This window comes from Uranotaenia lowii, chromosome 1 (assembly GCF_029784155.1).
Source record: "Uranotaenia lowii strain MFRU-FL chromosome 1, ASM2978415v1, whole genome shotgun sequence".
NCBI lineage: Eukaryota > Metazoa > Arthropoda > Insecta > Diptera > Culicidae > Uranotaenia > Uranotaenia lowii.
Window position 1 is genome coordinate 106,756,111 of NC_073691.1, and position 72,089 is coordinate 106,828,199.

Consider the following 72,089-nt stretch of genomic DNA (forward strand, 5'->3'; position numbering starts at 1 on the left):
TGTTTGAAAAATCGTCCGGTTTAATTTATTTTTTTAAAAGTATTTCGATTTAAGATGTTTAGCAAAAAAGTAGTTACCGGCGTCATTCAATTCAACATGCAGACATACTTTTCTTTTAACCTTCCCATGCAGTTCGCAAAATATCTGTTAAAAGTTTTTCGGGTCTATTTGATTGGCAGTTTGTTATCGCTCCCCTGGCCACAAATAATAACCGATTCTGAGGCTGATGTCATATTCGTTTCGTAAACGCACACTATCAAGAGCTTAACTTATATAGATTCGGTATGCTTCTTTTCTGTTGATTTCACTAACACATCATTCATCCAAATATTCGTCCTCCTCTCTCATGAATGGGATAACTCTTGCTAATCCAATTTGAGCGCGTTCTGTCTAGCTTACTAGAACACGTTACGCATAATTTATTCGAAACGCACGTTGAATACCATTCGTCTACCTACACGCTAGGCCATATTGAACCATTAATGACTGAAAAATAACCATAATCCAAGTTCTGTGGGTTAAGTCGTTTTATGAGTTTTCAGTAAAAACTCATAAAATGAGATTTCGCGGAGAACTTCGATTATGGTTATTTTTCATGCGTTTTCGTACAGGTTGATAATGCTTGAAAAATAACCGTTTTCGAAAAAAGGACTGCGATTATTTCTTTTAAAATTAGAAGGATCATTTCAACACCATTGATAGAACATTATTCCCAATTTCATGACATTTATTTAACTTTTGTTAAGAAAATTACAAAATCTTGGAGCAAAAATTATTCTAGCACTTCGCTGATTTTCGGCATCCGGCATCCGGGTCGCGATAAGACCCCGTTCAGAACCCCCGTTGGACAACATTCTACATTAATGTCTTGATGGTACTTCCTGTTTCCCGGACTAACGCAATGTTCCAGAACGTCACTATCAGGGAAACTTAAAAGAGCCTAACTGGGAATCGGGAAACTCTACATCAGCTCGTTGCGCCTGTTCCGGAATATGGGTTCGATACTTGTCTTTATTGAAGAAACTATAAAGATAGAAACGAGAAAAAAAATATTTAACCCGGTTTTCTTTTCACTCAAATTTTGTTCAATCGCGCTGTAGTGATATAAAATCAAAACTCACCTCTTACGCCTTGGACACGATTCCTTCTAAACTAGGCCATCCGGATCTTCCTTGTCCGGGAGATCTTTCCTTGGCAGATGAATTTTCTTAGCCATTAGTGTTGAGTTGATGCTTGTGATAAAAATGGCGGACCGCTCACTAAAGAAAAATGCTCTAATTTTCAACCATTACCTTGGTTTTCCGCCAGAACTAAGAAAATGGTTGAAATTCAACAGTTCATTACGGTTAAAAAATAACAATAATCGAAGTTTTCAGTATAAAACCATAAAACGGTTGAAAAAAACTCGAAAATGGTTATAAAAAAATGAGCGTGTATTGAACTTTACTCTATATTTAGTAGGTTGTTAATTTATTTAATCTTCTTGCCAATCCTAACCCCTACATATCCGCCTCCTCGCGTACACTTCAAGTATCTAAAATTGCATAATAAAAGATAAAATTGCACAAAACAACAATTTATGCCAATTGCAATAATTAATCATCAAAAAACATTAAATCCGCTCTTCACATCTCAGGCAAATCTTTACGAATGATAGTTCTCAAATTTAAAAATCTTTTATAAATACTAATAGAACATTAAAACGCAGACTTTTTTAATTTTTTTGCCATAAAATTTTCCTAGAACTTTTACAAATAACTTCAAAAAAATTTGTTTTGTAATCTCCACATATTTTCCACACTCATTTTCTAAAAAGATATGAACCAAAAAAAATTTAATTATTTATTATATTTTCAAAGATAACGCAATCTCTTAAGAAAAAAAATCTACTGTCCAAAAAATATAAGAGTACATATTTCTTTTCAACAATTTACTAGAAGTATTCCTTGTTTTATATAAATCATGCATTAATCAATATTGAGTTTAAGGCTTTCAATAAAAACTCTCCAAAATATAAATTTCCTTTTGATATAATTTCGCTAGCATCAGTAAAAACTACTTTCAAAAAACTCGGCTCCTTTTTCGTTTCGTTCCATTAGCATCATTGAATTTTTCTTTTTTTATAAATTTTTTATATAATTTATTTTTTATATACCATACTAATTTTTTTTAAATACATAGATTTGTTCGTACCATTATTTATTTTTATTTACATAGCATTCCGTCTGACGAACATAATTCCTAAAATTGTTCGTACCAATAAGTTCTTTATTCAAATATGTATCACTATCCATTATCGTTTCGATTTCAATTCTTCTCAAAAACAAACGTTTTCAAAAATTACTTGTTATTTTTTATTTTTTCTGAATCACTAATACAAGACATTTTTTTTTTTGCGCAAATTCTTCTTAAACAAAGGTTTTTTTTATATATAATGATGATATTTCGTTCATTTCAAGCAGATTTGTTTTCTTTCAATTTATCATTTTGAAATACTTATTATATTAAGCTTTTATATAATAAAGACATGTTAAATGAACTTTGCTTAAAAATCTTGTTAGAAAAAACATTTTGCTTTCAAATACACTATTAAAAACACATTTATTCTCGTTTTAAAGAAATTCTTTTCATTCCTGATACAGTTTTACCTGTTTTTTCTTTTCCAAATCCAGCTTATTTGTTTTTCTGTTCTTCTTTTCTTCACTGAGGAGAACTTAAAATAATTCACTTTTCTTAAATTCTTTTATTTCTACTTTTTACCGATAGAGCTTTCATACTCTTTCCTTTCATTGCATCATACTTTTCCTCAGCCGAGCTTTGAAATTTTCGCTAAACAAAATATCTTCCAAAATTTTCAGATCTTAAATCAAACCATTTGTCGACAGAGCTTTAAAATTGGAGCTTCTGTGTCTTTCATTTTCTTTCAGATTTTGTCGGCAGAGCTTAAAGATTTCTTGTTTGAAAAAAAATCTCATCATATTTTTTTTCATTTCATCGGCAGAGTTTAAAAACTGTAGCTTTAAAAAATCTTCCTCAAATCATTACCTTTTTCTCTTTACTTTTCTTCGGCAAAGTTTAAATTTTCAGTTCTTCTTAATCCTTTTCACATCCAATGTTTCTTTTTTTATATTTCTCCGACTTCTAGCCGCTTTGCCTAAACAATTTCTATAAATAAATATCTTCCAAAATTTAATAATATTCTGATTCTGTTTTTTTTTTCAACTTTTACAGCAGAACATGAAAATGGTTGTGTTTTAAAACAACCTTCTTTATTTGTATGAAATTGTTTACCTTTCCATGTTTGAAAAATTCTTCATTCAAGAAATTTTTTTTTTGTTTCACTTTTTTCATCCTCATCGGCTTAAAAATTTTCAAATAATTCTGTATTATTTAACCATTTTATTTTCCTTTTCATCGGTTCAGTTCAAAATATTCCGCTTTTCAAAATCTTCCTCAAATTATTTCTCTTTTACGTTTCATGTGCTGTTTTAAAATGCTTGCTTACATAAACTTTTCTTCTTATCCATCAGTTTCTTTCTTCTTTTTTTTCTTTAACATCTGTCGGCAGAGCTTAAAATTTTTTTTTTTTCATTCAAAACAATCTTCAAAAATTTTCAAATAATTCTGTTTTTTTTTGTCAGCAGAGTGTTGAAATTTTTTAAGGTATTTAATGTTATCTCTTTTTTATCTCAAGAGAATATTTTCTTAAATTCATTGTTATTTTCTCTTTTTTTTTCCTTTTTTTAGAGCTCTGCCCTTAATTTTCGATATAAAAAAACTTACTCAAATTAATTTCTTTATTTTTCTTCTCTCTCACCTTTCATCGGTAGAGTTAAAAAATTTCGTGTTATGGAAAAAAATCGAATCATTTTGTATCTTTCTTTCTTCACTCTATCCTTCCTTCGGAAGAGTTTTAAAATTTTCGCTTTTTAGACAATCTTCTTCACAGAGTTCTGCATCTTTTCTTTACTCTAACCTATCATCGGTAGAGCTTAAAAGTTTCGCTGTAAAAAAAACTTACTCAAATCATTGTTTCTTTTTTTTTATCGATCGCCTTTCGTCGGCATAGTAATTTTTTAATAATATTTCGTTAGTTTCAATAAAAAACTTTTTTAAATAATCGTTTTGTTTTCATATCATGTTTCGATTTGATTCAATTATCATGCATTCAAGATTGTTTCTGAAAAGCTTTAAACTTGCTTTTAAATCACTCATAACAGTTTTAATCATATTGCGTTTTTCCAGAATTTTTTAAATTTTTCTTACCTTTTTTTTAACAATTTACTTATCAAATTGATGTTATTCTCAACATTTTACGTTTTAATTCGCTTGTAAAACTTTTTCTTCAAACAGTTTCAACTTTTTGTCATAATTATTTAATTTTTCATAAAAATTTGCGATTATTCCCAAATCTTTCCAATAAAAAGGATAAACATTTTGAAAACTTTCTTTGTTTGAGTTGAAAATATTTCTCATTTTACGTTTAAATTCGCATGTAAAACTTTTTCTTTAAACAGTTTCTACTTTTTGTCAAAATCATTTTTCGTAAAAATTTGCGCTTATTTCCAAATCTTTCCAAAATAAAGATTAACGTTTTGAAAACTTTCTTTGTTTGCGTTAAAAAAATTTCTCCAATTCATCGTATGACCAATATCACAATTTTCACTCCTCTTCAGAAACACTTTTTTTTGTTATAATCACTTTCAACTTACTTAGATACAATTCCGATCATAATCACTGAACATAACATCTTATTACTTGATAAGGAGCGTTTACTGCGCCAATGTAGTGACCGGGACGAGATGTTCCTCATCGCACGCCATGTTTTCCGCCGCTTTTCGAAGCCGATACAATCGCGAACCATCCGTACTCGTCAAATCTTTTCTCTTAACTGCTGTTTTCTGCTGAGCATCACGCATGACACGAAACGCATATACAATCAGTTCACCAATACCATCTCAACGCGCGCAACAGTTTAGCTCTTCCAACAGCTTTCACTATACAGACATTCTCAGTATCGACAGTATTCACAAACACGCTTAAGCTACGCTCTCTTAATCTCATTTTTCAAACGACGCGTAACGCTCACGCTCATTTCTATTAAAGCATATTCTAACCGTTTCAACCTGCTTCGACTATGGGCTCAATTGCTTTTATAATTCTTATTCTGTCCTGATCCCTACAGTTATTTTATTTTCCGGTTGTAGTTTTAAAGAAATAGGTCCAAACGGAAACGGTTCATCAATCATTTTCAACGACTTGCTGGGAAGATCAAACACGGAAGTAGAAACGGTCAACCAAGACAATGTCTTTTTTGGAAACCAACTTTCAATCTTCACACGGCACAACGTCAATTCACTAGATTGAATCCTTTATTTAGCTCACCTTTAAATATTAAATCCAAATTTCGCGATTAACACTTCCGTATACGCACGAACAACTGAAAAACCGGATAAACATAAACAAAACAAAATCTACACGGAAACTTGAAATAACTCACTGTTGGATTGTTATGCATTAACTTCAATTTTATGATTTGTTTGAAATACTGTTCCCGTCTTGGGAGTGTAAATAAAAAAAGCAAATAAATTTACAAAACGAAATTGTGTTCCATGTCATGTAATATTACGGATTTTCATTCTCAGTGCTTTTAAGGATTCAAATTTTTAAATATAACATTCCATGACGAGTAATTTTAAGAAATAAGAAAATTACGTGCTGTTAAGGATTCATATTTTCGTGTGTGCACAGAAAAAGTTGGAAAATTACATCACATATGATGTAATTAAAAAGAAGCATCATATATGGCGTAATTTTACATTACGAAATCGTTTTGTGCGTCATGTAAAATTAGTGTGATTCAATTTCAGTGCTGTTTATGATTCAATTGTTTTTGCTTTTGTAAATTTACGTTACGAAGTCGCGTTCTTTGTCATGTAATATTAGTAGTTTTTATTTTCAGTGCTCTTAAGGATTCAGAATTTTTTTCTGTGTAGAGAGAGAGACACGTCCGACCAGTCAATCACACAAAACTGTACTTTGTAATTCAGTCCCAAATATATATCTAAACCGTACGCACGTGAGTTTTATTACCGCTTACTGTAAAATACTACAGATGAAACCACACCAAAACGATGTATTACCGAAGATTCAGGCAGAAAACACAATCCGCAAAAAGAAAACGTGCTTCAATCCTCGTCGCCACTATTATATGTTGGATTTTCAGGTTTCTTAGCAGGAGCAATAAGCTGACAGTTGTTGTTCAGTTGGCAGTTCAAATCGGAAAGACTTTATTCTCCCTATTTTTTACATAGCTCTAATCTGACAGCTCGAAACGCTAGTTATTTTACCGAAATATGCGATTACTGAAAATGGGTTTATCTTGATTGACCGAATGCCGAATGCATATTAAATTCAAGTTATAACACCTCCAACTGGTATCAGGAGGGGTTGGTTTATTATCTTGAACTGCATTTTATCCATATTCCATGGATATAATCAAGTGCTTGATGGTTTAACCAACGTCTCAAGATCGCTTACTATTCTACGCTGCCTTCTCTAAACTTTAAATTTTCTTCTCCAAACTATTCTAATTTTCATTTCCAGCGTCAGCTCCCCGAGCTATTTAAACGCCATAAAAAAAAAAAAAAAAAAAATACCAAACAGCGAAATTATTATAATTTTTTTCAATTATTTATTCGTAATTGAACTTCTGAACTAAAATTTCGATTGATAATTATTTCAGATTTTAAAATCTTGGACCCATTAAACTTTTTTATGTTTTAATTCAGCATTGAAGTGTGATTTCAAAGTAGTCGATGATTCCTTTGAATTCAGCCACAGTATTTGAAAGACCCAAATACTACACACTATTAATTTTTTGGTGTAAATTTATGTCAAATTGGATGCACAAAAATGAAGCATCACATTTGACATAAAATTAAAGCATGAAAAGACAGAAACGCTTGACGACATAAATTCTCAGACATAAATTTAAGACATAAGCGAAATAATATTATATCATCGGTGATGTAAACTTATGTCAAATTGGATGCACATAAGTAAAGCATCTTATCTGACATAAATTTAAATCGTTTCAAAAATAAGATTGCTTCGTGCAAAATTTTAGCGTCTTGAGCTATACAATTTAGTAAAAATAAATTTTTATGGGCATACATTGTGGTTTATTTTCAAAATAAGCAAAAAAGATTATTATTAATCGTTTTTTTAGTTTCAAATTTTTGGAATAACGGAAAGTTTTAGTAGAACTAATTATAATCCAATAATTTGGAACAAAAGTAGCTTTGAATAACAATTTTGTATTTTTTTTTTTTCATACCGTGAAATTTTACTCGAGTTTAATTATGTTCATGAAAATATAATTATAAAAATTTGTGCTTCCGAAAGCTTTAATATGTAAGAATGTAAATGAAAGAACTTGAAGAAGGGAGAATTGAAAGGGTTTTCAGTCCATTGACCAAGATTCTCTCAGAATTTATAGTTTCCAAAGTGGGCTAGTGAGTATATTGATCAATAGATTGATTTCTTCCTGTCATATTAGTTATGTAAGAAAGATAACAAATGTATTTATATTGATTTAAAAATTCCTGTGATTACTGTCTCAAAATTGATTCGGAAACGATGCTTTGGTTTAATCAACAACAATACAGTAGTAACACTGACCATACTGACTGGACACTCGATTTTGTTTTCTGGTTTCCTACAGGGCATTTAATGTCAAATTTTTCAGGTTCGCCACCTGCCGTCGGTATTGCGAACCTACAAAATCTGACAAAAAAAATTAGACAGACAATCCCAAGTAACATTTTTAGTTTTATACAAATCTGCAAGCTAGCTATGAAACATCGGTATAAAACAACGTTAAGTTATATAAACCGCATTAAAACACCTATAAAGCACTTATCAGTGTAAAAAGGCCCACCTACAGGAGGTTCTGAAGAACGAATTTCAAGTGCCTTATAAAACCTTCTATGAGTTTCGTCAAGGGCTGTCAAAATTTAATTTGAGTAAACATTTTTCTGCGTGAATGTTTTTTTTCTGGATAGGTTTTAAAATTGATTTGAAAAAGAATTGAAAAAAATAATCTGACCAACAAAGATGCTTCCATATTTATCACGAATCAAAATACACGAAACGTAACCTATAAACCTAAATAATAAAGTGTGATCTTTTTCTCGATTTACTTACATAAATTTGATGCGCCTAAAATTTTATCGATTGATTTTTCAAAAAACATGTAGAAAATACGTGCCCCAGTAAAGTTTTGCAAAATGAAGGACTTAAATACACAAATTTATACATAAGAACACGCAGCGAAAAGATTTTTTATTTCAAAGGAAAGTGCCGCAAAAACAAAGGATTTTTTCCTTTGATTTTGGGATAAATAAAAATTCCTTTGATTCAAAGGCATTTTCCTTTGTTTCAAAGAATTTTTCTTTTGAAAAATCTTTGGATCAAAATATTAATGCTTTGAAACAAAAAACAGTTCCATTTGATGCAATGTTGTTCTCGTTTGCTACAATGTAATTTAGATTTAGATTTTATTCCAATTGGAAGAAATATTTTCTGCTGTCCCGAAGTTCCTATTAGGAATTTTGAATAATAAAAAGAAAGAGTTTACCTTTTAAATTAATTTTAATTCACAAAATTAACACTATAACTGGTTCACTATAATTTTGGTCCTAATTTTGGCCTGAGGGCATTCTTCTTGCGGGCCGCTCAATAGACTTCCGGAAGCAGCTCCGGTTGCTAGCTTTAGTAATCATCCAACTGGTGATTACCGCTGAAGATCGGGCCGAAGATAATCAGACCGCTGGATTTGGGGCGGAATCTGCGGTGGTCCTGTAATGCAAGAGTTTACATAAAATCTTAAACATTCACTTTTTGATTAATGAATTAACACACACTTACCATTCTTCATCCTGAATCCTCCTAAAGCTATCTCTGATTCACTAGTTTTGATTTTTAACACAACCGGACAAACTTTATTCGAAATTCGGTTCTTGCTCAATCCAAAATATCTTCTAAGTTTAAAATTTTAATTTAAAGAAATTATTCCTTCAGTTGAAAACAATTTTCTTTGGTTGAAAGAAAATTTATTTTGTTTTTAACGAAATGTGCAATTGCACAAATTTCTTTTGAATCAAAGAATTTGTTTAAAATCAAAGCCCAAAATTATTCAGTTCAAAAAAATAATTCTTTTTTTCAAAAATTATTCATTTGAATCAGAACGATAATTCATTGATTCAAAGAAAACAGGAGTTTGTTTCAAAAAACTGAATGTTTTGAATCAAAGTCAGTTTTGTTTTGTATCAAAATCCAAGTTTTCTCTGCGTGAACATCTAAAAATATATTTATAAATCGGTATAGATACCCATGTTGTGTATGTATCTGTATTATATACCATATTTGAACGAAAAACGTGATAATTGCAGTATTTTATGGAAAATAACGACTCATGTAATAAAATTTCCTGGGATTGTTTTTTATAATATTGTACCAGAAAATGGCGTTCTATCCCTAACAGATATGCGACCTTCCTATACTATTTATTCTACCATTTGTCCTGAAAAACGCTTTAATAGGATTTGTTTTCATTAGATTTAAGTTTTTTCTCAATCAACCTTTTGAACTATTCACTCAAAACCAAATTTTCTTTTAAAATTCATCATTTCATCGAAAAAATAGAAAACATCAGAATTTGATTCACTTTTTATTGTAATTTATTTCATGTGACACACTAATTGCAAATATAACACCGTTTAATCCGTATTCAACCGGATTGAATCTGGTTCCAGCTGAGCAGCTCCTCCGATAGGCTCTGGGTGTGTTGCTTAGCAAAAAAAAACATCCTTCGGTACACTGTTATAACCGCTGCAACGCAGCAGCTCTAGGAGTCAACACAACGGTTCGTCCTCCGGGGCACACATTCCGGGGCACACAGCACTATAAGTGGTACAGGGCACAGGTACAGGTACGGCGGTACAGGTGGTTTTCCGAATGTTGTTTGAGAAACCACCATCCTTCTTACTCCTTATTACTCCGGAACTCCCGGACATTGTGAGAATGGAACTACGGGCGGCCAGGCAAAAGTCCGCTTCAGGTTTCCGAATATTATCTATACAAATGTATAAAAAAAATATAATATATGGATTATCGAAGAATGAGATAAATTTACCTTTTATTGTCTTCTTCTTCTTCTTCTTCTTTCTACTTTTGGACTGCGCACCGTTTTCCGGGCCAGCCCAAAGGGGGAAGGGCTAGTGGCAAAGACTATATGCCCTGTTTTCATTTAGTCACTATGACTTAGTAATTTAACTTTGCATTGCGTGCAAATTCTACTATTTCCTTGTAGTGTTCGATGTTATTTGATTTAAATAGCTCTTGAAGGTTAGTATATTTGCCATGGAAATCATACTGCCTTCTCAGTGTGTTAAAAAGAGGGCATTCCATGATTGTGTGATTAGCCGTTTCTGGTGTTAAACAGGAGTCGCAATTAGCGTTATCTAGGATTCTCATTTTCGCCAGCCAGTATTTGGAGTACTCATGTGCAGCCATTAATCTGTTCAGGAGCCGGATGTCCCGGCCACTCATGTCTTTTCCGAAGAACCACGGGACTTTTGAGAATGCGGGTTGTATGTAGTAGAAGCTTTTTCCCTTATCTGTAGAGTAATTACTGTACCACCTATCTGTTTTTTCGTTTAGTGATCTTTTAAACAAGAATATACTGTCTTTGAGCATAAGATTATTTTCGTAAACGTAGTCCGAATGCAATCCATGTTTGGCCAGACCGTCTGCGATTTCGTTGCCTGTGATGGAAACGTGACTGGGAATCCATTGTATCGCGACATTGTATGAGGAGCATGTTCTTAGGATTTCGATCAGGATGCTTTCGTCATATCTGTTATCTTGTGCAGATTGTAGCATCAAGCATGATGCTTTTGAATCGGTGTATATAACAGAGTGAGATAGTGAGTTTTCTTCAATAATTCGTGTAGCTTCTTTTATAGCTATCAGCTCGGCTGATGTGATGCTTGTCTCCATGCTCAGGGACGCGAACAGCCTTTGTCCGGTCGTTTCGAAGTACACACCTATCGAACATTTTGTTCCATCCTTCGACGCATCTGTATATATACGACCTCGTCCTCTGTTTCTTCCGTTCATGATAAAAAGTGCCAATTGTTTAGCTCGTGCTGGATTTGTATTTTGCTTTGCTGTTGTAAGACCTTCCAAGTCGGATGAAATATCGACTTCTTGTCGAATGCTCAGACGGATCACCGGTTGTACTCGATCGAGTATTGCCTTGTTCTGCCAATAGATCTGTTCTAGGTATGAGAACTTGTGCCAACTACTTCTATCTTCAGGTAACCGTACGCTTCTTAATTGCTCTGCCACTACATTGTTCCTCGAGAAATGTCTGCTGATTTCCTTAGTTGTTACAAACTCTTGCCTCAGCCCAACTGGTTCTTGTCCACTGAGAGCAACTAATACGTTTCTCGGGGTAGACTTTGTCGCCCCAATGACTTTTCTTAAGCATTGGTTGTTAACCACCTCAAGTAATTTCCTGTTTGTTACACTTGCATTATTGTACACGGAGCTATTTTGTTCCAAGGTGCCTCGAAACAGAGCCATATGAATTTTTATCATCGCTTGTGGATGAGTTCCGCTTTTGACCCCACTGAGGACCTTGATCATGTTGAGTCGATCCTGTACCTTTGTTCTAAGCTGTTTGACATGTATTCCAAAATTGAGCGAACGGTCGAAGGTTACTCCAAGGTATTTGTGGCTTCTAACGTTTTCTAGCCTGGTATTATTAATAAAGAAGTCCAGTTCTTTAGTACCCCGTTGGAAGAATATGGTTTTTGTTTTATCTGGGTTGATGGAAAAGTTTAACGTATCAGCTGTGCTGGTGAAAAAATCCAAGTATGTTTGTCCCAGGGCATTAAGTGCGTTGATGTCTTTTCCCCGAATTAAAATACCGAAGTCATCGGCGTATTGTACCAACATTGTATCTGTGTCAACTTTTCGGTGAAGATCAATTGTGTATATATTAAACAGGGTAGGGGACAAAACGTCTCCCTGGGGAAGCCCGTTGTTAATAGTTCGGGAAATCGTCTTAGTGCTCATATGGAACATTACTTGACGGTTTTGTAGAAATGAAATTGTCCACATTAGAACATCCGGTGGGACTCCGATCTTCACTAGGATTTCTTCGAGTTTTTCAATACGGACCGCGTTGAAGGCATTTGAGAGATCTAAACAGATCAACGCTGTTAGGAAATTCAAACGTTTGCTTTGTTTTATCCAGTTGAGCGCAAAATTGACACATGTGTTGGTGGAAAGATGTTTTCGAAAACCAAATGAGGTGTCGGGTAGAAGCTGTTTTTCATCTAGGAATCTTTGTAGACGTTCTAACACTGCTGAGTTTGCAATTTTTGTGATTGCTGGAACGAGAGAGATAGGTCTTTTCCCTGCTATGGTGTTCTGATCTCGACCAGGCTTAGGAATCGCTATGACTTTGATAATTTTCAGGTTGTTATCAATGACACCTTTTCTCCACATATCATTTAATAGGAATATTAACTTGTCCCTGACCTCAGTGTTAAGATGAGCCAAAAGATCGTAGGAGAGATTATCTTCTCCTGGAGCCGATGTTTTTTTCTTTTTACTAAGAATCCTGTGCCAGTTTTCCTTTTCTAGTAAATTGTCTTGGGCGACGTGTGTAGGGCTATGTATTATTTGTGGATCGTGAGGCCCAAAATGAGTGTCCAAAAACTGTTCTACCAAGTTTTCATCATCTTTCAGAAAATTATTCTCTTTCTTGAAGAAACGTTTTCCTGTTAATCTACTAACTTTCAACCAAAGTTCCTTTGAACTTGTAAACGGACCAATCTCGTTTGGAAACTCATCAAATTTTTTCCTGATTTCCTCTCTCTTTTTCTTTTGAAAAATAGCAGCTTTCTTTTTAAATTCAATTAGATTTTCTGGGGATGATATTCTATTATACTCTCTTCTGGCTGATGTTTTTTCTTTCCACGCCTCGTCAATACTGTCTGACCACCAGAATTTGGGGGTCTTTTTGCATTTCATGCGATTTTGTTTGTGTATTTTCTTTACGTTATTTAACAGATCACTGACCGTATCTATTTCAGAGGCATTAAGTTCAGATAATTGCTTGGCTATCTTGGATTTGTTATGGTAAAAATGTTTCTGGGCAGGTAGTTCGATCAACCAGTCTATTTCTATACACATATGATCGCTAGCAATGCTGTAATCTAAAACTCTCCATGTTACACGGTTTATCATGTTAGTCGAACACATTGTAACATCTATTGCAGATGAGCTCTTGTTTATTTGGAGGGGAATATATGTCTTACTTCCGTCATTTGTTATCAGGAACCTACTGCAGTTGATGGCATTTAGCAATTTTTCTCCTTTAGAGTCACAGTTATCGTCTCCCCATTCAACGTGGTGGGCGTTAAAATCGCCCCCTACTATAACTTTTTGGTATTGGTCAAGACTAGAAAGAATTGCCTGAGCATCGAGCTCGAACTCTGCTAAGGAGATCGAAGGGCTGATATATACAGAACAAAGAATTAAATCCAGTTTATTGATTTTTATGCTTACTACCTGTGTTGATTGTGAGAGATTTGGAGGTGTGGTAAGTTTAGAGTAGCTGTAGCAATTCTTCAACAGAATCCCTGATCCACCATAGTTATCTTCCCTAGATTGTGGCACAAAGTGATAGCCAGTAATATTATATTTATTTGTTCCTTCTAGCAGTTCATTGGTCCATGTTTCAGATAGGATGGCCGCTGCGAACTCATCCCCCGTTAAAACCCTTTGGATTTCTGCTTTGTTTTTATACAAACTCTGCACGTTCGCTTGTAAAATCTTAAATCCGTAGTTCGTAGCCATTTTTAGTATTTTAAAAAGATAAGGGGTGACACAATAGGTTGGTTTTTGCTTTTTATTTATTTTGGGTTGCCTACTACCGAATTAGCCAAATTAAAATGTCTTCTTGTACAACTATTAAACAGTTCTCTGACTTGATCTTGAGGCCCCAATAGGCCGATGAATTCCGTATAAAATGTAATCATTTTTTCCTGAAATGAACGTTCCATTTTTGCCTGGGCTTCTCTTACCTCATTTTGGTACCGTTCCTTGTCTCCCACGTTCCAAGGGTTGCGGAGACCTAGACCTACATTGTTACTTTCGATGCTGCTAACAATATTATTTCGCTGGTCAGTGATGTTTTCAGCCATGGTTTTCGACGAAGAGTTTTCAACTCGGGCTCGTTTCCCTTTCGATGATGATGAGGTTGGTTGATCCTGATATAACTTTACAGCTGCTTGGATAGTCTTTCGTTCTTGGTTTGTCCTCATCCATTGGTCTCTCAGGGGGTCCTTATATCTGTAGTTGTTCCGCGTCATACTCGCGAAGCTTTCTGTGGGTGTAGGAAATTCTGTGGCATCTTGAAGAGGTGTATACAAATTTTGGCTGACCATTGAAACTTGCTCCCGTGCTTCTGCGTAAGTCCAATTACGTTTAGACATTAGGATTTTAATATCCTGCTGTCTTTTTCGTTCTGGGCAGTTGTTGTCTGTTGATCTATGTCCTGGATTCCTACAATTAGCGCATTTAATTGGGTTTTGGCAGTTCTCAAAATTTTCGGTAAGCTCGTGTCGCTCTGAGCATTTGTCACAGCGTTTGGTCCCTTTACAATTACTTGTATTGTGACCAAATCTGAGACAACGGTGGCATAAAATAATTGTGGGTGTAAACGGTCTTACTCTCGCGGGACAACCGAAAATCCTAACGGATTCCGGAAGTTGTTGTGCTCGAAAGGTGATTCTCAGTCTGTTAATTGGCTCTTTTTCTTTTCCGCGATGCATTCGATCGATGCTTACGATTGGAACAAAGCTTTCGGTGTCCTCTTTCAACTCATTAAGATCTATGTTTGTCGGAATGCCCGCTACAATGCCCGTAATACAAACTAAATGTTTTGGGATATAAGCTTTATATTCCGAGCCCTCTACATTCATCTCTACTACTAGCTGATTCGCTTTCGCATAGCTACTTAAGAAAACAATGATTTTTTGTTTACTTACGTATTTCATGTCGGTGATACAGTGTTTGTAATTACTCATCTTACGTAGTGTGCTTCCTAATGCAAATTTGTTGATCTTTTTGATTTCGGTTGTTGATCCTCTCCGCAACTCAAAGTACACTCGATATGGGCCAGTATCTGTGATTGCATAGTTGAAATTTTCATACTCCTTTTTTTTGCTTCCGGTGGGCTGTTCCGCATCTTTGTCCAGTTCATCTATCCAGTCCAGTTTTGATTTTTTGATCGCACCAGTTGCTGTTTGCTCCGGATCCGGTGGGTCCGGTATCTTCATGACGCTTTCCATCACTCTAACCTCACTCTTAACATAAGCCTTATCGCCTCAAACTTTTTGATTTTCTCAAGATTTTGGGCTTTTCCGAAACGAAATTTCGCTTTCCACTGATAGATCGCTATTCGAGTTATACTTTAACTTATTTTTCGGCACTTTTAATTCGATTTTCCGATTTTAAATACGTAGCCAAAAAAAACCAGCTTGTACCACATCCAAAATGGCGTACTCGAATGACCTTTTATTGTCGACTGATGAGAAATTGTGTTCGTTTCCTATAAAACACACTTTGTTTACATTTTGATTCTTCTTCTTTGTTTTGTTTGGCTTCGGAAAATTTTGACATTCTAGTTTCGATTTTATAGCATGGTTTTGAAATTGCTTTATAGCGGCTTTCAAAACCGCTATATGCACGGAGGATAAAATATTCCTCAAAATTGATTGAGGTTTTCTAAATAGGTTTTATAATCGTCGTGTAGATAGCCTGCGGATAGTTTTTGTAATGATCTTGTTGGAATACGCTTTACAGCTACCAAGACTTTTGCAATTCCGTTATAAAACTGTCGCATTTTGCTATAAAACCATCAGGAGTTTAAATTGTTGCTTGGGAATCTTTGATTTTTTGCTCTAAGTGTCATGTCAGTGTGATCAGTGATAGTAAGTCATGCATGATTCTTACCGCAATTGAAATCTTCCAATTCGATCGTTGTCACTTTTCAAAGAATTTATCTTTCACACTAAACATTAAAAGAAAAACACAAATTACTATATGAGATGCTTATTTGCTACATTCCACCGAATCAATGAAATTCATCATACAGGACAAGTCGATGTAGGAATTTTTAAATTTTGATTGTTAGTTATCTATGAATGTATCTGATAAAGATTGAAACGACTTTATCATAAATCTATTCAATAATCGAAACACTAATTGATAACATTTAACTTCTCTTAGCCATCCTTCAACAGAGCATAAGCAGATTGTTGCGAGATCCCTTGTAAACAAATACCCTGTTTTAAGCTCCAATAATCAGAATAACCCAGCGGCATTCTGGTTCAACAAAAATGGAAATGGCCAAGGAAAACACACCGGTAAACTGCAGTGGCATCTAGGATACCTAGTGAAAAAACACAATAAAAGGAAGCAAACTCCGAGAAAAACTGTTCTTCAAATCGACACAGATTTAAACTCTTCAGAGGAAGAACTCAATTTATCGATTTCTTCCCAAAAGCTTGATGAAATTGTAAGTATATTCATAATAAATTCAAGTTACAATAACTAACTTTTAAAAAATAAATTTATGATTTTAAAGCCTAATAATCAGCTTTTGACAACTGAGTTTTGATAAATGATCGATCGAAAATTCGTCATCTTAATATCACTTTGGTATTGACGTAATGATTTATTCTATTTGGTTCAATTGTAATGCATAAATAACGTTCCTAATTTTGCAACAATTAGATAATCATGGTTATTTTATATTCATATTCATATATATCTTTGCTACATTCTCCAAAAAACTATGACAATTTTGTGTGCAGTTTTCGATTAGCTCAAAAAATATTCTATTGAAGTTTCTCTTCCCTTTTCCCATGTTCCATTTGCTTGATTACTCTAATATCTTTCCTAACAAATATACTTTCCATTTACTATCTACTCACTGAAAAAAGGGAAGGATCTCAAACCTTCAGGAAAACATCTATCTTACTAACATATGTCGAATTTGGTTCCATTTGCTAGATCAGTTTAGGTACGCATAATAATAAACCAAATTTCTGTTTCTTTTCTTAATATGATAGGTTTCCAAGTTGAAATTTATGTCCCCAATTGCTGAATCTCGTACAATTATTGAACAAGACTGGCAGTTAACATACACTATTAGAACAGAAATTAAGAAACAAGCAGTAGGGGGTGAAAAAATTGAGAAGATGTTCAACACATTTCCTTTGATAACAGCGTACCATGGGCACCTGGTAAGATACAAAAATTATAGGTCATTTATTACTAATTAAAATACCAAATTGTTGATTAATTTTTTCTTATTCGCAGGTTTCTTTAGACTTTGATCGCTTATTCCCACACGCAAAACCATTTGCGGAAATATGGTCACAACTGGAAGATAGAATATTGGAAAAGTTTCATTACTTGTTCACCGAAATACCACACAGTAAGTTTTTTTTTTTTTTTTTTTTTTTTTTTTTTTTTTTTTTTTTTTTTTTTTTTTTTTTTTTTTTTTTTTTTTTTGTTTCGATTATAGTCGTTTTACCATCTTTATGGCATTCGCGACTTTATCAACGTTACAGTTGGCGGATCGTTATTGAAAAACTTATCCGGTACAACTGTGTTCGATGTTTACTCTTGGGCTCGAACTCGCGGACATCGGCTCAGGAGACAACAGACTTGCCAACTGAGCTATATCACAAGCCCTATAACCACACAGTAAGTGTTAGATAAAATCACTTGATATTTTCGAATTTCTGATGATGTGAACGAAGTTTAAAAAAAAAAAGTTTTTCGATTGATTTTATTACCAAAAATATCTTTTTTTTTTTTTTTTAGATTTCATCAGAGTGTTAGCCATAATTAAAAAAAAACTTCCGACGCGTGGCATAAAAAGAACATCAGATTTGAAATTTCAATCGATATTAGAAGAAATTATCGAATGGAAATCAATTGACAAGACTTACGATTTTCAGTGTAAATCACCAAAATTGATCGTTGTCGGAGAACAATATTGCGACGGTTTCTCCTATGGTGTTTTTTCGAAAAAAAAATGCCTTTTGGAAATGAGCTTGAAAAGGCATTCGAAATGTTCATTAAAACACACTTCGTTCTAGGAGCGTGTTTTGATCCGTCAAATAAAAATTTTTATAATTTTTTCACCGGTGCTGTATTAGCTGTTGAAAACGTTACAACAACTGTTGACACATTTTTGGCTGTAGTCAACAATTTGAAAAACCAATAAACACACTCACACACACACACACACACACACACACACACACACACACACACACACACACACACACACACACACACACACACACACACACACACACACACACACACATACACACACACACACACACACACACACACACACACACAACATAAAATACGACGTTAGGGGCAAACTTTTCTGATCCGGAATATAACTTCAAAAAGGTTAGAGTCTTAAAAACCATTCTTTCTTCTAATAACTGTATTTCTAGATTTCTGCATGCCTTTTTCCGGAATTGTTGTAACTGAATAAAACTTTGTAACGTTTATGTACGATTATTGATTTTATTCTTTTCACAGGTTATGAATCATGCAAGGCACCGATCGAATCATTGTGATTGATATGATGATTTGTGTGATCATTTGACAAATTGGTTTTAATAGTATTTTTAAATAGCTGTAAGTCAACATTTTCATACTCTTTTTCTATTTTTTTTTTTGTTTACTCTTTTAGTTTTTAATGTTTATTTCAGCTTTCCTCCTATATTAAAATGTCTCGTACCTAATTCTTCGCATAACACTTATTTCTTCCCTTTTTCAGAACTGCTAAACTCACAGAAGAAACTACATCGTCACACAGATCACTTGTGGAACTTCACATTCGCTGGCCCTCAGCAATTGGGGTTAGTTGTTCCGCTGAAGCTCTAGTGCCCTCGGCCAGCGGGTCACGACAATAACGATCTCAGCAATCACCATAATCATCGTCCAGGTGGCTTCGGCTCACTATTACTGCGCCTGGCTCTAACGCATTCCCGGGTGCTGTTTGCCTGGGGACCGAATGCCTATGGGACTAGACCTAGGTCACATTGTTGGCGGCATTCCGATTCACCGTTTCCAAGTAAGAATTATACTCATGGTAAATTTAACCTGTTAATCACGGATTTTTTCACATCTCCCATCAGATCAGGAGCCATTTTCGATTGGGGAGCTGATAGGAAGCGTAACTATCCAAGTTAGATGCTGTCGAAGGCACACTATGGCTGCGTATCATCTCGGGGGGAAAATCTACGCCTTCGGATTGGAAGGGGTCGGTCAGCTTGGTATAGTCGCAAGTGTCAAATTGAACACCCCCCAACTTGTTCGGTGACTATGAGTAAGTACCAAATGTTTCAAAGATGTAATCAAAATATTTGATTCAAAATAAACGGTCTTCCATTACTTAAGTATTTATGTATATATTTTTAAAATTTCAGATTGATTCCTGTTCTATGTGTTACGTGATGTTGCAAAAAACTAGCAACTGCCTTTTTTCGGACTACCGAGGGTACAACCCAGCTTCGAAGATCCTAATGCTGTTCTCTCAGGTAAGCAGCAGTTTTGGCATAATTTTTCTTGTTGATTTCTGAGGTTTTTAAGTTTATTCCACCTTTCCTCCTATGCTAAAATGCCTGGTGATACTTCGCATAACACTTTTTTCTTTTTTTTTTTTTCAGAACTGCTAAACTCACTGGAGAACTACATCGTCACGCAGATCACCTGTGGAACATCACACTCGCTGGCCCTCAGCAATTGGGGTTAGTTGTTCCGCTGGGGCTCCAACGCTCTCGGCCAGCTGGTTACGACAATAACGATCTCAGCAATCAGCGGGTTCCGCGGATGCTCAAAGCCATTGCTAACATAATCGTCCAGGTGGCTTCGGCTCACTTCGGCACACTCACCGAATGCCTCTGGGACTAGGCCTCGGTTACTCCAACGAGTAGGTTCCAATGCCAACACTGATCACATCGTTGGCCGGCATTCCGAATACATTTGATGCCTGTGACGAATATCGTCGCTTCGCCGTTTCCAAGTAAGAATTATACTCATGGTAAATTTAACCTGTTAATCACGGATTTTTTCACATCTCCCATCAGATCAGGAGCCATTTTCGATTGGGGAGCTGATAGGAAGCGTAACTATCCAAGTTAGATGCTGTCGAAGGCACACTATGGCTGCGTGTCATCTCGGGGGGAAAATCTACGCCTTGGGATTGGAAGGGGTCGGTCAGCTTGGTATAGTCGCAAGTGTCAAATCCAACACCCCCCAACTTGTTCGGTGACTATGAGTAAGTACCAAATATTTCAAAGATGTAATCAAAATATTTGATTCAAAATAAGCGGTCTTCCATTACTTAAGTATTTATGTATATATTTTTAAAATTTCAGATTGATTCCTGTTCTATGTGTTACGTGATGTTGCAAAAAACTAGCAACTGCCTTTTTTCGGACTACCGAGGGTACAACCCAGCTTCGAAGATCCTAATGCTGTTCTCTCAGGTAAGCAGCAGTTTTGGCATAATTTTTCTTGTTGATTTCTGAGGTTTTTAAGTTTATTCCACCTTTCCTCCTATGCTAAAATGCCTGGTGATACTTCGCATAACACTTTTTTCTTTTTTTTTTCAGAACTGCTAAACTCACTGGAGAACTACATCGTCACGCAGATCACCTGTGGAACATCACACTCGCTGGCCCTCAGCAATTGGGGTTAGTTGTTCCGCTGGGGCTCCAACGCTCTCGGCCAGCTGGTTACGACAATAACGATCTCAGCAATCAGCGGGTTCCGCGGATGCTCAAAGCCATTGCTAACATAATCGTCCAGGTGGCTTCGGCTCACTTCGGCACACTCACCGAATGCCTCCGGGACTAGGCCTCGGTTACTCCAACGAGTAGGTTCCAATGCCAACACTGATCACATCGTTGGCCGGCATTCCGAATACATTTGATGCCTGTGACGAATATCGTCGCTTCGCCGTTTCCAAGTAAGAATTATACTCATGGTAAATTTAACCTGTTAATCACGGATTTTTTCACATCTCCCATCAGATCAGGAGCCATTTTCGGTTGGGACAAGAACACCTCGGCCAATTGGGTCTCAACGATCCAAACTCTAAGAACTGAAAACGCTGTGTATCCTGGGCGTCAGGTTTATGATTTGTTGAGATGATTTCTCCGTTTTGCTCACGAACGAAATTAGAGTGTTCACATGTGGAGCCAGGACGTTCGGGCAGCTGCGATACGGGACCTGCGGTAATGAAATACTGCCACGTGACGGTTCTAGAGCTGATAGAAAGCAAACCCAAATTGGGTGCGGTCGAAGGCAGAAATCGGAATCGATCTCGACGGACTTAATCAATTCCTTGGTAGCCTCCCCGGCGAATGTGGAAATGTTATTATTGGATGGTATGCGAGACTCTGGTCGCCGGATACCATACACTGTGGTACCGTTCTTACGAAAAATAGTTTTTTTTTACGGATTAGGTTCTGATTAAATAAATTAAAAACAACTAAATTGCCAAAATCTTTTTATTCGTCAACGTATCACTATTCGAATCTCAATCTAATTTAGCCTTTCTATACAGAAGAAATCCAACTGAATCTTTAAAAATTGAATTTGCTAAAATTTAAGTAATTTCTGAGGAAATTTTTTTTAGCTAAAAATTTAGCAAACAAATATTTTTTTTTACTATAAAATTAGTAAACATTAAGTCGGGACACTTTTTGTATTTTGCTAAAATTTTGGTTAAAAAAAATTGCTAAATTGATTGCTAAGTTTTTAGCTGGTCAAATTTGAGCAAAATTTTGCTAATTTTCGGCCTCGAAAATTTTGTGTGTATACACACAAAATTTCCGAGGCCGAAAATTAGCAAAATTTTGCTCAAATTTGACCAGCTAAAATCTTAGCAATCAATTTAGCAATTTATTTTTACTAAAATTTTAGCAAAATAACAAAATGTGTCCTGACTGAATGTTTACTAATTTTCAAGCAAACAAAAACCTTTATTTGCTAAAATTTTAGCAAAATTTATTTTTCTAACGTTTGCTCGAATTTGAGTGAAATCCAAAATTAAATTATTTTTAATGAAGGGTTTTCATTTTCAAAAAATTAAAAAGTGAGATTTGATTTTTTTTTAATCTTCTTTTTTTATTATCGTTCGCATCACTCTGCGGGTTTCCAAAAGTGTATTCCATCATCGCGTTCTATTAAATCTTCACCACTGAAATATGAAAAACAGAAATAATTAAGTTTAGTGCATTTCATATTTAGAAGAATAGAAATAAAACTATAATAGCTAGACAGTCTATTTTTTTGTTACCTGATAGTAAAAACATTGACCACCAAACAGGTCAACAACACACACAACCCGGCGGAACCACTACTGCTGCTTCCGGGTTCGGTTTTGCGCTTCACCATTTCTCCTCCTTTCTCGGTATCGCGTACCAGTATGTGCAGCGTTAGGATTCCGCTATTTTTCCACTAGTTACCGAACCGGTAACCGTTCCGCTTGAGGAAGAATGGCTACTTCTGCAGCATTCCCTCCCACGAGATGCTGTTGATCCTGGAAAAGTTCGGAAACCTGATTAGTCGATGCCGATTTGAGGATCTGCATGAATTGAAGGTATCGGAAGCTTTCTAAATTTTCTCTATTTTTCCTTTTAATTGCATCTACCAGTATTGTATGTACTACCACACAGAAAGAAAATCTGAATCCTTAACAACACTGAAATAGAAAACCTTTATCATTACATGACGTGGAACGCGATTTATTAATGTAAATTTACAAAATAAAAAAAAGTTGAATCCTTAACAGCACTGAATTCTAATGACACAAACATTACTTGACATGGAACGCGATTATTTGATGTAAATTTACATCACATATAATGTAAATAAAAAGAAGCATCATATGTGACGGAATTTTCAGTGCGAATTAAATATTACACGTCTTACATATTTTACATGTCTTTCATATTTACACGTCTGTTGAAGTTTACAGACGTGTAATATTCAACTCGCACTGAAAATTCCATCATATGTGATGCTTCTTTTTCGTTACATCATATGTGATGTAATTTTCCAACATTTTTCTGGACACATAAAATTCTTAACAGCACTGAAATAGAAATTTCTTAAAATTACACGACATGGAATGTCCTATACATTGAATTCGAAGTTAATTAATATTACAATACACTGAACGCGATGATGTCATGTAAAAATACAGACTGTCGAAAACAGGCACACACAAATGTCAACAAAGTGTTGCGTCAAGTCGTGCACAAGAGTATTTTATTAAAACAGTTTTCCGCGATTAAGTTAATCGATCTTACTGGTTCCTGGAGATCTTCGAGAAGCAGGAATGGAGTTTTTGAAGCGACGTTACTAAATTCTGGATCCGGTACTTCAGGGAAGAAAATAAAAGTAAGAATGTTACTTCTAACAAAAAATATTTATGAGATAAAAAAAATGCCACTTAATAAAATGAATAATTATAGAAAGATTTCATTTTTTATTAAGAAGTGAGAAAATTCCACTATTAAATCAAAATAGCAATGAATGAAACAAAAGAAAATCCTATTGGAAATTTTTTCTTCCAATATTCAGTGATTTTATAATTTACATCATTTTTATTTTACACGTTTCTAAATTTTACATCATTTTTTATTTTACATGTAGCAAAATTTTAATGACATGTAATTTCCAACAAGGACTGAAAATTCCGTCATATATGATGCTTCTTTTTATTTACATCACATGTGATGTGATTTTACAGATTTTTTTCGTAGTGTGCAGTACTACTTACCTAATCCAAATTCTAACCAAACGACGAAAAACTGAGGAGCAGAACAAAAATGTTTTACCCGCGCGCGGTGCAAAATGAAAACAAGAATAATCTAACAGGTTCCCGCCTGTGTCGCCTTTCTAAAATTTGAGCACTTAAAGAACGCGGTTTGGGCACAGGCTAAAAGTTTGAGTCCATGCTACTATAAATGCTAAAATTAGTAGTAAATTAGTTAATTTTACTCAAATTGAGCAAAAGTCACGACAATTTGGGAAAGTGCCAGGGAGGTGGCAATCTAGTTCTTCTTTCGAACAAGAATCTTTTTCTTTTTTTTCTATCCATCGGGAGAGACGTTTATGGTGTTTTTCTCTCAAATCAGTACGAAGTCTCAAAAGTCAAAATTTCAACCAATGAGGAATCAGAATGATTGATGTGTTAGTGTGCTATCAACCATACTTCTCTAGCATTTGACATTTAGTTCGGGTCCTTGACAGCAAAATGTCAGGTTTGTTATGGGCCCACAAAATCGTGGGCCCGTAATTTTGATGGTTGTCAAATTCAATGACAAAGGATAGGGATGCCATCTCCCTGGAAAGTGCTAACTCGACAGTAAAAAAAAATTTTTGCTAATGGAAAGTAACAGCTCATTTTTGCTAAGTGGAGCCTCGAAAGTTTTGTGTGTACACAAAATGGAATCCCAATCTTTTTTTTTTCGTTCCTCTGGTGGGTGACTTCCGTTACAGGTTCTTCGATATGTTTATTTCGATCAAAACTGAGGAAAAAAAATGTTAATCCCAGTCCTGTCGGTCGCCAAATGTGTAACTTCAATTTCCATCAGGAGTCACCCACCAAAAGGATTGCGCCTCCAAACTCATCCTGTGTCCGAGTTGCATGGTTGCCGCGTCTTGACTGATGCCGACCGTTGACTGCTCGAATCAACTCTCGCGGGAATGTGTGCTATGCTTCGTACTTACGCATACATTTATACTATACCGAACTATCAAACCGCTCGAGTCAACTCTCGCGGGAGGATGCGCGCTCACTAGCACAAGTATACTACACACACTTTCTAATAAGAAAAATTCTCGAATATCGTGCTGAAAACATTCACTTTATTGTTTGCCAAATTCGTTTAAAATTAAATCCTGCATTCCCAAGCAACCAAAAGTCGCGTTTTTACTTGAAGATGGAACTCCGAAGTTCACATTTGGCTGAAAAAATGTTTTACGGGAACTTCAGGTGACTCTTGTCGCGTAAAAGTTACTCAGGAACTTCCATCGCCCTTTGAAAGGTTAAACTATCGATAACGGAGCTTCTAAGCGCTTTTAATGGAACTTCTTTCAAGAAGATCCATAACGTTCGCGTAACATTCTAAAGCGCACCATTAAGATACTTGAAGGTGTTTTAAAGAACCTATATGGGAAATCTAAGCGACATGTCAAAAATCTTTTCCAAGAAGGTCGATAACGTTCGCGTAACATTCTAAAGCGCACCATTAAGATACTTGAAGGTGTTTTAAAGAACCTATATGGGAATTCTAAGCGACATGTCAAAAATGTCTGTCAATTTCTTGTCATGGTATTTGTTTTGTTTATATCTGTACTGATATTTACAAATGGAATTCAAAATTTTTTCGAATTTTTCTAATAAATGTTAAGATATTCGAATAAATTTTTGATGATGCGAATTTTTGTTATGATTCCTATTGTGTACTGAAAGTCCTTTGAACGAAATAAAGTACCTTCTTTTGACCAACCCACTCAATCATCTCAAATGACATTAAGTTTAAATACTAATCATTACAGTGGCAATTAACTATTGCTGGATTGGTCGAGAGGCTGGTGAGTTTCATTGCAACCTAGAGAGCAGCGGTTCAATTCTCTAGGCGTGTAAGCAGCTTTTGTAATCAAAACAATATAATTAAAATCAATGAGATAGACCATGATAGACCGGCAACCTAGCAATCTGACATGTGGTTGTCAGAGCAATCTGTCAATCGGATTTTTTTTTCGGCGCGTAGAAGTTTCTTGACATTCTCTTAGAAGCTGAATAGCGTTCTCTACAGCCCCCTAAACGAACTTGAAAGTAGCTTTAAGAACTTAAATTTTGGGCTGATAAGCATTCTCTTCAGACACAAACGAGAGCTGATTAAGCTTCTATGGAACCTTTTTAAGGGAATTCTGGTTGCTTGGGTTGTCACCATCAGCAGCGCATCAACAGACGGCTCCATCAAAGTTTTTTTTTGCCGCATCTAAATCTTCGACCTTTCGTTTTTTGCCGATCAGCTTGCTGAAAAGTAAACAAATAACGTATTTTAGTTTACTAATATATTCAACGTTCACACCAAAAACATCAAATCGAACTTACCATTCCGGAGATAACAATAACAGTCGCGTTTTTAATTAAAGATGGAACTCCGAAGTTCACATTTGGCTGAAAAGATGTTTTACGGGAACTTCAGGTGACTCTTGTCGCGTAAAAGTTACTCAGGAACTTCCATCGCCCTTTGAAAGGTTAAACTATCGATAACGGAACTTCTAAGCGCTTTTAATGGAACTTCTTTCAAGAAGGTCGATAACGTTCGCGTAACATTCCAAAACGCACCATTAAGATACTTGAAGGTGTTTTAAACAGAGGACTGAACCAGCTGTCAAATCGCATACAAACGCACCGTACCAAATTTTTGGAACCAGAACGTCAGTGTGGTTCCCGAAATTAAACACTTCACCCCATAACAGACTCGAAATAGGGTAACATTTTGGTTGCCAAATACATCTGTTGTTGTCATACTGCAGATTTAGAATCGATTTTAACAATGTTTATGCTGAAAACTCTGCATTTTGTGCCCAACCATAATTTATTAATGTTACCGAAGATCCCTTTGATTGACATTCCCGAGCCGCAGATATCATTTTAAGGATTACTAAAAAATTGCCTCTGGTTGAAATTTTTGCAATGAGGACGCCATGTTGCCCCTATACGTGTTTCACTCGTTTCTTTTTTCTTCTTCCTGCGGGTTTCTTGACCGAAAACTTGGTACGGGAATTTTTGTTTTCTTCAGCCCCTTGGTTTTAAAGAACCTATATGGGAAATCGAAGCGACATGTCAAAAATGTTTTTCAAGAAGGTCGATAACGTTCGCGTAACATTCTAAAGCGCACCATTAAGATACTTGAAGGTGTTTTAAAGAACCTATATGGGAATTCTAAGCGACATGTCAAAAATGTCTGTCAATTTCTTGTCATGGTATTTGTTTTGTTTATATCTGTACTGATATTTACAAATGGAATTCAAGATTTTTTCGATTTTTTATTATAAATGTTAAGATATTTGAACAAATTTTTGATGATGCGAATTTTTGTTATGATTCATATTGTGTACTGAAAGTCCTTTGAACGAAATAAGGTACCTTCTATTGACCAACCCACTCAATCATCTCAAATGACATTAAGTTTAAATACTAATCATTACAGTGGCAATTAACTATTGCTGGATTGGTCGAAAGGCTGGTGAGTTTAATTGCAACCTAGAGAGCAGCGGTTCAATTCTCTAGGCGTCTAAGCAGCTTTTGTAATCAAAACAATATAATTAAAATCAATGAGATAGACCATGATATACCGGCAACCTAGCAATCTGACATGTGGTTGTCAGAGCAATCTGTCAATCGGATTTTTTTTTTCGGCGCGTAGAAGTTTCTTGACATTCTCTTAGAAGCTGAATAGCGTTCTCTACAGCCACCTAAACGAACTTGAAAGTAGCTTTAAGAACTTAAATTTTGGGCTGATTAGCATTCTCTTCAGACACAAACGAGAGCTGATTAAGCTTCTATGGAACCTTTTTAAGGGAATTCTGCTTGCTTGGGTATGAACTGGCGATTGCTTCGTACTGTTAGATGATGAAAAAAAAACTGATGCTATGAATGAATGTGTTCATCATTTTTTCACAATGCCGTTTCTTCTATTTTTCATAAGAACATCGTATGAGAATTGAAAGAATTTCATAAGACTTTTATGAAAAATTAGTTTGGACGCAAAAAAGGGGTTCATAAGATGTATCTTATGAAATTTATAATAAGATTTCCTCTGAGTGTGGCTTTTGCTCAATTTGAGTAAAAAAACCCTTTGCTACTAAATTGAGCAATTATATTAGCATGGACTCGAACTAATAGTCTGTACTTAAACCGCAGTCGTTTTTTTCCTATGCATGTCGTCCAGTCCAGGGCTATTAAATATAGGGTGGTGTAAAATGTCAAATAGCCCAATCAGCCATGCTGTTACATTGTTTACAAAACAAGAACGGATCAAAGTGCATCAAGCGCACAGGTATCACGGTAATTTTATATTATTGAGTGACTGAATAATTTCGGTTCAGGGAAAGTATTTAAAAGGTGTGTTCAACGAAACCCAATCGAAATCAATTGAAATGGATTGACAGTTGATCAGCTGTTTTTCCAATTGACTTCGATCGATTTCAATTGGGCTGTTGATTGAACAGCTACACACTAATACTAATGCGTTTAGTTTGTTGTCATTTTCTATTCGACTGAGCTCTCCAGCATTCGTAGTTCAAGAAATATGTTAAAAAATATGGAATAATAAATCATATCCCGAATAGCAAGAACCATGGTATTACATTCATTTTCCAATGAATTCGAAGGTTACCATGTATTTCATAGTAAAAAGTACATCCTATAGCTTTTAGTACAAAAATTTACGCATTTCCAATTTTTCGTGTATGGTTTTGACAGCCGCGTCAACTTTGTTTTGCTCAAACAATTTTCGGTCGGCATATTCGTCATCAACATTTTTCGATGGGTTTTCTGCAAAAATATTCAACAATCTATTGTTGATATGATTAAATCGGTAAGTTGTATCGAAGCTTGGAATAAAAAAATCATTTTTAATTTTTTTTTCTCAATTTCAGCGACATAATTCCTTCACACAAGGCTTCGAAGAAGTGGAAATAAGAAATGCGAGCTCCAAAGCATTCCAGCTGGTGGTCGACGGAAACTACCATCTTTCCGTGTACAGTGTTATTATTAAAGGTTTTTATTGTGAAAATTAAAATATGTTTTATTCAGAAATAAATATTATATAAAGAAAATTAAAACGACAATTTTATTATAAGATCACGAAATAACATTGAATTTAATCTTCCTTAAAACCATATAAATTCGTTGAAAAACATTGAATTTCACAGTAGCCTTGAGCAAATTTGGAAGCTGTAATAACCATCCATTTCATAGTTTTGTGTTTTGAAATGTATGGAAAAAAGTTGATTTTTTCATGGTTAAGTTGCTTAACAACCCCCTTTTTTCATGGTAATTTTGGTCTAAACCGTAAATTTCACAGTCGAAAACGATGAACTTGACAGTGCATTCAACGTTTCTTGTATCATGCTATTCATAGTGTCAACCATGAAATCCATGGTAATGTGAAAATGAAATTCATGGTTTTTTTACAATGTTTTTCTATTCGGGATTTCATAATAATTCCTTAGTCAACATTTTTATCATTTTTACCATCTTATATATAGCACGGAGGACAAAATTTGCGGACTGCAAACGTTGGCCATCACCAACCAGAGCAATATCAACATCAGTGCTGCGGTTGAAACTGCGATCTGGTCATAATTGCTGCCTCATTCTTGGTAGATCCGGATCAGAGCATTCGGCATGCCAAGAAACGGAATCTTCTTTCTACTCTGGAAGCCATGTTTTCAATCGAAACATGCAGGATCACTGGACGAAAAGTGAGACACTATCCAGCAAGCGGCCAACATGTTGTGGAAACTCTGAGAGTACTTCCGTTACAATAATTTTAAGCTCTGCATTACAATAAAACTTTAATAAACCAAAAAAGTTTCTTTATTTATGCGCCTTGAAGAAAAACCCTACCCTTCATGAAAAAATCTAAAATGAATCTACTCATGATCAATATGGAAAATAAATAATTATTAACATAATATTATCAAATAAAACTAAATTTATTTGGTGTCATATCGGACAGATACAAGGACAACATCCAGTTCAAATTTGCATTTGCTTTGCAATTTTTCATCATTTGCTGCAGCAAGCACACCGACTGATGCCACCAACACAGCACCGACCGATGCTACCAGCGCCGCACCATCGAACACGGACCACACCACCGAACACGGACCACACCACCGAACAAGGATCACACCAACCAAGCTGCAGCAACTGACACCATAACACTGTACCACCGATTGACTCCACTTTCACTTGCACTGCACGATTCACATCCACGTCACATGCAACAGAAGTTGAAACAAACCAAACCAGCTGTTTTTGACAGTAAACAACTGCATGTGTGTTAGTGTAATAGAAATCGATAGAAACGAATCCTGCCTCCGAGCTTGATCGTTTTCGATTGGTTTCGATCGATTTCGATTGGCTTGATTGAACGTCAATTGGATTAGTTTCGACCAAAATATTCAATTGGCTGTTGAACGCGCTTAAACATTGTTTTTATGTTTTGTATTTATTTATCTATTTTATTCCCCTTTAGGTTGGTTTCTACCGGTGCTGAAAAAGATAAGAAAGCTGTGTGTGGCACGCACGAAGAAAAGGGAGGCGTATCGCGAAAAATAATCATAAAAAAGAGTCGACGACAAAAGATGATAGGTGTGTTCAACAAAACTCAATCGAAATCAATTGAAATGGATTGACAGTTGATCAGCTGTTTTTCCAATTGACTTCGATCGATTTCTATCAGGCTGCTGAATGAACAGCCAGACACTAATACTAAAACGCTGTGTTTGTTGCCATCTGTCATTTTCTTATTTATGAATAAGAAATACTGCAGCTGTGCGCTTCGAGGTTTCAGGATTCTTAACTTATAAAAAAGCAGCCGTTTTTCCTCCTTGTTTATAAAATAGATACCAACAAAGCATCGGGAAAAACTTGGTAAGTAAATCTCATAAATTTGTTCTTCAATTAGAAAGTGACCAAGCAATTGATAGGCATTGAAAATCGGATCAATCTGTAACTCGTTCATCGGATTCCTAACTAACGGCTATTTTATCTTTTTTTTTTAGTATAAAAACGATGTCCAGAACACATGAATTCTTTCGTTGTCTACCTGCGCGTTCCTCATCCAAAGCCTGAAGATAAGGTTTCCGCCAAGATAGATGAGCTGCCAAAACAAGAGGGTAGGCAGAAAAAACGATTCCGGATTCCGGAACTGAAGGAAGTGTACTCACACCCAAAATAATTTGCACATAGCTGCTACGTGAAAAACTACATAATTTTTATCCAATTGATTTTCACGTAAATTGTACGAATAAAATAGGTAAACACTCCCCTAATAGGAATTTTTGCTTGGTGAACTTCAAGTGCAACTTACGTGAATTTTTAGTATGTTCCGGTGAAGGAAGTGTTCCAGAGGCACCTGAAGTTCAAAAGCGAAAAAGGTTAGTATTGTGTGATGTTTTTCAGCAGATTATAAGAAAAAGTGGTTTTTTTTTGTTTAGGTCCCTAACTAGAACACCGGCACTTACTGGAAACTCACAACAGGCCCGCGGATCACCTTCGTTTGACTGAGTGCAGATTCAATTCGATGGCATGCAGCGGAAAATACGGTTGTTTAGCGAGTGGGATCTTAGCACATGTCGAAGCTGTGACTGTGGAGTACGATCGGATAGACCGATCATTGCTGTTAAATATCCACCAAATGGCGACAAAACTCAAAAACAGCATTCAGTGTTTAAGTCATATATCATGTTTTCTTAAGGACCCCGGTGGAACACAAACAGCAATCTTCTTGAAAAAAAAAATTTATTTTATATTCTTTTAACATTAATTTTCATTATATACAACCAATAAACAATTAAACAAGTGTGTTGTATACGCTTTAAAACAAATGAAAGTTCATTTAATCAAATTGAATTGTTATGAAAAATGACTATTAAAATTATTAATGTTGGTTTTATTATGAGTTTTTTTTATGAAAAAGCAAGAAAAGTATCGAAAATTTCGTGAACAATAGTTGCAGCCTTTTAAAATTCAACAAAATATGTTATTTTGTGGTTCACTGATTATTTTTCATTTACGGTACTCAAGAATGTGCACCTCCATAATTCAGTATACTGTACACAGAAAGCTCGACCCTGGCAGATTAATTCTAGCTGGAAAACATAACGCTCAGAAGAAGAAGAACGCAAATATCGTTCCTTCCGTGTCACCTTAACCCATGGGAATATTACGATCATAAATAAATTTCTTCTATAGTTCAAAATTTTTATCAAATATTTTATTTTATCCTTATTGTTTAAGTTTCTTTTGCTTCGGACCGCAACTTCACTGAAAAATGCTCCCAAAACTACACCACTGACACAGAACCTCTGGCACAGCACTGCCGACTCCACATAGATCGACACCCCTTTCAATAGCACCATTCCAACGCGAACACCACCTGTACAGCACGACTGGCACAGCACCACCGGCCACCGACTTAGCACCCGACAGAGTACACCGAACCGAATGATACCACACCACTAACACTCACTGGCACGCACCACTGACGCTGCACCGATTGGCTTCTCTTTCACTTGCACTGCACTGTTTACTGTATCAAAAGTTAAAAACAAACCAGATCAGCTGTTTTTTGACAGTAAACAACTGCCCTTGTGTTAGTGCGATAGAAACCGATAGAAACGAATCCTGCTCTCGGGCTTGATCGATTTCGATTGGTTTCGATCGACTTCGATTGGCTTCATTGAACGTCAATTGGATTAGTTTCGATCACAACATTGGCTGAGTGAACAACAATTTACCAATCGAAATCGATTGAAACCGATTTCAATTGGCTGTTGAACAGAGCTGATGTGTCAAATCAGTGTAGATCTGCTGGCAAGAAAATGGACAATACAATTAATTCAATTGCGCTGATTAGAATATAAGCACAATCGATTGGAATTCCTTTCCCGGGATTGGGGGAGAAAGTTCTCCGTTTGAAGTATAAAAGGTTATCGAAGCAGGGAGCAAAAACGAACTGGACCGAATGAAGATTGGCCACTAAATGAGATCGTCTGTAAGTTACATGTTATCGCAAGGACCAGGTGACCCGATAATGGCGCATCCAGACTACGAGCAGCATCACTATCATCACAGAGAACAGACGTACAAGCTAGCCCACGAAACTTGTGTAAAAATCCCAACACCCTTTTTGAACTAATTTTTGTTTTTTGGTTGCGATTACGCCTTTTCGAAAACTGGGCACTTAAAAGATGATTTGTAACTCTTGAACGGCGCAATAGATGACACTGTTTGCAGTCAATTTCTAACGTATTTTTGGTGATAGCATTTGAAATTTTACACACTTTTTTGACGGTTTTTTGTTCGAGCTTGTACGTCTGTTTTCTGTGCTATCATCACGGTTGTCTGCTAATCCTTGTGCGCGGAATCGGTCCACTGAAGCCGCGATCTCTGCAGCGTGTTTTCGAACGAATTCAGTGACTGAACAACGTCAAAATTCCTGGTAAAGAAATTGCCCTGTTGTAAATTTTGCTTGATTAAAATTGACATCATTCATTGTAATTTCAGATTCTTCAGGAATAACTCGAGATATTTGGGTCCGATATATTAGAGACCATCCAGTGGAAAATAATGATTGGGGTGATTTCCAGCCGCATCGGAGACGGCTGGGTTTGATATTGTGCGTTTAGATAAAAAATTTATAAACGTCGTTGGTGAAATGGCATCATGGCTGACTTCCGACCAAAACACATTGAGTCCTTTTATTTAAGCGTGCGCCAAGAAATTTTCAAATCAACGTTGCCACAAATTCATTTGAATCGTTTGTGTATCTCATTCTTGCCCGTAAGAGTATATTTCACGCGAACACAAACGATTGCTGGCGAAAACAGCAAAAGCAACAAAAAAACATTTCCACCCCGGCAGAGGGTGGTCTGCCCCCCAACTTAGGTTAAGGAAATTTTGTGAGTCTACGGACATAAAAATGAACACAAAAAATGTATTGTACCTAATACACACAGAAACAAGAACCAAGAAATTGTAAACTCTAAGGAGTATAAAAGAAAAATTGTAAACTCTCCGGAGTATAAAACGAATACCGCTGGTCAATATAGTCTCAGTAACTGGACCATTAATAGGAGCTTTGCCGATAAAGCAGTTCCGAGTCGTGCTAAAAATAGCATCGGCGACTAGAAAAGAAGAAGAAGAAGAAGCAGAGGGTGGTGGTTTGTACAAAATATTTCGATCCCAACCGATGTTACTCAAACCGTTTGGGCGCTCATACAAGCAGTGCCATACACGATGCAAATCGTGTTCACAGCGACAAAATTTCATCTAATTTCATCGCATTTGTACCAATGTTGTGTAGTCTGTGGCCCGCTTAATGTATGTAGAGATACTCTGCTCTGGTGGATACAAATTTATGTGTGGCAACGTTGCATATAATACACTGTTATTTTTTTAAACACAACTGTCAAAAGTTCGGAAGTAAGTTCGGGATCGGAAGTCCGGACTTCCGAAGTAAAATTTAGTGCTGGCGCTATAATAGCACTGACAAAAAGTATCGATTCGCTTTAAACTTATCGTTTAATTGAAAATATAATACACCCTTTTTAAAAGTGATCCATGATTTATTTCAAAATAATAAAATTTTGGCGTAAATATCACAACAAAAATCCGCTTTAAAAAAAAGTTAAAGTGTGATATTTGAAATCAATCTTTTTTTTTTAATTTAAATTGAAACAAGGGAATTGTTTGTTTAGATTGATTGCATTTCGGATTCCAATTATTTTAAAGATATATCGCATTTAAAAAAGATTTTTATTTAAATTTTTCACAATTAGTAAATGTTGCACAATCGGTAGAGCCGGTTGCTTCAGGGAACTACTCAAGCAACCAGAATTCCCTTAAAAAGGTTCATATAAGCTTAATCAGCTCTCGTTTGTGTCTGAAGAGAATGCTAATCAGCCCAAAATTTAAGTTCTTAAAGTTACTTTCAAGTTCGTTTAGGTGGCTGTAGAGAACGCTATTCAGCTTCTAAGAGAATGTCAAGAAACTTCTACGCGCCGAAAAAAAAAATCCGATTGACATATTGCTCTGACAACCACATGTCAGGTTGCTAGGGTGCCGATCTATCATGGTCTACCTCATTGATTTTAATTATATTGTTTTGATTACAAAAGCTGCTTACACGCCTAGAGAATTGAACCGCTGCTCTCTAGGTTGCAATGAAACTCACCAGCCTCTCGACCAATCCAGCAATAGCTAATTGCCACTGTAATGATTAGTATTTAAACTTCATGTCATTTGAGATGATTGAGTGGGTTGGTCAATAGAAGGTACCTTATTTCGTTCAAAGGACTTTCAGTACACAATATCAATCATAACAAAAATTCGCATCATCAAAATTTATTCGAATATCTTATTTAACATTTATAAGAAAAATTCGAAAAAATCTTGAATTCCATTTGTAAATATCAGTACAGAAATAAACAAAAAAAATACCATGACAAAAAATTGACAGACATTTTTGACATGTCGCTTAGAATTCCCATATGGGTTCTTTAAAACACCTTCAAGTATCTTAATGGTGCGCCTTAGAATGTTACGCGAACGTTATCGACCTTCTTGAAAAACATTTTTGACATGTCGCTTAGATTTCCCATATAGGTTCTTTAAAACACCTTCAAGTTTCTTAATGGTGCGTTTTGGAATGTTACGCGAATGTTATCGACCTTCTTGAAAGTAGTTTTTATTGAAAGCGCCTAGAAGTTCCGTTATCGATAGTTTAACCTTTCAAAGGGCGATGGAAGTTCCTGAGTAACTTTTACGCGACAAAGGTCACCTGAAGTTCCCGTAAAACATTTTTTCAGCCAAATGTGAACTTCGGAGTTCCATCTTTAAGTAAAAACGCGACTTTTGGTTGCTTGGGTAGTACTTACGGCCTGATTCTGAGCCAGACCAAGCACATTACGGGCCGACGTAGGAGCCCTCACAACAGTCAGCAGCCATATGACGGTAGCTGCGTAATTATGAACGCCAATCCTCCGGCTGTCACAGGGAAGGCCGTGGTCGGTCTGCTCTTCGTGGTTCCCCGACGACCAATACCTACGCGAAGAACGCCAACCGGGAGCAATAGTAGGTGTAGGCACACGCATCATCTGGAATATAAATGAAAAGTATATAAAAAAAAATGAATTCTCGGAGAAATGAGCCAGTTATGAGCAGTTTGCGAGCAAGATAAAACTTTGAAACCTACCTTTGAAGCTGCTAGCCTAGAACCCTGATGAGCTTGTTGTGTTCCGTAACCTCGGCTGGGCTTTCCTGACGGTTCTTCCCGCTGTTGTGTTGTGGTTCGGATGCAAAAACTTTTATTTTTTTTTTCTTTTTTCGATTTATCGTTTTTCAGTTACACGTTTATCGCATAACCCAATATTGGTTTCAAAATAAACCATATTTAAATTTGATGCAATAAATAATGAGCGTGTAAAAATAACAAAATTTTTCGTTTATCTACACAGAAAAAAAATCTGAATCCTTAACAACACTGAAATTGAAAACCTGTATCATTACATGACGTGGAACGCGATTTATTGATGTAAATTTACGAATTAAAAAAAGTTGAATCCTTAACAGCACTGAATTCGTATGACACAAATATTACTTGACACGGAACGCGATTATTTGATGTAAATTTACACCACATATGATGTAAATAAAAAGAAGCATCACATACGAGGGAATTTTCAGTGCAAATTAAATATTACACGTCTTTAATATTTTACATGTCTTTAAATTTTACACGTCTTTTGAAGTTTACAGACGTGGAATATTCAACTCGCACTGAAAATTCCATCATATGTGATGCTTCTTTTTCGTTACATCATATGTGATGTAATTTTACAAATTTTTTTGGTCACGCACAATTCTAAACAACACTGAATAAGAAATTTCTTAAAATTACACGTCATGGAATGTGATGAGAACATTGAATTTTAATTTAATAAATATTACAATACACTGAACGTGATAATGTCATGTAAAATAATGAACTGTCAAGAACAGGGTCAAAGTGTCAAGTCAAGTCGTGCATCAAAGTATTTTTTTAAGCAGTTTTCCCGCGAGAAAGGTTCCCAGAGATCTTTGTGGTTCTGGAAGCGGCTCCAAGTTGTTCATCTTTGGATCCGGTACTTCGGGGAAAAAATGAAAAGTGTGAATGTGACTCCTAACAAAAAATATGTGAGATTAAAAAAACATTGTCACTAAATAAAATAAATTGAATTTATTACAAAAAGGTTTTATTTTTATTATGACATGAGATAATTCCATTATTGAATCATAAATACCAATAAATAAAACAAAAAATATTCCAATTGGAGTTTTTTTCTTCCAATATTCAGTGATTTTATAATTTACATCATTTTCATTTTACATGCTGCCGAATTTTACATCATTTTTTATTTTACACGTTGCTACATTTTACTGTCGTGTAATTTCCAACTAGCACTGAAAATTCCGTCATATCCCAACAAACATTTTTTGCTGAAAAACCGCTGAAACATTGTTTAGTTCTAATTTTAAATCAGCTATCTTGCTGAAAGAAGGCAACCCAAATTCAGAGAGAAGCTGCTGTTCAGCCCTTAAACATCGAGATCTGGAGAAATTAATCAGCAAAGATGACATGAAACCACATGAAACGTCAATTGACGGAGCAACAAAAAAAAAAAAAAACAAAAAGAATGTTGACCGATGTATGTCCGATGTTTGCCAGCTACTTTTCCCCTCCCGTGTAATTTTTTCTTCATTTGAACTTGTCTCGAACTTTGAACCTACGACTTGTTAGTCTCATGCCGCAGAAGGCGGAACCAACCATGCATTCTGCGAAGGAACAGAAAACTGTCGCTCTTAAGCGACCAAAATATTTCTCAACCAAGGTCAATTTCAAATGAAGAAATTGAAATTGCTACGAGAATAAAACGTAAATTTCCCGGCAAGGCCATTTTATCATGCAAAATGAGAAATTCCGAATCATTAGACGATTCAAAAGATAATTATTTTGATTCGTCATGACATGAATAACAAAAAGTTTGATATTGCTGAAAGACGCTTTCGAAGCTACCCTTGTACAGCTGACGGCTGTCAAATTTGAAGGTGTCAAAAATGGTTGGACAAAGGCTGAACGAGTTATTCTTCAGCCAATTTTCCCCTACTTTCTATTGGCTGAAATAAAACTTCCTTATACGCTGAAACAGCGCTGAAATATTTCTTTCTTCAGCCAGAAAGCTGAAATAGCAATCAGCACCTCAAAACAGCATACGATCAGAGAATTGGCGTTTTTAATCAGCAAAAATGTTTGTTGGGATATGATGCTTCTTTTTATTTACATCACATGTGATGTGATTTTACAGATTTTTTTCGTAGTGTGTATATTCCAAATTATTGTAAAAGCTATCCATAAATCTGCTTTTAAAATACAAAATAAAATAACAAAACGTTTTGTTGAAACCACTCCCCATTCCTTTTCTGCGTGATAAAGCGTTAATAGCTCTGAAGCGTATTTTTAGAAGATCCTAATATAATTTATCTTCAGGATAGCTACAGAACCATAACACAACCATCCCATAAAACTCAAATGAAATTCAACCATTTATTTATATTCCAGTTTAGAAGACCGCTACACAGCATTTACAAAACCTTTTTATACAACCATAATTTGTTCGTTCGGAAACGTCAAAGCAATTTAGTCGTATAAAAAGCCTATGCCGGAATAACATGACAGAGCGCATCGAAGTGTCAAAAATAATACCAATTTGAGATGGCAGAAAACAAATTTGTTTTTTTTATTCCCTGCAATATTAAATGAGGTAGATTTTCGTAGTTTGGTGTTTAGTTGCTGTAATATCATATTTTTCAACCATCGTAGGTATGAGGGCCGTCGAAATCACGACGAGAAAAAGTAACCTGTGTAACCTGAGCTGCACAATTCGGCGATTATTTTCCAGTCAAATCATACCCCCAGCCAATTTCCGGATGTTCACTGTATGCCACCATCGGAGAAAACATTTTTCGAGCAACACAGCCACAAGAACCGCCTGTACTTTACCGTATCGGCTGTCGGAATAATGGAATTGTCATTACCGGAACACTGCCGTAACGGTGGCGAACAATTCCGGGATGATAGACCCACAAAAAGCAACAACTAAACTCTGCCATGTTGACCATCAATTCATAAAAAGTGATAAATATTGTGTTAGTGACCCAGATAGTTGAGATAAATAAAGGAATGAAGTTCTTTTTTTTTTTAAGGTTTTATTAATGACACTTTACCATCTTTGTGGCATTCGTGTCTTGTTGAAGATTTACAGTAATTTATAAATTTTACATTTTTTTTAAAATTCGATAAGCGGTTTTTCGTGTGATTCTTCGTTTTTCAGAATTTGGAAAACAGATCCGTTAATGTTGAATTCTTCGCGAGCTTCTTTGTATCCTTGACAGTCAATCAGAATGTGCTGAACAGTAGTTTGAACGCCGCAAAACTGGCATATCGGTGGAGAAGTTTTTTCAAACAGATGAGCATGTGTCAGTTTTGTGTGTCCAATACGCAATCTTGTCAGAGCACGTTGATCAGAGGGACATTTCCGGTCTTTGTATTTTGAAGGTGTGTATTTATGTTGCCTAAGAAATGATTGATTCAGGCGCCATCTACGTTCCCATGTCCACCACATGCTGGTTTTAATGTTGCGTATAGCGTCTTGACCTGGAATTCTAGGACTTGCTGGTGGTGTACTGGTGCGAGCGGAATTCGCACATTTATCTGCCTCCTCGTTACCGGGTATTCCGGCATGCCCTGGTATCCAAGCAAGTGTGATGTTGCGTTCGCGTATATGGTTCTCTAAGGGTACGAACACAGTGAGCGCGAAGCGAACTGCGAAGCGAAATATTCATTCACCGGATGAATTTCGCAAGTTCGCTTTTGAAGGCCGGCCACAGTGCACGCGAATTGCGAAGCGGTCAACACTGAAAAAAACCTTCGGTGTTTTGCAAAAATTAATCACTCGTGAAAAAATCTTTGCAAGAAAAAAAATCTACCAAAATTATGACAAAAATACAACAAAATAATGAAAAAAAAATTACAATATAATAACATGAAAAATTACGAAACGCTGACAAAACTTTGATAGAAATATGGCAAAGATGACAAAAATATTACAACAATATGATAAAAATATACCAATTCTATGATAAATTTGATAGTTAAGAAAGGATTTGACAAAACGTTCTTCCAACTTACAAAAACGGTATTCGGAACCGTGCGTGGATAAATCACGCACACATACACAAATGTGTTTGGAGTTTTAGGATTCGAATAAATAAAAACTTTTGGAATATGGAGAGCCGTAAAGAACGAACTAGCTCCGTAAACAGTTGGAACAAGAGAGAATTTTATTCAAATTTAAAACATGGGTTACTATGATTATTTTGCTACTGTTAAACGCCTGCTGCGTTCAACAAAAACACCATTTCTTTTCACTTTTTACATATTACTTTAATTCACATTTTCGTTCAGCTTTAACTCCTGCTCAGATAGGTACCGCATGCGTATTTTGTTAGGAAGATACCAATGGTAATATTTAGACATCCTACGAGCATGATTAATTGAGCCAGAATCTTCACTGACCGCACACGGCTCACTGTAGAGGGAGGTTCCTACGGCTGGGGAACTCGGATTTCAGGTCCTTATATTAGTTCTGTCAGGTAATTTTATTGTCAAATTTTGATTATAATTTTGTCATAATTTTTTTTTTCTCATTTGTCAAAGTTTTGTCATTTCTGTGAATTTTTTCTCATATTTTTGTCTAATTTTGTAATATTTGTCATGTTTTTGGCTTAATTATTTTACCACATTTGGCGTGTTTTATTCAAAGTTTTGTAAATTGTTACTATTTTTTTTGTCATATTTTTAAATTTTAGTAATAATTATTCATATTTTTCCACAGTTTTGTTATATTTTTGTCAATATTACTTTAGTTTTATAACACTTGTCATATTTTTGTTTATTCATTTCAGTGCTTTTTTGCAGTTTTCTTAAATTTTTCGTTGAATTTTTGTCAGTAATTTTTCATCTACTTTTTTATCCCTTTCACTCATTTCTTATATTGTGGATATACCATTCGATTTTCAGTTATTTATTGCATTTTGAATTAAGCGGAAACCGCCATATTTTATTTCAAAATGGCGTCGGACAGCCAAATTTGACTTCTTACTTATTGAGTACTTTCATCCAATACCCATATTGTGGGAGTTTCATGTGCTTTTCAGTCACTTCCAACATTTTAAAGTTGAGTGGAAGCGGCCATATTGGATTTCAAGATGGCGTCGGATAACAAATTCCAACTTCTATCCGTTCAGTCCCTTCGCCCTATACACATATTGTGGGGCTTTCATGCCACCGGTCGTTTATTGCCAGTTAGAATTTGTTTCAATTGAAAAATACTGAAACCGCGTTTTTTTTTTCGAAAATCCGCGCTAAAAAACCGTGCCTTTTTCATTACCAACACAGCAACGGCAATGATAATTAAATAAATAAACTTTTGAAAAAGTTTTTTTTGATAAATCATTTTACGATAAAAAATATCCGAGAGAATATTTTCAGTGTATGTCCGGATGAACAGGATGAATTCGTGCGATGCATCCGGGTCTTCGCATGAAAATTCGCTTGCACTGTGGCCGGTCGATGTTTTTTTCAACGTGTTTCAAAGAGAAGCGGTTTGCCGCGCGAATTGGAAATTCGCTTCGCACTTCGCTTCGCGCTCACTGTGAATTCGACCTAAGGATTGAATCCATGGATGCCGCGAATTGCCTTTGGAGAGCGCATCTAAACAGCTAGCCGAATCTGTTAAAATCAGTGTTGGTTCGTCTCTGTCGATTTCTTGAGCAGCAATATTTAGCGCGAATGCTTCTGCGGAAAAAATGCTGCATTCAGGAGGTAAGTTTTGGCTGATTTTCCTAGGTGGAATATAGACTCCAGCTCCAGTTTGGTCGTTTTTCTTAGAACCGTCGGTATAAACTTGTTTATAAGAGGGGTATTTACTGGCGATAAATTCGTGAAACTTCGGAAGTACGACTCGCTGGTTACTGCCTGCTTTAATGTTCTTTTTAAGTGTGTTATCAATTTTAGGTGGACGGTTATTCCATGGACGGTCTGTCAATCTTGAGAGTGGGCAAACGTTAGGAATGGCAGTGTTGGTAGTTGATTCGAATAGATTACTGGATCGTTCAATTAGTGTCTGACATCGTTCCATGTTTTTCTCCGCGATTCGAGCTCCTAGTTGAGCTAGTCTTTGGATGAGTAAGAGCCGAAATGGTAGGCATCCGGATTCAGCTAGAAGAGATTCCACGAGACTTGTACGGAAGGCTCCAGAGGACAATCTTACAACTTCGTTGTATGTCGGTGCAAGAATCTCGTCCATTGTATCGATATTGCAGCTAGTTAGACCTACTCCGTACAGTAGTTTTGAAACGATAAGGGAGTTCCCAACCTGTAAGAGGGTTTTGCGGTGGCTTCTTTTAAGTTGATAACCTAGCATCTTCAAGATTCTAATGCGACTAGAGCAGTTTTGTTTGAGACATACATAGTGCTGACGAAAGTTCATTTTAGAGTCAAACAATACACCTAATATTCTCATGTTTCTAACTTGAGGTAGGGGTTCTCCATTTAGCTTGATTGGTCTGCCACGTTTTCTGTGCTTTAGCCCGCATACATGCATGAGTTCGGATTTAGGAGCTGAAATCTGGAAACCAACCTTTTTCGTCCATTTGATAACAGCATTAACAGCTGCTCTTAGCTGTTGGCGTATTTTGACCTTGTCTGTCCCTTTGGCTATCAATAACACGTCGTCTGCATAGAGAAGGGGTTCTACATTCTCTGGGATTACGCCAAACAGTGGTTGCATAGCCACTAAAAACAATGTGACGGACAGTGTGGAGCCTTGGGGCACTCCATTTTCTGCGTGTCGCAGACTAGATAACGATCCGTTTGCGGATACCTTAAAGGTTCTATTTTCAAGGTAGCTACATAAAACGTTGAGCATACGACCTCTTATTCTCCAATTTTTCAGCGTATTCAAAATGTGTATCCTATTCGTAGTGTCGAATGCCTTCGAAATATCGAGAGACACTGGGCCTTATTCTGCGAGGCGAATGAAGTGACTCGTAGTCACATTAGTCGTAGTCACGTGACTATAGTCGGGGTATTCCGAGAGGCGACTCACTCCAGGTGACTAGTTCATTGCTTCGGAAGCGAATAGTTCATTTTGACGTTTCAGAGGCGATGAACCAGTTTCATCGGGTTCACCATGCGAACTGTCAAACATGTAGGAATACTCAAAGAAGGTAGTGCGATATTCAATTTCTTTGATGACGTCACATTCATGAAGAATTTTAATGTAACAAATGCCTGAATGCATGAAACAAATCAAACCAATCTTCTTCGAATATGCTGCAAATCCCTTAGCGGAATTCAAATTGTCTTCCGTTCTAGTTCATGATGAGAATATAGATTCTCATTTTTGTACGAGTTAAAATTTCAGATTTAAATTAAAAATTTAGAATCAAAAAGTTTAGCTATTTAATTTATATATTTGAATTAAAAATTGAAAACTGAAATTTCAGGTAAATTTTATTTTTTCGATTAAACTTCATGCTAATTCCAAATACGAAACCTTTGTCAGATTAAAATTTAAAATTTCAAATAAACAACTAAATAAACAACAAAATTTCAAAAAAAAAAACAATCTGAATCTATAAGATTCAGATTTATAGATTCCAAATTACATTAAAACTTGGGTTTCAGATTATATTTCATATAATTCAGATTCAGGTTTCTAAGTTCATATTCTTTAGTATTTGGTATCAAAAGTTTGGTTTTTGGAAATAGAATATTTGTGCTAAATGGAAATTGAGTTTAATATGAAGTCTCAAATGTCTCCAAAAGCACCTTGACCTTTATTGCTACCAAACATTTTAAAAGTATTGTGGTTTTATGAAACTAGGTTTTTAAGCCGCCGGTCGTGGCCTAGAGGATAGCGTTCCAGTCTTCTAAGCCAGAGTCCATGAGATCGAATCCCGATCACGGCACATATAGTACTCTTTCTGTGGTCTGGTGGTTTTAGCATTTGTTAGATGCTAGCCATAATATCCTTGAAAGATGTACGCCTTAGAGTTAAATAAATTAGATCTCTTCAAAGAAACATGAAGTTTCACTGAGATCCTATATGTGTGTGTTCGTTTTTTAATACATCCAAACATCATTGTGCATGATAAACCCTCTAGCAATTCTATTTGAGATTACTTCATTAAATTTTGCCTTTAAAATTATTTTATACACTATTTAAAAACTTCTTTTTGTCTTGAAATATAAATAAATATATGCAATTGTTTTGTCTCAATACGGTGTATAAGCGAACATACATTTATGTTAAATGGTCCTACGCCGTTTGGCCTAAAGTCATTTGGCATAAAGCCGTTTGGCATAACGTCGTTTGGCATAAAAGTCGTTTGGCATAAAGTCGTTTGGCATAATGGCCGTTCGGCATAATGGACGTTTGGCATAATGTCCGTTTGGCATAATGGCCGTTTGGCATAAAAATATAAAAATTTATAAGGTAACACAAAATGTTGCTAAACATTAAAATACATAAGTTTTTTTTCAATTTACCGATTTTCTAGGTTAAATCAAATCCCTAGGAAGGTCCCGTGTTTCTAGGTTTACCCAAAGCTAGGGACAATCCCCTAGCCCGGTCCGCAACGCGAAGCGTAAGGACCATACTTCATTTTAGTTCGAACGCGAAGCGTGAGGAGGCTTCCTCGAAATTTTGATCCATCATTTTAGGACGGCCACGTCTTTCTAGGTTTATTCAAAGCCCTAGGAAGGCCCCGTGTTTCTAGGTTTACCCAAAGCTAGGGACAATCTCCTAGCCCGGTCCGCAACGCGAAGCGTAAGGACCATACTTCATTTTAGTTCGAACGCGAAGCGTGAGGAGGCTTCCTCAAAATTATGATCCATCATTTTAGAACGGCCATGTCTTTCTAGGTTTATTCAAAGCCCTAGGAAGGTCCCGTGTTTCTAGATTTACCCAAAGCTAGTGACAATCCCATAGCCCGGTCCGCAACGCGAAGCGTAAGGACCATACTTCATTTTAGTTCGAACGCGAAGCGTGAGGAGGCTTCCTCGAAATTTTGATCCATCATTTTAGGACGGCCACGTCTTTCTAGGTTTATTCAAAGCCCTAGGAAGGCCCCGTGTTTCTAGGTTTACCCAAAGCTAGGGCAATCCCCTAGCCCGGTCCGCAACGCGAAGCGTAAGGACCATATTTTATTTTAGTTCGAACGCGAAGCGTGAGTAGGCTTCCTCGAAATTTTTATTTATCATTTTATGCCAAACGGCCATTATGCCAAACGACCATTATGCCAAATGACCATTATGCCAAACGACCATTATGCCAAATGGCCATTATGCCAAACGACTTTATGCCAAACGACTTTTATGCCAAACGGCGTTATGCCAAACGGCTTTATGCCAAATGACTTTATGCCAATCGGTATACAATCATGTTAAATAGGTTTATCATAAGCTTCGAAAGTTTATTTTAAATATTAGAGCACGGCAAGGATTTTGTTTCTTTGCCGTTCTCTAATATTTAAAAAATCAAATAAAAAATATTTACTGAATATATTCTACCTGAACTATTTTTTCTTTTCTAAGGCTAAAAATCGAATGAAAAATTTAAATTTTTGATCTAAAATTAATTGAAACTTGTTTTTTTTAATAAATTGAACAAATCAAATCGTGAAAAAGTTGCAGTTTTATTGAAATTGTTGTACAACTGTGCTTGATAGAAATCAGTCTATATTTTTTTCAAAGTAAATAATTCAATAAAACTGTTTTTTAAGAAATGATCATGTGGTGAACCTTCGGTTTCTTTCCGGAATCCATTTCACTTGCCATACACTTTACCAACTTTTTAAACTTCGCACTATCCACTTCAAGTTTAGCCGAAAGAATGACCGTTTTTTTCAATCGAATCAGTTGGGATCGTTTTTAACACACACACACTTACACAGAGTTTCTTTCATACCACAGCGGCAGTTTCATTCGTTATCTCACGGACACATACCTCATTCATTCATCTACTGTCCATTCAGCAACCCACTGCTAAATGGTGTTCAGGACTGCCAGTTATTTTTTTTAGTTTTATTTAAGCATGATTCATGTTTTCCCATATTCAAACGATTGGAATATTTTGTTTTATACATAATTCATGTGTATTCTAAATTGTTTTCTTTTACCAACCCATTTTCTCTTGTCAATACTATATCTACCACATGCGCTCTCTCCTCTACTCTCCAAAAGTTGATTTTTTTTATACATTCATTTAAGAACAAAACATTTTTATTGGTATTATTATTACTATTATGTGTTATTTTTTTTAATTAAGAGAAGTTGAAATAATTGTTTTATTCACATACACTTTTTAAATTTTTTTATAGTGTATTTAGCTGTACTCTCCTTTTTTCCGTGGTATTCAAGTTATAAAACATGACAGTTGAGATAGATTTTTTTTTGTTCGTTTAATATTTCATCGATTAATTACACGGCACATTGAGTTGATTTGCCAGATGATTATTTTTGCTCCCTCTCTGTTTCTCACCAAAATCAAAACAACTTTTGTTTTGAATGTCAAGGTCAGTCTTCTTGGTTGCAGTAGCGAATAGGTGAAATCAATCGTGAAATTTCTTCGAATCGTTTCCGCTTTTTTTAGAATTTGGACTGATTGATTGCAGTACGACGATTGCATAATTAGGACACATCAGTCAAACAGGACATACACGTAGCTGTCGTCGAACCGGGCCGGTTTTTTTACAGCAGCTCTATCCCGAAATCTGAAGGAATTTGATTCGTCTATGAGCTCAGATGGCAAAGGTAATTCATTTGCTGTATTTGCATCAGATATCAACAGAGACCCATCGTCAATTTCTGGTGAAGTGATGTCAGGCTGAAGAATCGAGTCATTCACTATAGGAGCTTTCTTAACCTCCCGGACATTCCGAGAATACTGTACACCTGCAGGGCTGATTATAACAACTTTTGCCCCCAGACGTTTGACCACTTTAAAACGCTCTGAAGAAAAAATCGGATCCATTTTCGACTTTCGATGTTGGGCTAGCAAAACAGTGTCTCCTTCGGTAATGTCAGACTCTGTTGCTCTGTGTGAAGCATCTGCGGTTTGTTTGCTGATGAATTTTGCTGTTTGATCGCGCTCACGGATGTCTTCGAGATCTAAGTTTGTTTGGCTCCACAAGCTGGGGAAAGTACCTCTATACTTCCAGCCAACCATCAATTCAAATGGAGTAACTCCAAGACGAGAATGGGGACTAAGAGTGTTGTGATTGTGAACATATGAATTTAGTGCGTGTTTCCAGTTTGTTCCCTCAATCTTGGAAGCCGACAGACATTTAATGATTCCCTGGTTCTGTCTCTCGACGGCTCCATTAGATTGTGGGCTCAAAGGGATTGATTTCTTGACTCTGACTCCCCGATCTTCCCAAAACTTAATAAAGGTAGCCCTTTTGAATGGTGGCCCATTATCGCTTTGTAAGATAAGCGGACAGCCCCAACGTTTGAAGATCTCACACAGTGCTGCGTTCGTACTATCTGCATCAGTTTGACGCATCTCTAGAACCGAAAGGTACCGAGAATAGGTGTCCACCACCACCAATAATTCACCTGATCCACATTTTGGGACTGTCAAGAAGTCAATTTGGATGATTTCCCATGGTCCTTCCGGCATTTCTCGTGGAGAAAGTGGTAAGGGAGGATTTTTCCGTGATAGTGTAGCACAAGTTTCGCAGTTCTTAACAAATGTTTCGGTCTCAACTGAAATCCCTGGCCACCAAAAATGATCCCGCATGATTTTCTTCATGGCCGCTTCGCCTACATGTCCTTCGTGAGCATGTTCCAATGCTTTTCTCCGTAGCGCGTGAGGCAAGATTGATTTATCTCCTTTGAAACATAAAGCCCCGATTATGTGAATGTACTTACGTTGTGCTTCAAATTTACGTAACTCTTTCGGCCACTTTTTCAATTTGAATGAAAATCGTAACAACTCAAGATCCTTATCTTTTTCAGATGCTGTTTCGATATTCTCCCACGTGATGTTCATAATTCCAGTATCAAGACTATACAAGAAGTGATTTTCGTCATTATCATCGAACGAAGTAGCATTTTGTGAATGGTTTATAAGTCGGGAAAGGGCATCTGCCAAATTACTTTTACCACTCACTCGTTTTATCGTGAAATCATAGGGCTGTAATCGGAGAGCCCATGTTTCAGCTCGGGTTACTGCCCTTCTCCCGATTCGATGGCTTGGATGGAAAATGAATTCATTAGCTTCAGCGTCACTTCTTACCGTGAACGTTCGACCTAAGAGATAGAAGCGGAAACGTTCAATTCCCCAAACGACAGCCAGTGCTTCCCTCTGGGTTTGAGGATATTTCTGTTCTGCTGAAGTGAGGGATTTTGAGGCGCACGAAATAACTCGTGGAACTCCCTCCGAATCGAATTGGACCAGTACGGCCCCCAAACCGATTGGGCTTGCGTCAACGTATAATTCCGTCGCATCAGTGGCGATTTGAGGGCGCTGTTTTGTAAATATTTAAACTCTTCATCCTCTTTGGTCGTCCAATAGAAAGTTTCTGAATTTGCAAGGGCTCTGAGATATTGCGTCAGATCAGCTCTTTTTAGGATAAACCTATCTGTAAAGGTAACTAAGCCAAGAAAGCTCTTGACTTCATTACAGTTCATGGGCCTTCTGAAATTTCGGATTGCCGATAGCTTTTCCTCTGAAATCATCCAGCCTTCGGATGTAACTTTAAACCCAAGAAAACTTACAACTTGACTGCCGAAGATGCATTTTGAAAGATTCAGCTTTACGTTGTGCTGTTCTAGTGAAGCCAAAATTTGAGCCAATCGATCGTCATGCTCATTCTTATTCCTCCCGTAAACGATAATGTCGTCTAAATAGTTTCGGAAACCTATGCAACCTCCTAGGACTTTCCGTTGTAATATCTCTTGAAAGATGTCCGGAGCGTTGGTAAGGCCAAAGGGAAGTCTGACATATCTATATACGCCGAATTCGGTGTAAAAATTAGTTAAGTGCCGAGAGTCTTTTTCAAGCTCTATGTGGTAATAGGCATTCGATAAATCGATCGTTGAAAACCACTTCGCGCCATTAAGGTCGGCTAATATGGATTCCAATGTTGGTATAGCAAAGGGAGTACGATGGATGTAACTGTTTGGACCTCTGAGATCTATAACAAGTCGTATATCTTGCTTGCCTTTAGGCACCACCAACAAGGACGAACAGAAACGGGTGTCCATACCATCAGTCACTGGTTCAATTATTTCGGTCCTGACCAGTTGTTGCAAATGTTGTTCGACTAACTTTTTTAATGAATGAGGAATATTAGTAAAGATATTCCGACACGGTGGTTTTGATTTATCGTAACTGATAGACACTGGAGCAACATTGAATTTAGGAAAGGGTTTGAATTCGTTGCTAGTCGCAGTCATGGTTCGGATTATCGCTACGTCTTTGATCGGAACTTGAGTACCAAGCATCAGTACGCTATATCGGAGAGCCGTTGATCTACCTAATAATGAGCGGGCTTCTCTTACGACGTAAAATTTTTCTAAAAATACTGGACGGTCGGGTGATATGGAGAGGAAAGCTTCGAACATTGCAATAACTGATATATCACCAGTTGTAGCATAAGCTTTCAGAACTCGATCGGCCTCATACTTCAAATTGACTAATTCTTGCTTGTGTTTAGGATTGTTTTTCAGCGCTAAAAAAATTTCCTCTGTAAGTGTGTTCACTTGGGCACCCGAATCGATGAGGAATTGGCATTGCATTCCTGCAACCTCTGCTAAGATAATGCCATCATTCAACAAAGGACTATTAACAGCGAGAACGAAGAAATCAAACTTTTGAGAATCCTTGTCGGTAGATATCTGTTGAGGTAATTGTGTTGTTATTATTTTACGTTAATTGCATCAACTGCGATACGTACTGATAAGGATACATTAATGTGAAAAAATAGATGGAATAAAATGGTTTTTTTTTTTTTTTTTCTACAGCTTATAATCATTACGGTATTTGTAAAGTTGTAATGTGAATGGAAATAGGCTTGAATTTGACCTAACAATGGAATTGGTGACATTGTGATAATTGAACGATTGTTTCGATTGTTTAGGGAGACGTCAGACGTTAGGAATTAATTCAACAATTTATTTTATTGGAATCATTTCAGATTTGCAAAAGTATAACGAGAATGAAGAAAAGTTTAAGAACATGTGATGGTAACATTTAAGTAATGCAACCTGTACAGTACAAGATTATCATAATAGCATCAAGATAATTATGATTCCTCACTCACTTGTAAATCTTCAGTAGGGTTCGTTTTGGTATCCTCAATAGCAGCTACTTTAGATGACCTTGGGGGGAAATTTCCGTTGGAAGAGTTTTCCGGGCACAATCGCGCGATGTGACCCGGTTGATTGCACAGGATGCATGTACGTAGGTGAGCTCGACATTCCGATTCCGAATGGAATGTACTACTACATTTGGTACACCTTTCATATTCCGTCCTTTTGTTGCTGAACTGATTCATTCGGGGTCCTTGATATTGGAACTGGTTCCAGTTGCGTCTATCCTGGTTACGTCTATTTGGTTGGGAAGACCAGTTATACCCCCCATAGCTGTTCTGTCTAGAAGCTTCGTTCCAATCAGCCCTTTGCTGCGATTGGAAACCATTGCGGTTTGGACGCCAATTAGGTCCCCTGAGTGGATTAAAGCGACTTGTGCCTTGTATATTGCGACGATTAAAGTCCATACGCATGGGACCTTGTCGGCTATTATCGCGTATACCAGTTTGTTGTCTGCTGTTCCCAGTGCCAACAGCAGCCAACGATGCTTCATCGTTTAGTTTAAGCTTGCTGCTTACAAACGCTTCGTTAATTCTTATTGCTTCAAGCTCGCGCACTTTGTCAACCAATTGAGTGAACTCGCATTGTTTGCCGAACATTTGCAAAGCAACCACTCTAGTTTCCTTGTGGATAGCCCTTTCAGCAACAACTCTCACAATTTCTGTGAATTCTTTGTCACCATAATCGCACAGCCTCGCCGCTTCCAAAACTCGGTTAATAAACACAAGATCCGATTCATCTGGCTTTTGGCAAATCGAGGCCAATTTACGACGCTGTAGTATAACGTCTGAATGGGAGCAAAAGTATGACTTCAGCCGGTGAGTGGCATTTGAAAACGGATATAGTGTCATGTCTGGGGCATAACTGTCTGAACGCGTATTTTTAAGTATATTGAGTAAACGTTGACCGGACTTTACTTTGAAAATCATATATTTAGTTGATTCGTCCGTTATACCGGCGAGGTCCATATAGTTGGTCAAGAGTTCCAGCCACGAATTGAAGATGTGTCTATTAAGTTCTGACTCGCCCGCTGGCGGTTGACATTCCGGTACGACGATCGAGGATATAGCCAGATAATTGTTCGGTGTTGCGAAGCACCTTTCGCCCAACCGGGTAGTTGTTAAAGGGGGTGAATCATAAGAAATATTATCACCAGAATTTTCAATGACAGCTTCCAATACAACCTTTTCGCCTTCTTCAATTCCCGCATTTTGTTTAAGCAAACGATTTTCTTCTTCTAATTTTAACATCTTTTCAGACAGTTCATTGGCACGCAATTTTTCAAGGGCTAATTGCTTCGAAAGAACTTTGGATTTGCGCTTTGCCTGGGTAACTCGCGAAGAAGGATCCACTAAAACGTAATGCCTAGATAAAAAACGGGTCGATTAAGCTGCGCATTTCCACATTAACTTTGGTCAATGTCAAGTTTTTAAATGTAATTCAAGTCGTTTTTCTTTTTTTTTCTTTTAATAATAGTTCAGTTTGGTTTAAATTTGGCAACATTTTAAATTCTAGTTTTGGAAAGCTATGAGAACAGTCTTACCAGTGCACCAGTAGTTTTTCATAAATGTTAGAGTAAATTATTTAATAAGTTTCATTTGTGTATAAGGAACTTGTTCTTGGCCCATCTTTTTCTAAGGGACACAAAAATTCTTTTAAGGTTTATAGTTCCAAGGGGACTTGTCCGTAGCAAGCCATCTTTTGTTTAGGGACTTTACCTTAGTAAGCCATCTTTTGTTAAGGGCCTCATAGATTGTTTTTAAGATTTTATAATACAAAGGGGACTTGTCCTTAGCAAGCCATCTTTTGTTAAGGGATTTATCGACTCATTCAAGATTTTTCTATTCAAATGGGACTTGTCCGTAGCAAGCCATCTTTTGTTAAGGGCATTATACATTATTTTGAGATTTTGTTATTCAAGGGGGACTTGTCCTTAGCAAGCCATCTTTTGTTAAGGGACTTATCGACTCATTCAAGATTTGACTATTCAAGTGGGACTTGTCCGTAGCAAGCCTTCTTTTGTTAAGTGCCTTATAATTTACTCTAAGATTTTATTATTCAAGGGGAGTTGTCCGTAGCAAGCCATCTTTTGTTTAAGAAACTTATCAAATGATTCAAGGTTTTACTATCCAAAGGGGACTTGTCCGTAGCAAGCCATCTTTTGTTAAAGAGCTTATCAAATTATTCAAGATTTTACTATTCAAGGGGGACTTGTCCATAGCAAGCCATCTTTTGTTAAAGAGCTTATCAATTTATTCAAGATTTTACTATTCAAGGGGGACTTGTCCTTAGCAAGCCATCTTTTGTTAAGGGACTTATCAATTTATTCAAGATTTTACTATTCAAGGGGGACTTGTCCTTAGCAAGCCATCTTTTTTTTTTTTTTTTTTTTTTTTTTTTTTTTTTTTTTTTTTTTTTTTTTTTTTTTTAAAGGACTAGTTCTTTTCAGATTTTATCGTTCAAAGAGGACTTGTCCGTAGCCAGCCGGCTTTTGTCCTCCTTTTTGTTAAATGGGAATACTTATCTTCCTTACTTTTATATTAAAAAATATACTGGTACACTGGTTTAAACTCATCGTGCTTTTAATCATACACTTGTATATATGACTTTTTATTGATTCTTGCCACATTTATGATGCAATACTAAATAAGAGCTAAGTTAACAGTTTTTAAGATAAATTTTTCATATTTTTTTTTGAAAGGGTAGTTTAAGGTGAACTTCTAATGAGTTTGTTCTCATGTTTCTCATGTTAGTTCTCATTCGCAGTAGCATTTCGATGTTTGTTATCCGTATAGTATAAAGTTAAAACGATCGAAAGATGGGTATTCTAACGAACTCTTAGTAATTTTAATCCTTATTTATAAATAATAGCATCAAACATAAAATCCGTTCAGACGCAATAGGGCGCCATTTTCTAACGAGTTTTGTGAAAATTGTAATATAAATGGCCCTCTATCAATGCGTGAAGAATATCACTTACATTCTGGGAGCATGCTCTGCGCCATTGTGGTGAACCTTCGGTTTCTTTCCGGAATCCATTTCACTTGCCATACACTTTACCAACTTTTTAAACTTCGCACTATCCACTTCAAGTTTAGCCGAAAGAATGACCGTTTTTTTCAATCGAATCAGTTGGGATCGTTTTTAACACACACACACTTACACAGAGTTTCTTTCATACCACAGCGGCAGTTTCATTCGTTATCTCACGGACACATACCTCATTCATTCATCTACTGTCCATTCAGCAACCCACTGCTAAATGGTGTTCAGGACTGCCAGTTATTTTTTTTAGTTTTATTTAAGCATGATTCATGTTTTCCCATATTCAAACGATTGGAATATTTTGTTTTATACATAATTCATGTGTATTCTAAATTGTTTTCTTTTACCAACCCATTTTCTCTTGTCAATACTATATCTACCACAGATCATACTATCTAAATGACTTATTTATAAAAAGTTACTAAGTTTTTAAACTGCTAATTACTAATACATACGCAAGAATGAGAATTTCGAACCTAAAAAATCATGTTATTTTTATGGATTGACAGTTCGCTGAAGTTCATCCAAAATGATTTTTCCCCAACGAACATACATACATAGGTGATGCAAATCAGATCGATTTCATGCAGAATTATTCATACTTGTTTTGAAATTTTAAGAGTAAACGCATTTTGATTTATCTACTTACTTTTTTATTTTATGTTTACAAATAGCCCAAGCATTCTTATCAACAAAAAGGTTACTTTTTTGTTTGTTTTTCATCGAACTTATTTTAAACATAAATATAGGTTGCACCTTTCTTTGCATTTCATTGGTTTTGGCCGTATATTCATTCGCAAGATGAATAACAAGAGGGAAAACAAAACAACCAAAACATTCTTAAGCGCTTCAAGTCGGTCTGCATTTTCGCGTTTTGTTTTGCGTTCTTGGAACCGTCCGGACAGAAACCTACCCTTGCCTAGTACATCTTTCCAGCCCTCTGAGCCCGTTCCCTCCACAACAAATCCGGCCAAACATTTAACGCCGACGGAAGTTCCATCGTTTTAGTGCAATAATAAAGTGATCTCTGCGCGGTTAATCATTTGGTCAACAAGTGTAACAGCGCGAATCTCCCTCCAGGCAAGCTTAGGATAAGTGGAACCCCGGTGCTGCCCCCAGATAGTAAAGTAACAGCGGACAAAGATGCGGATAAGGCTCATTGAAAAGCGGGCTGTTCTGGAGCACTCTAGTCCGGAGCTAACTCTCCTGACTCAAATCGTTTCGAGTGCCAAGGATGCTAATATCGGGCCACGCAGCAGAATAGCTTCGAGGAAATGCCTTGGTAATTTAGAACGGCAAACAAATGTACGTTAGTTAGATTTGTATTAATAAAGTGTATGAAAAAACATAATTTTGTGGAGCTAAATCCGAAATCTCATTTCTCTGTGTTTACAAGAAAAAATAATGAAAATAAATTTTGTTCCTGAAATCATTTTCCAAGCATCATTAAACATACCAGCCGGAGGGAAAGAAGTTCAACACTTCTAGATCTGTCCTGCCTTCATCTAGGAAAATAAGGCCTTTCTGTGTTAAAATAAAGGGTTCAGTTTCTTCAAAAACATTGTACAATTGTACAAGACATGAAATCAAATGATTTTAAAATAGCTGTTTTTCTCAATGGTTTTCAAATTTGGACCTTTTCACACTTGTTTTGCGAAAATTAAAATCATCATTCAGTTTTATTCATATAATTCAGCTGCTTTCTGCCCTGTTTTTTACCGAGTCACCTGCGAAATAGGATACGACTTCAAAAGTCACTTGGCACCGACTTGAGTCACGCCATTCGCCTCTGAGAATACGGTGACAGTCGATACGTGTTCATTTGAAGTCACCTAAATTCATCCAAGTCACGGCATTCGCCTGCTGGAATACGGTGACTATTAAAAACCGAGTCACTTCACGTCACTCGCCTCGCAGAATAAGCCCCACTAGCTCCATATGTTCTAATTCGTCAATATGAGTGAGTGTTTCAAGTTGTGCGAAATGCGTGTCGATTCCTTGGCCAGCACGAAAAGCGTGTTGACGACGATCCAACCTGCGGGTGGTTTCTAATTCGAAAATAAGACGTCGATTTATCATTCGCTCGAATATTTTTCCCATACAGCTGAGAAGCGTTATTGGCCTATATCCATCTGGCTGACTGCGATTTCCGCCAGGTTTGGGGATTGGGATCACGATGCCGTGGCGCCAGGATGACGGAAACTGACTCGCTTTCCATACTCGATTGAATAGGTCCAGAAGTGCTCTTTTAGAAGTTTCCGGAAGTTTTTGAAGAATAGGGGGGCTTATTCTGCGAGGCGAGTGACGTGAAGTGACTTAGATTTTTAGAGTCACCGTATTCTAGCAGGCGAATGCCGTGACTTGAATGAACTTTAGGTGACTCGAATGAACTTTTTTTACTGTCACCGTATTCCCAGAGGCGAATGGCGTGACTCAAGTCGGTGCCAAGTGACTTTTGAAGTCGTATCCTATTCCGCAGGTGACTTGGAAGAAATAAAAACGAAAAATTCTTAATATTTCAAAATTGTAATGATTTTATTGACAGAAACTTTAAAGTAAATGTTTTTAGATAAAAAAAAACAATTCTTAGTTTCAATCTTTAGAAGCAACTTGTTCTTTTTAATAAATCAAATTTTTGAGGCAAATATTTTATGGATGCTTAAAATATGTTGTTTAAAAAAAGAATTCTTTTTAGATAATTTTGATTAAAAAAAAACTTTGAGAATTCCTTTTAACACAATTCATTAAAAAAAAACAGCCTGTAGTGTTTCCGAGCTACTTTTGATACGAATTTCACCTATATGCTATTTTAAAGCTGAGCTGACGAATGTTGAAAAATCTTTGCCGCTCAAAGCAAATTTTAGGAAATCCATGGCATAGTGTGAATTTTGTGAATTTAATTGTATAACAGTTTCTGTTTTAAAATAGTTTATTTTATTCTAAGAGCACCTGCAACGGTTCAGGTCTAAATATTGGTTTTAGGTATACCAGTTTTAGCAAAATTTTAAATTTTGGAATCGGCTAAAACACGCGCTCCCCACCGGTGTGATAGCAAATTTAAAACAGGTACACTTTTATTGCAGACACTCAATAATTGAAAAGAAAAAACTCATTTTAATTGAAAAATTGCTAAGTTTTGTGTTTCACACCGTCTTAATTGTATCAGGGTTTCATTAACTTAAAGTCTTTTTAATAAAGTTTGTTTGGAACAAGTAGAAATGGATTGACGATTGAATACCTTTCTTTTTCCAATTGACTTCGACCGATTTCTTCCAGGCCGTAACGAACCCCCATGTCGAGCTTTGTCTATTTTGACTATTTTGACTAGTTTCAGCTTGCTTCATTGACAACGACTTGACTAGTTTCGACCAAAACTTTGGCTCATTGAACAACTACCAGTTGGCAGAAACCAGTTGAAACCGATTTTTATCTATGATTGAACGAAGCTTAAAAAGCCAAAATGCCTATACGCAGCGAGAAAAAAAGCTTAATTGAAACAAAAAAAAACCTTTTTCTTTTAAAAATTGACTCATTTTGGGGTGTTGATTCCAAATATTAATTTAGTTTACCAGTTCTTTTTTATAGGTAAAAATTCATTAAACATATTTGTGCTTTTGTTTGGGCAAACTAAACAGATTGACAAACATGCTCCTTTTATGTATTCTTAAGTAGAATTTTCATAATTATCAGTAGTTTGTAATGTAGCAGACGGCTTTTTAGCCAGAAATTGAAAGGAATTTTTTCTAAGAATCATGTCAGTTTAGTCAATGTTATCGAACAATATATCATATTTCATGGTTTTTATATTAAAATGGTGAAATATTATGGATTATAAATATTGTTAACAACTTTTGACAAAAACCGGTCATTACACGGATATTCAAATTTTTTAATTTTTTTTAAAGTTTATTGTTGTTTTGCATTAATTTCATTAGAATGTTTCTGTTATTGAAAATGAAAGTTCATATAACGTTTGAACTCGAGAAACGCTGACTGGGCTCACTAATTCGTTGAGGCTAAAAGCTATTTATTGAAATATGAAGTCAAGAATAGTTTGACATAAATTATTTATACATGATACATGGTTTTTGTTAACATGTTTTCTCAATTTGTGTTACGTATTGACCGATTTTGGCGAGAAAAAACATTCAAATAACTTCTCAAAAAGAAACAATTATTACACCCAATGCTACCCAAACATGTGTGAAAATAATCTTCATTGGCTAAAATTTTCTCACCGTGAGCTCCAAACGTCTAAATCGGTCTGTCGTATATTTTGAAATCCTGTTCCAAATTTGCTTGAATTTGGAACAAAGGCGTATAACTGTTGGGAATTTTGAAATCGATAACTGTGCTAAAACAGCAATTTACGACACCGGTGCCAGCCGAAATGTTTTAGCGTGGTCGAAAACCGTGTTTTGCACCTACCGTTGGGACAGCCCTAAGAGTAAACCGTTCATTTGCTAATTTACTTGACGATTTTGCCCTGGTTGAATTTGCGACCGGCTTTATCGGCACCAGTCCAAGAGAAGTACTGCTTGACCAATTTTTTTTTGTGTTCTTTGAATTGGGCACGAGTTTCTTTCAGTCGTACATCTCGTAATTGACCAGCCAGTCGGGGAGGGTGAAGGCCAGCACCTGTCCGTGCCTGACCCATATGCCGGAGATTGTGCTGTTGTTGTCCTCACCGGACAGACACATGGAAGCGAAGATCTGCTTACGTATCTTTTCCTAACGCTGAAGAAAGTAGTAAGGAATGGACTTGGCTTCATCTTCGTTGGGATAACACCGTTTGAAGTCGTCGAAATTGAAAGTTTCCTTCGGATCCTTGGAATTGGGATTTGCTAAAGACAATTTGGCGACATCCATTTCTTCGGCGGGTTCCTGTTCCTTCTTGGTCGAGGTCGGTTTCTTTTCCTTGTGTTCAGGGTAGCAGCCACATTCTGGAATAAAATCAATCAATATCAATAACACAAATTTAATTTATACCGTATTTGTTTATGCCGAGTGTTGCACTGGTGTTGCACTGGTGCACCACTAGGTGCTGTCAAACTGTTTGTTTATTCGGACGGTGTTGCACTGGTTTTGACCTGGTGTTGCACTGTCACCGGGCGGTGTTGCCCCTAAAATTTTGTCAGTGTTGCGAGAGAGCGTGTGAGTGAGCGAGGTAGCAATACACTGGCGAGGATTTGTGTTTGTTTTTATCGGGTACGGTGGAACACTCCACGAGTGGAGAAAACAAATACAGTATTAATTAAAAATAATTACACGGCAAAAATAAAAAAACTCAACCGCCACTTTTTTGTATGCAACTCGGACAAAAAGTGCAGGGACTTACTGTTAAGTTTTATGCATTAAACGCAACTTCAAGTTAAGCGTATTAAACTCAACGTTAAGTTTAGTGCATTTTACTCAACAGAAAGTTTTTTACATTTCTCTCGCCGGTGCGTCGAATCGTATGGGATCGTAAAAATTAGCCATTCCGGTTTGAAAACGCGAGCGTATCGGTTGAGCTGAAAATTTTCTCCGGCTTATTTTTGGAAAATTGGAAGTAGAAGTTGAAAGTTATAGTGCTGATAAGTGGAATTGTTAATTTATGAACGAAAAGTGACGTGAAATAAAAGCGAGGAGTATATTTTAGGGGTTTTTTGAAAAAAACGCCAAAAGGCGAAAAGGACGCCATTCAGTTTAGTGAAGTGAGGTTAGAAAATAAAAGTGTAATGGTTAGCTGGAAAAAGAAAATGGCCTCTCGGAAGTAAAAATGATGTTTAACAACTCTGAATCACCACCAAGGGGTGGTGACACGTTAATGGAAAATAGCAATCCGACAACCTCAGCCGAGCCTAATCCGAAGTTAGATGACGCAGGTCAAAAACAACAGAGGAAGAAAAAAATGGATTACGAGTATGAAAGAAATGATGAAGGACCCTATCGTGTCATTGTGGAAATAAATGATACAAAAAAAGGAACCATCAGGATCAATAAACTATCTCTGGCGAATGAGTTACGGAAAATGCCAATGTATAAAACGCATATAATGGAATTAAAGACCATCGGTTGGAATAAAGTTTTGGTATACGTGAACAACTTTCAAATTGCAAACAGGCTAACATCTGACTCGAATCTGAAAGAAAAAAATTACAAAATATACATCCCCCGCTATTTGATCTCAGTCACTGGAGTTATCGCTGGAGTACCGTTGGACATAGATGATGAAGACATCAAAGATGGATTGCAAACAGATTTTCCGGTATTGCAGATTTATCGGATGAATAGGTTTGTAGACGGCGAACCAGAACCGACAGAACGAATCAGTGTTACTTTCCGTGCTGCCAAACTTCCGGACACAGTTAAACTTTTCAGCTGTACGACTAAAGTAAGGGCATTTTTCCGCAAAACCACATTATGTGAATCATGTCTAAAGTACGGTCACAAAACGGAAAATTGTCGTGGGAAAAAACGGTGCCCAAAATGTACCAAAATACATGAGAAGGAAGACGATTACCTACAATGTAAACAAGAGGTTCGATGTTATTATTGTCGAAAACAACATGCGACCACCGATATTACCTGCCCCGAACGTTCGAGACAAAACAACATCCAAGCGATACTAGCCAGAACTAACCTCACTACCATCGAAGCCAAGGAACAGTTTCCAATACAAACTGGTAATTATTACGAAGCATTAATAAATGCCAGCCAGGATCCCACACCAGCGGAATCAGCATCATATGCTGAAATGACCGCTGGTAGATACCAGATAAGAAAACCTTTAACTGTACGCCGAAAGAGGGAAACTACACCGGAGAAGAAAAATATATCTGACGAACCTACAACCATAAAAGACAAAAAAACAAAAACCGATCAAAATAATGGAACAGCTCTCTTCAACAAATTCCGAACCACAAGTGCCGAAAGATGGAAGGAGGATTTAAGACGGGCTCATCAAGAACACCAACAAAAACGACAGGAACCATCCACATCGACACAACAAATCACCAACAACACACCAGTGGAAGTATCCAAGAAAGCAACACATAATGAAGATTTTTCGAAGTTTGTATCCAATATGATCGATAAAGGTAAGTTAGATCCTAGAAGTCTAAAATTGAATGAGAATAAATAAAATTACAAAATAAAAGTCCTACTTCATGAATAACAAAATAAAAATCTTGCAGTCAAACGTGCAAAGTCTAGGTAGAAACAAGGAGGAAATTTTAAGAGTTTTAAATAGAGGCGAGTATAGTGCAGGAATCTTTTCTGAAACCTGGACCAAAACCTCCGAGGAAAAGGGTAGGTTGTACAACATCAGCGGGTACCAAAAGGTGCTGTCCTCTCGCGACGATGGCTATGGCGGTGTAGGACTGTACATTCGTAACGGCATATCGTACCAAAACATTGAAATTGCGTGTCAGTATTCAAAAATTCAGATAGTAGCTTTGAGACTTATAAAAGAAAATCTTGTCTTAGTTGGTGTGTATGTAGCTCCCTGTGTCACGCACCTGGAAATTGAAAACTTTGTTAACTCAATCTTTTTACAACTCCGACAATTTAGACGTATCATAATAGGAGGCGATTTTAATTGCCATCACATCAATTGGGGAAACGATTGGAATGACGCTAAGGGGTCAATCGTAATGGATGCAATAAACGATTCAAATTGTTTACTTCTTAATACCGGAACCAAAACTTTCATACCACTCAATACCCAAAAAAAAGCAACCGCTATTGATTTATCAATATGCTCAGCTCAGCTGTATAATTTGATTGAATGGCGTGCATTAGGTGAAACAATTGGTAGCAGTGAACATTTGTTAATAGAGATAGAGTTCCAAGGAACGTTGACCGAAACAACATACTTCACGAACATGAAAAAAGTATACAATGACATCTCAAAACTAGATAGCGAAGATATCCAAAACATCTCAGATTTACGAAACAAAATAATGGAAAGTGTAGCGAAAAATCGAAAACGTAGTAGACGTATTCCCAAACCTTGGTGGGGAACAGCAGTAGAAGACGCTTGGAAAGCCAAACAGGAAGCAATGCAGATTTTCAGTCAACACAGCACTTTAGAAAATGCTTTAAACTTTAGAAAGGCCACAGCTATTTTTAAAAAGCGAAAGAAGGAATCAAAAAAGAAACAAGTACAAGAATTTGTAGAATCGATTGACCCTCAAACAAGCTCCAAAATGTTGTGGCTGAAAATTGGAAGATTAACTGGGAAAAGACTTAACAGATGCACAAATAACCCTGTACAAGACGACATGAGCATGGCAATCAAATTTTTTGATCTACACTTTGGTCCAAGCGACGTAGATCTTGAAGAACCCGTGTCTTACGGAATTACTTGCGAATACAACCTGATGAACGAAACATCTTGGACCAGAATCCTTGGAAAAAAAGACTCTAAATCCGCTCCTTCTTCCGATTTAATCACATATGGTATGTTGAAAGAACTTAATCCCAATGTAACTAACAACATCATTAGGAACATAAACGAAATTTTTAGATCGGGCGTTCTCACTCAACAACTCAAAGAAATCAAAGTCATTGCCATTCCCAAACAAGGCAAAGATCAAACCAAAGTAGAAGGCAAGAGACCGATTTCATTGATTCCAACAATCACCAAAATTATTAACTCAGCAGTACTCGAGAAAATACAACGCTTCGTGGAAGAACAAAAAATACTTCCAAAACTATCATTTGGTTTTCGGAAAAATTATTCTACAACGGCATGCGTTAACTTTTTGATCAACATGGTTAAAGACAACAAACGAAGAGGATATATAACAGCAGTAACATTTGTAGACCTGTCAAACGCTTATAATTCGGTTAAAAGTAACACACTAGAAAGTATTCTTAGTGATCTACGTTTTCCACCGGAAATAATCATCTGGGTTCTGTCTTTTCTCAAAAACAGAAAAATCACGATGAAGGTAGGAGATGAAAATATTACGAGAATGATAAGCAACGGACTCCCACAAGGGGACGTTTTATCACCATGCCTCTTCAACATATACACAGCTAAATTACACCAAACAGTAGAGAGCGACACAGTACTCATACAATACGCCGATGATTTTGCCCTAATCACTAAAGGGAAATCAGTTGAAGAATTACAAACAAAAACACAATCATGCTTAACCAAATTTGTACAACAAGCGCATCACCTATCGATGGAACTAAATCCAAGTAAAACAAAAGTCATGATTTTTAGAGGAGGCAGAATGAATCTCAAAATTAATATCAACAACGTAGAGGTAGAAACCGTTACATCCTACAAATACTTAGGTATTACACTAGATCGTTTTCTAAGTTTCGGTGGACATATAAGAGAAACCAAACGCAAAATTACCGACAGATTAAACATGTTGAAGATAATAAGCAACATTCACCTTGGTGGTCATCCTCAAACTCTGGGATTTATATTCAATGCACTTATTAGAAACTGCATTGAATATGGAACGTCAATAATTAATAATGCAGCAAAAACTCACCTTAACACTATACAAGTATTGTTGAACTCGTGTTACAGAAAAGTAACAGGATGCAGCAAAACGACTCCGTTAAACAGCCTTTTAGCCATAGCGGCCCAAGAACCGTGGAAGATTCGGAGCGAATTTGTCACATGCAAGGAACTAGTAAAACACGTCACTCATCGAAGCCCAGTCCACGAACAATTAACTCGGACACAAGTCTTAGAAACGTCCAAATACAGCTACAGTGAAAAAATATTTGAAAAACATCAAGAAATATTCAAAACTATTAGTCCTGTACTATTCACACCTATCAATGAACGAAAAGTGAACATCAACATGGATATTGGATTACGGAACAGTAAACAAAACAGTAATATTAAAGAGATGAAACAGAGAGTATTGTTTCTGTTAAATGGAAAATATCAAAACCACCCAAAAATTTTCACAGATGCTTCAATTTCGAACGGTACCAGTGGAATTGGAATCTTCGTAGAGAGAAGCAACATTCGGATAGCGCTAAAATTAAAACATAAGACAAGCATTATGACAGCAGAGCTAATAGCGATACTGATAGCCGCACAAAAGATAGAGGATGTTGGAATGACAGGAGCAGTAATCTTCACTGACTCTAAGTCATCGTGTATAGTATTGAGTGACACACAAAACAAAAGCTACAGAAGTGATTTAGTGAACAACATCATTAAAAAATGCCTTGAATACAACATAGACATACAATGGATACCTAGTCACATTGGTATAAATGGAAATGACATTGCAGATGAGCTTGCGAAAATAGGTACAACGTCGAATGACGAATTAAACCATCAAATCTTGCCGAAAGACGCCTTTCTGTATTTCGAATCAATCAAACTGTCCTCCGCCAATAATTGGTATAAAGACTACGCTATCGAAAAAGGCCAGAAATTTTATGCAATACAAAACAGATGGCTCGAAAAACCGTGGTTTTACAATTTACCAATAAACGGATTCGAAACCCGCACTATAAACCGTTTGCTGACTGGTCATGATTTCAGCAAGTTCTGGTTAAACAAAATGAAGATCGAGGATGACCCTTTCTGCGAAATATGTAACGAGATTGAAAACGCTGACCACATTATTTTAAAATGCCCAAAATATAATAACTCTAGAGCACAATACTGTTTTGACTGCAAGTTTAAAGATATCTCTGAGCTACTAAAAACCAAAGATGTAGATATGCTTAAAGAAGTAGTAGACTTTCTCAAAAAAATAGACAAACGGATCTAACTATAATTTCCATTACCTTTAAATTAAGATACATTACCTGAAAACACCGTCAACTGACGTTAAACATATCGATGGACATATGGTCTTCGATACCGGTCCAAAGAGCTCTCGAAAGAGACTCATTTGTGGATTAATCCACAAACCCAGAGAAGAAGAAGAAGAAGAAGAAGTAAAAATTAGCAATTTTAATCGAATCAAAAATAAACAAATAGCAAGCATCTAAATTTATTGCTTTTTATTGGTTCATTATAAATTAATTACCAAATTATTCACACAATTTTTTTGAGGTCATCGGCGGCACAGGTTGCCGCAGCTCTATCACACTTGGCTTGGCACTTCCCAGAACAATGGGACAGCCATGAGCTTCGCTTGGTGACACTGTTCTAGAAGTAGGTTTGTCCGTCCGGGGCCTTGTGTTCCGTCCATTTGATGACCACCGACGGAATCAGCATCGTATCGTAGACATGGCACCAGGATCTGATCCACTAGCTCCTCCCATTGGTGCTACAACACTTGGTGGTCCGAATCCGGGTAGAGGTACACTAAACGGAACCTTCGCCGGAAGTCGATGCTCTTGGTCGATTGATGGTACCGACTGATAGGAAATGAAAGTGGAAATTCAGGTGTTTAAAGCTTCGAAATTTTTCCGTCGCATCGAAATTTTCCCGTTATCTGTTTCGGTTTCTAAACCCATTCCTGCTGCTTTTCTTAGCTTCCAACTTCGTCTTGAAGAACCTGTGTGACAAAAATCTGTTGATATAAATGTGAATCCAAAAACTAATGTCACCACTTACATGCTCCGGTAGAATAGGTCAGCACCTGAGAAATGAACCGTACTTTTTCGGAAATTATTGAGAAAAAATCCGAACTAGGAAGAAAATCCTTTATAACGCGACAAAACAAACTGTTCAAAACCGAACAAAATGGCTGCTGTAAATGTACTCACGCAAAAGTTTTATTGAAAAAACTTTTGAGTTGCATACAAAATAAGAAACAAAAAGTATGCAAGAGAAAGTAAACGTCAAAAAACGCCCGGTTGCGTAAAAATAACTTACTCGGTAAGTTTTCGAAATTTTGCGTGTACCATCTCGAGGCCTCCCATGTTGTTTTCAGTAACGTTTTTTTTTGACAGCTGGAATGAATTATTTCGTATTTACAAATGAACTCAGTGGTTAATCCAAATAAAATACAATAGAAGGTGATGCTTATTTTTATGTATAAATTTTGTGGCAACCAAAACAGACAAAAGATACATGTTTTAATGTCGGCACAAACTTTTTCCACAACTTGAAACACAAAAAAATAATCAGCAAACAAATCAAAACACGAAAGTATTTGAAATGTTTAATTTAATATACATAATTTTGCATGCAATCGATCAGATTTGCATCACCTGAGTATGTACGCATATTAGGCAAAATTCATCTCTGATGAATTCCGAAATACTGTCAATCCAATAAGGTAGCCTGATTTCTAAGGTACGAGATTCTAGCGCTTGAACATATGTTAGTTATAATTTCTAAATTGAGCTTGTGAGTAAATTTTTATAGTAATATAATTATCCAAATCTTTCGTTAACAGGTTTTATTAATTTCAATAATTGTATTAATTTAATAATTTCATATTTTCGAAAAAAAAACTAAAATTTAATGAAAACTTGCTTTGAGATATGTGAAAGATGCGTCGGGAACTGGAACGGGATCCATCACCCACATGAAACTTCATATTCTGCTGTCTTGTAACCATGTGAAAGTTACTGTTCAAGATTACTAAGATTCGTCGCGGTAACGTTAAATGTCGAGGAAGTGCTAGTGATTCAGTGGAGAGTGAAACGGACCAGCCTTTAGACCTCAGATATCCCGGACGCAGCCCAGCAGCATAAAACTGACAGGCAGGGGCTAGCATGCAACAGAGGGCAGCATGAGCGTGCTATAATGGAGCAGGGCCGCAGTAAGGATGAAAGGATCACGGAGCAAGAGGCAAGAGAAAGGGTCAGCAACGAAGGGAGGGGCGGTCATCGGTCGGGTATGAGCGGCATTGTGCTGGTCCAAAATGGCCATTTCATGGTGCAACGCTGAGAACGAAAGGTTGAAGGCTAGTCGTTTTATCTTAGCTAATATTACCATCGCTGACGCTGTTCCGAAAAGCATAGTTAAGGCGCAGTAAGCCAAACAGCAGTTCGCACCGTGAAAACCTATTTCAAGTGTGCGTGAAAAACCGGCCAGGTAACCTTATAGCCCCGTGAATACCTATATACCCGACCTGACGCCATTTTGCTTCCCTCTACTGTTCACCAGGACCCCGAGGTTTTAGTTCGAGACTTCTACCGCTCGTGTTTCTCCAAAATTCTTCAAAGGCCTACCAGAAGTGCCTCCGAGGAACCCTAGCGGCCCGCCGTAGCCACTTGGTAAGCTCCACCCGCCGTGCCGAAGTCCGGCGCCACGAACCCACCTAAGCCACGAGTGTGCCTCCTCCAACAGCTACGAGGAGACACGGGACAAGCGACGGTGTGAGAAGGGGTGAACCAAAGACGAAGGGCCCGAAGCAGAAGAGTAAGGTAGGAGAGTAATTGCTCAGTCACTGGGGGATAGTTGGAAGATTGTCGACAAGTCGGAATAAAGGTTGGCGAGCGAAGCTCGAAATTGAAGTTACTAGCGTTTCCTTGTAGTTTTTGATTGACGAAAAGCCGACCCTGAGGCAACAGAAGGGGAGTCTTAGTAGTGCTGGGCAGTAGCCAACCCTTGGTTACAGTCTTGCGAAAGCACCCGTAAACGAGAGACTTGTGGTTGCACAACTTTGAAGGCCATCGTTAACTGGGACCAGAGGTGCAAAGAGATCCCATCATGAAACATGCAGTGCCGATTCTAACAGCCCGACGTCAGCTCCGAAAAAATCATCTTGCAAAGTTGCAGACTGATTCTATTTCCCTTACGTGCAGGGCGTCGAACGTGTCTGCAAGTAAAAGTCGCGTTGACTGCACGTTACGAAAATTTCAAACTTGCAAGCCCGAAGATAAAATCCCTTGAGCCGAACAGAAAGAATCATTTCCGAAGATAGCTACAGTCTGCAAGTTGCTTGCATGCAGCGCGATGATGCGATGTACGTTTGCAAATTTGCAAGTTGCAACTTACAAGTTACAGGACGGTGGACTCGTTCTTGTGCGGTTGGATTCGTTCCACTAACCTAGGACCGACCGAACCGAATCCATGGAGAAAGAAAGTGATAGGCCGAAGAGCCACAGCCACCGACCATCAATTCAGTTGCCGTTCAGCCATCGAAGCGTGCGTGTGTAGCGTATGTACATGGCTGTCTGCAAAACACTCGGCGCGCCGCCGTACTACAGAAGTAAGGACATGTTGGAGTTATTGTTGTTGTTGGTGCCTTCGTGCTCGTTTCGTTTCCTTCTAAGACGGATTCGAAAGGAAGTGGTGCCCAAATTTTATTTGAGTTTTCAATGATCATTCTAGGGTGTTTAAGATAAATCATCAAAGCAAATAAAAACTAGTTTGTTTTGATTATAACTTTGTCATCTTACAAGTTATTTATGAATACAAAAGTGTTAATAAAAGCTTATCTTAAAAATGTTGGAAAATCATCTTTATTGTTTTATAACACAGCTGCGGCCCGAAAAATTCAATCCATTCTCCATGGATAAGATCACTTGATAAAATAGAATCACATATTAAAGATTCAGTATTGAGAGCAGGGTTGCCAACATTCACAAATTCAAGGAGCTTGAAAAGAAAAATCAAAGAAAATCAGGTTAACATAAAATGATCGAGCTGAGTGCCTTTTTTGGTCACCGTTGTAAAATGAAATGGAGTTGATACACATTACCGTTCATAGTTCTATTAAATAAGCTAAGTGCTCACTGTCACTTCAACCTTTAAACGCGATGTTATTTGATTTCATGCCATTAATTCATATTTCGTATCAAAGCGTTTTTTTTAATGTGATTCAGCGTTTTTCAAATATGTGATTCAGCAGTTGTTTGAAAATCTACTTTTTTGGACTTGTTTTATTTAAATTTTGATATTTGAAATACTTATCAAAGCCTTTTGCAAAAATTCTTCATAGTAGTTCTCGCGAAGTTAAACTTAAAAGTGGCAGATTTCAAAAGTTCGTTACGAAAGATACGCAAACAGTTTTAAAAACTTGAATAAAAAATTCCGATTTGTATGAAAATGTTCATTCATGTTAATCCTTTAGTCAATTTATTTTGATAAAAAGTACATAAGTTGCTGACTTTGAAACATAAATCAATAATTTATTCAGTTTCCATACTTCTTATTTTGAAGATTATGCAATTGACTGATTGATGGGCGAAAGCGTGATATGTTTAACCGTGAAACGTCCAGCTTTTTATAAGCAGTTTCGTAATATCTGAGATAAATAGCAACCGTTGAGTAAGATTTTTAAAATTTAAGTTTCTACGAAGACTGCAAGTAATTTTGGCTTTGAAGTAAAAGAAATTTTTTCTTCCTTCTGTTGAGACGAAATTCTGATGAAATTTTATACCAAAATGAATTATAGATATTTTTCAAAGTATAACTTAAAACGCTTTACAGTCTTCAGCAAAGAAGTAAAAAATAATATATAGACAGTGATTGATTTATCATAGCACTGATTTTTAAAAGCCTTATCAGTAATACTGGATGCGATAGACAAAATCTGACCAAAAATTCGAGTTCAGGACGCGAAATTAATTAAAAACAAGTTATAAAACTTTGACAGAAGATTCGAATCAAACAGTGTGTGAAGTTTTTGAGTTCAAGGTTGGAATGACGACGAGCAAGCACTGAATTTCTATTGAGTTTTGTACCGATCTGTAAAAACTTTCTGTAAAAACTGTAGATAACTTGGTAAAGATGACGTGATTCTTATACATATCTAAGCAAATGAAACTGAATTCTAAAATTGAAATTCACACAATTTAATCTGTGATCCTACTAATCAAGTGATCCTGCCTTTGGAGAATCGATTGAATTTTTCGGAACGAAACTTTAAAGAATTTTAAGGCAGCTCTGTTATAAAACAATATAGATGATTTTCCAACAGAGTTTGGATCAGTTTTAATTAACAACTTTGTGTTCATAAACAACTTGTAAAATGACAAAGTTATAATCAAAACAAATTTGCTTGTATTTGCTTTGATGATTTATATCAATCACCCTGGTATGATAATTGAAAATTCAAATAAAATTTGGGCACCACTTCCTTTCGAATCCGTCTTAGAAGAAAACGAAACGAACGCGAAGGCACCAACAACAACAACTACAACATGTCCTTGCTCTTGTCGTACGGCATGCCGCTTCGCTGGCTGAACGGCAACTGAATGGATAGTCGACGACACCTCGGCCTATCATTTTCTTCCTCCATGCCATGGATTCGGTTCGGTTTTAGGTTGGGTTGGGGTGGATCAAATCGAACCGCACAAGAACGGGTCTACGGTTCTGTCTGTAACTTGCAAGTTTGCAAACGTAATCGCATCATCGCGCTGCATGCAAGCAACTTGCAGACTGTAGCTATCTTCGGAAATGATTCTTTCTGTTCGGCTCAAGGGATTTTATCTTCGGGCTTGCAAACCTCTGGTTTGAAATTTTCGGAACGTGCAGTCAAAGGATTTTACCGCGCGGTTGGCTTTTACTTGCAGACACGTTCGACGTTCTGCACATAAGGGAGAAAGAATCAGTCTGCAACTTTGCAAGACGATTGGGCCTTATTCTGCGAGGCGAATGACGTGAAGTGACTTGGTTTTTCAGAGTCACCGTATTCTGGCAGGCGAATGCCGTGACTTGGATGAATTTAGGTGACTTCGAATGAACACGCATGGACTGTCACCGTATTCTCAGAGGCGAATGGCGTGACTCAAGTCGGCGCCAGGTGACTTTTGAAGTCGTAACCTATTTCGATGACGACTTGAAGAAAAACCGAGCAGAGTGTTTTTGGATTTAAGAAAAAATGACTTTATTTTACATATATCTAATGAAATGAAAATCATAATTTATGTAAGAGAAAAAAAACTTATTATATTTTCAATTTTTTTCAAAAATAGATTCAATGCCGTTTTTTCAACAATCTTTAACTAAATTTGAGATTTGTTTGATAATTCCATATTTTTAATTTAATCTAGAAGTGACCGCAAAATTAGATAAAATCATTCTCGATTAAGATATTAAAAATTAATTTCACTCACTTTTTGATTATAATTGAGAAATCGAAAATATTCATATATCAAAGAATCAAATATGAAGAAAACTAATTGCATATTTGGAACAAGCGCCTTGAAATTATTCAGAAATAGCTGTTAAGTTCTTTGCACTTCGGGAGTTAAGTTCTTTGCACTTCGGGAGTTAAGTTCTTTGCACTTTGTGATTTTAATGTATTTTAAACTTTATATAATTGGATATGTTTAAAAAATTTGATGTACATGTATTTTTTTTTAATTTTCTAGTTTTTTTTTTTTTTTTAATTTGATTAAACAATCTAGAAACTCCGTTCAGGTTTTAAAATACTCATTCAATTTGAGACTGAATAACCAAATCACTAAATAATTGAGGAGTAATTTATTCTCGCTGCTGTGCCATCGTTCTGCTCAGTTGTAAAATTTTCATTTTTGCTGCCTTCGTGAAGGCTCTGCTGGTGCTTATGCTCTGAATCCGATTGAAGAAATATTGAACGGAATCTCTGTTTCCCATCTCTGCTCTATTTCGCAAATCCACACCACAGCACAATTATCACAAACTAGAATTGAATAAAAAAAAGAAAATCATTTTTCGTAATTTTGATCCGTTTGTTAGTCCTACCTGTACATAAAACAAGTATAAGCTGGAGCAAAACAATCGGGTGTATAAATTGCCTCTGTAATTTTATCTGCTTATTTTTCCGCTGCAGGATTCCCTTGTTATTCTTTCTGCCTGAGGCCCGAACTTATTAATAAAAATTATCAAAATTCGAATTGGATCCTGATTTTAAATTTGTTTCAGATGTTGTTATGATTTATGACAGTTCAACGAATGAATCTGAAGAGATTGTTCATGCGGTAGTAGGCGAAGAATGAATGCAGTAGCAAAAGTCAATAAAATACTGAGAGGAGGTGATGCATTTTGTAATACATAAATTTAGCCAAATCAAAACTGAAATATAAGACAATTATTTGTTGTTCAAAAGTGCGTATATCAGCAGGAAAAATTAAAAAATATGCCTTAGAGTACCGGATGAAACGTTATGGTGTTGAAATTTCTCAACAAATTGTACAAAGTTTTTCTCAAAATCGGCTCGATCTGCATTACCTGTTTATAGAACAACGTTGCACAAAAATGATTTCGAATGAACTGCCAATACATTAGTAAACTTGGTAGATTCAGGTACAAAATTCCGTCGATTCCATGTGTATTAGGAGGCAATTAAAAATTTATGTAAAATAAATATATTAAGCATTTCAAGACATTTCTCGTTTGTTCTGGACCAGGCAAATCAGGTCAATTATATATATTTTTTTAATCTGGTCAAATCAGGGCTAGATCTGTAAATTAATTTTAACAAAATCCAAAGCGAAAGAAAAACACTGTGAATTGCAGATCAGCGAGAGAAAAACTGCTTAGAACATATAAAATTGATCAATTTTTCCTAAATTTAATGGAGATCTCATAACTATTTAATGTGTTTTAAAAGATTTTAAATTTTTAAAAGACTTCGGTGTACTTCGGGCCCGAGGAAAACCACCCTGTACTCCAGTAAGAGATATACTAGCTGCGATAGCGGTGGATTATATGTTCGAAATATACCTTTATCTATA

At 36.5% G+C, this 72,089-nt stretch overlaps 2 protein-coding genes and 4 long non-coding RNA genes across 9 annotated transcripts; 4 read left to right on the forward strand and 2 right to left on the reverse strand.

Annotated features, from left to right (window-relative positions):
- The first annotated feature begins 7,346 nt into the window (after positions 1-7,346).
- On the forward strand, positions 7,347-21,673 carry LOC129755139 (uncharacterized). 4 transcript variants are annotated; one of them, XR_008739198.1, is made up of 12 exons: positions 15,954-16,663; positions 17,220-17,393; positions 17,470-17,587; positions 17,980-18,819; positions 18,962-19,258; positions 19,323-19,513; positions 19,614-19,724; positions 19,854-20,209; positions 20,274-20,464; positions 20,565-20,675; positions 20,802-21,157; positions 21,222-21,673. XR_008739198.1 is itself a non-coding variant. In XM_055751500.1 (6 exons), exons 1-6 carry the CDS (start codon positions 7,429-7,431, stop codon positions 18,005-18,007), a joined length of 834 nt encoding a protein of 277 aa, XP_055607475.1. In that variant the 5' UTR covers positions 7,347-7,428; the 3' UTR covers positions 18,008-18,476. The 4 variants fall into 4 exon arrangements, 2 of the variants coding, with proteins under 2 accessions (XP_055607475.1, XP_055607469.1); XR_008739199.1 differs by lacking the exons at positions 15,954-16,663; positions 17,220-17,393 and having other exon boundaries at positions 17,434-17,587; positions 18,721-18,819; positions 21,222-21,665; XM_055751500.1 differs by lacking the exons at positions 18,962-19,258; positions 19,323-19,513; positions 19,614-19,724; ... (3 more) ...; positions 20,802-21,157; positions 21,222-21,673 and adding exons at positions 7,347-7,517; positions 17,724-17,859 and having other exon boundaries at positions 16,375-16,663; positions 17,980-18,476.
- A 466-nt stretch (positions 21,674-22,139) lies between these two features.
- On the reverse strand, positions 22,140-36,407 carry LOC129755204 (uncharacterized). Its single transcript, XR_008739208.1, has 5 exons — positions 36,213-36,407; positions 35,896-36,114; positions 23,981-26,248; positions 22,493-22,735; positions 22,140-22,393 (listed from the first exon to the last, which is right to left on the reverse strand). It is a non-coding gene; the product is annotated as an uncharacterized LOC129755204 (long non-coding RNA).
- Positions 28,187-31,266, forward strand: LOC129755215 (uncharacterized). Its single transcript, XR_008739210.1, has 3 exons — positions 28,187-28,820; positions 29,494-30,886; positions 31,018-31,266. It is a non-coding gene; the product is annotated as an uncharacterized LOC129755215 (long non-coding RNA).
- On the forward strand, positions 32,306-34,576 carry LOC129755199 (uncharacterized). Its single transcript, XR_008739206.1, has 2 exons — positions 32,306-33,458; positions 33,524-34,576. It is a non-coding gene; the product is annotated as an uncharacterized LOC129755199 (long non-coding RNA).
- A 1,977-nt stretch (positions 36,408-38,384) lies between the features above and the next one.
- LOC129755211 (uncharacterized) lies at positions 38,385-39,253 on the forward strand. Its single transcript, XR_008739209.1, has 2 exons — positions 38,385-38,817; positions 38,877-39,253. It is a non-coding gene; the product is annotated as an uncharacterized LOC129755211 (long non-coding RNA).
- LOC129755159 (uncharacterized) lies at positions 39,233-42,340 on the reverse strand. The gene is made up of 2 exons (XM_055751520.1): positions 41,781-42,340; positions 39,233-39,845 (listed from the first exon to the last, which is right to left on the reverse strand). The coding sequence occupies exons 1-2, from the start codon at positions 42,253-42,255 to the stop codon at positions 39,343-39,345; spliced, it is 978 nt and encodes a 325-aa protein (XP_055607495.1). The 5' UTR covers positions 42,256-42,340; the 3' UTR covers positions 39,233-39,342.
- Positions 42,341-72,089: the final 29,749 nt, after the last annotated feature.

Excerpts from the sequence above, each read along its gene's own strand:
- LOC129755139 (XM_055751494.1), top strand. The coding sequence starts at position 7,429 with ATGAAAGAACTTGAAGAAGGGAGAATTGAAAGGGTTTTCAGTCCATTG. Across the intron at positions 16,664-17,219 it reads CCCAAAAGCTTGATGAAATT|GTTTCCAAGTTGAAATTTAT; the intron begins GTAAGTATATTC and ends TTAATATGATAG. Across the intron at positions 17,394-17,469 it reads CAGCGTACCATGGGCACCTG|GTTTCTTTAGACTTTGATCG; the intron begins GTAAGATACAAA and ends TCTTATTCGCAG.
- LOC129755159 (XM_055751520.1), bottom strand. The coding sequence starts at position 42,255 with ATGGAACGATGTCAGACACTAATTGAACGATCCAGTAATCTATTCGAA. Across the intron at positions 39,846-41,780 it reads TCCATGGATTCAATCCTTAG|AGAACCATATACGCGAACGC; the intron begins GTCGAATTCACA and ends TCGTACCCTTAG.